At 56.7% G+C, this 69,110-nt stretch overlaps 3 protein-coding genes across 4 annotated transcripts in view; all 3 read left to right on the top strand.

Annotated features, from left to right (window-relative positions):
• The window catches only part of KIF6 (kinesin family member 6), a 403,829-nt gene extending 392,615 nt beyond the window's left edge, over positions 1-11,214 (top strand). For both annotated transcript variants that reach the window (XM_066252931.1, XM_066252930.1), the window contains exons 20-22: positions 2,728-2,817; positions 4,490-4,596; positions 10,298-11,214. In XM_066252931.1, the coding sequence (XP_066109028.1) occupies positions 2,728-2,817; positions 4,490-4,596; positions 10,298-10,308 (208 nt within the window). In that variant the 3' untranslated portion in view covers positions 10,309-11,214. The remainder of the gene's footprint in view (positions 1-2,727; positions 2,818-4,489; positions 4,597-10,297) is intronic.
• Positions 11,215-19,564: 8,350 nt separating this feature from the next.
• KCNK16 (potassium two pore domain channel subfamily K member 16) lies at positions 19,565-28,045 on the top strand. Its single transcript, XM_066252928.1, has 5 exons — positions 19,565-19,788; positions 23,667-23,781; positions 24,881-25,047; positions 25,867-26,032; positions 26,349-28,045. The coding sequence occupies exons 1-5, from the start codon at positions 19,576-19,578 to the stop codon at positions 26,570-26,572; spliced, it is 885 nt and encodes a 294-aa protein (XP_066109025.1). The 5' UTR covers positions 19,565-19,575; the 3' UTR covers positions 26,573-28,045.
• Positions 28,046-28,253: 208 nt separating this feature from the next.
• KCNK17 (potassium two pore domain channel subfamily K member 17) lies at positions 28,254-39,915 on the top strand. The gene is made up of 5 exons (XM_066252927.1): positions 28,254-28,688; positions 31,615-31,729; positions 34,653-34,813; positions 35,269-35,443; positions 39,285-39,915. The coding sequence occupies exons 1-5, from the start codon at positions 28,416-28,418 to the stop codon at positions 39,464-39,466; spliced, it is 906 nt and encodes a 301-aa protein (XP_066109024.1). The 5' UTR covers positions 28,254-28,415; the 3' UTR covers positions 39,467-39,915.
• Positions 39,916-69,110: the final 29,195 nt, after the last annotated feature.

Raw genomic sequence — 69,110 nt, 5'->3', positions numbered from 1 at the left:
GGCGGCCTCCGGTCCTGCAGCCTCCACCCACCCAGACCCGCAGCTCCCCCACGCAGCCGCAGCCGAGAGTCCCTGGGATGCTGGGAAGTACACATCAGGCGGAAACGTCCCAGGCTCTGATTCCCCTCCCCGTTCGTTTGGCCCACAGTCCTGAACCTGTGGGGGCAGGCCCAGGGTGAGAAGCCCAGCTGCCTGCCGGAAGAGACAGGGTCGGGGCAGGGGTAGGGGCTGTAAGCATGGGTGGGACCCCGGGTTTGTCAGGTGCGTGGAGCATCTTGGACTCTTGATGCGGACTTGGCAAATCCCAGGCTCCTGTCTCTAACCCTGGCTGGCTCGGCCTGTTTGCATCTGTAGTATAAGAGGAGGGGTCTGACAAGGTGACTTTTTAGGCCTCTTCCAGCTCTGACATGGTGTCCAGGCAGGACAAACCCAAAGCAAAGGAGAAGGTCCCGTTCTGTCACTGGCATTGGGGGCAGCTTTGGGCGCTGGCCCTTTACCTCCCAAGGGGTGCTTCTGGGTTCTGCTATTTGCAACCAAGAATCTAGGGCAAGGCCATGCACCAGGCAGCCTAGTAAAATGGGCGCAGTTGCATCTGCGTGAGCTGTCGGCTCTGACCCTCACTCAGGAAGCACGGTGCTGGTCCGCTGGGGCTGCAGAAGGGCCACTGGCGGGGCTGGGGGTGAGCCACACATCTGGAGTGGGCTCCCACAGAGCACTGGAGTCCGATCCAGTTCACAGAGCAGCCTGCGGAGAGCATGGATTCTGGCAGCTTCCAGAGTCGTGGTGAGATCCAGACCCTGCTACTCGCCAGCTCAGTGACTTTTAGAATTCCTTTCACTTCTCTAGCCCTCAGCTTTCTCATGTATCTAATGGGGATAATGAGGCTGTTGAGAGGATGAAATGGCACGATGTTTGCAGAGCACTTTCTCAGGACCTGGCGGGTAGACAGTGCTATAAATGACAGTTGACATCTTTGTTGATTTTGTCCAGTTTACATATCCAATACGTGCAGTGCTCCAATGAAAATTAATATATAAACCATCTGTTATAGACTGAATGCGTCTCTCCCAAAATTCGTATGTGGAAACTCTAACCTCACTGTGATGGTATTTGGAGGTGCGATCTTTGGGAGGTGATTAGATCGTGGGGGTGGGGGCCCCACGAATGAGATTAGTGCCCTTATACGAGGAAGCCAGAGAGCTAGCCCACTCTCTTCTCATGCAAGGACACAATGAGAAGTGTGCAGTCGGAAACCCAGGAGAGGCTCTCACCAGAACCCCAACCATGCTGGCACCCCGATCTCAGACTTCCAGCCCCCAGAACTGTGAGAAGTGGATTTCCATTGTTTATAACCCACCTGGTCTGTGGTACTTTGTTATAGCAGCCCGGCCTGACTCAGACAGGAATTATTACCAGAAGTGGGGTGCCGCTATAACAAACACCAGAGCATGGAGAAGCAGCTTCAGAACCAGGTGATGGGTAGAGGCCAGCACGTTTTGAAGCTCACGCTGGAAGAAGCCAAGGTCGTCGTTGTACAGGGACGTCTAGAGGCTCAGAACGGAGAGAGAAGAGGTGTAGCGGGAGCCTCCATTTTCTCAGAGAAGACGCAAACAGTTGTGCACAGAGTGTTGATGGAAGTAAGGCTGGCAAAGGCCATTCTGATGAGGTCTCGGACAGAAACGAGGAACGTGTTACTGGACAGTGAAGAGAAGGCAGTCCTTGTAACAAGGCGACAAAGGACGCGGCTGAATTGTGTTTGTGTCCTAGTGTTTCTTAGAAGGTAGAACTTACATGTGATGAAGTTGGATGTTAGCTGAGATTTCTAAGCACAGTGTGGGAGGAATTTCTTGGCTCCTCCTGACTGCAAGTGAGAAGGACAGGAGGAATTCTGGGGGGCCGGGAATAAAATGTAACGGACTGAATGTGTCCTCCTAAAATCTGTATGTTGAAACCTAAGCCCCAATGTGATGGTGTCAGAGGTGGGATCTTTGGGGGGAGGGGAGTGATTAGGTCATGAGGGTGGAGGCCTCACAGATGAGATTAGTGTCCTTTTAAGAAGAGTCCAGAAGAGCTACCTCCCTCTCTTTCCACCAGGTGAGGACTCAGCTGAGCCGGCAGTCCGCACTCCTGAGGAGGGCTCTCACGGCAACCTGACCATGCTGGCGCCCTGCCTCAGCCTTCCAGCCTCCAGACCGAGAGAGATAAATTTCTGTTGTTTATAACCCACCCGGTCTGTAGTATTCTCTTATAGCCGCCTGAACGGACTAAGATGTCATTCACAACAGGGGATTACTGGCGCCTTACTCAGCTCAGGCTACCATAACAAAATACCATCGACTGGGCAGCTTAAACTACAGAAGTTTATTTATTTCTCACAGTTCTGGAGGCTGAAAAAACCCATCTCAAGGTCAAGAGACTCATGGTCGGGGGAGCCTTGTTCCTGGCTTGCAGATGGCTCCGTCTCGCCATGTCTTCATGGCAGCGGTACCTGTGGTCTCTCTTTGTCTTCCTACAAGGGCACCGATCCCATCACGGGGGCCCCACCCTCGTAATTTTATCTAAACCTAATCACCTCCAAACACCACCATGTTGAGGGTTAGGGCTTCCATATGTGAATTTTGAGGGGACACAAACATCCGGTCCATACAGCTCCTAAGTATAGACCCTGAATTTCTCTTTGGTAAACCTCCTCCCATATCTTCTCCTTTGTGGGTTTGATTTTTACAGTGATATGAACGCCAGGAAAATCTTGCCATCGCCTGGCCCCATCCTGCACAGCTGGGAGCAGACCAGCACCCGTGTCCCCCTGGATGGCAGGTCTGTGGTCCTCCTCCTCCCTCTGACACCTGTGGCAGCCCCTGCTGTGGGAGGGCAGGGTCAGAGCTGTCAGTCTGCTTCTCCCACAACCTGAGGAGCCCCTGCTGTGGGAGGGCAGAGCCCCTGCTGTGGGAGGGCGGGGTCAGAGCTGTCAATCAGCTTCTCCCACAACCTGAGGAGCCCCTGCTGTGGGAGGGCGGAGCCCCTGCTGTGGGAGGGCAGGGTCAGAGCTGTCAGTCAGCTTCTCCCACAACCTGAGGAGCCCCTGCTGTGGGAGGGCAGAGCCCCTGCTGTGGGAGGGTGGAGCCCCTGCTGTGGGAGGGCGGGGTCAGAGCTGTCAGTCAGCTTCTCCCACAACCTGAGGAGCCCCCTGCTGTGGGAGGGCGGGGTCGGAGCCGTCAGTCAGCTTCTCCCACAACCTGAGGAGCCCCTTGTCCAGTGACCACAAGTGCAGAGCCCAGGGCTGGTCCCCACCCTGGTACCCCGGAATCCCCTAGAATCGCTCCCAGATGCCAACTCCCAGAGCCAGGGAATTCACTCCCAGGGTCCCTGGGGCCCTGTGTGGGCAGAGATACTTCATGTCTCCTGTGACTAGATGTTCCTGGGGCCATTAAAGGAAAGAAGAGCCAGCCCAGGGACAGCCGCACTGTAGGCCACGAGCCCCACCGCAGGGTCCCCGGGCAGGGAAGGACAGTGAGTCTGGCCTCAGTCCTGAGAGCCCTACCTTCCAGGCTGAGCAGAGTGGGGCAGGCCCCTCCCGGGTGCCTGCGCCCGTGTTCCCACGGCAGACCCTGCTCCTCCCCCACAGCGCCCAAGGGTGACTCCCATCCTAGAGTGACCAGCTAGCCCGCCAGCTCCCTGTCCCTTGTTGTCGCTTGGCTTTAGCACTTCTGGCTGAGGTGCCGCTGCAATGCTGACACAGAAAATTACTTGTGACCGTGAACAACACTTTGTTACGTGCAATCCTCAGTGCCCCTCTAAGGAAGTGGAGACTGTCACCTGCAGTGTGGGGTGACAGGTGTGAGGATGGAAGCTTGGCAAAGCCAGGGGAGTGCACTGCTCTGAATTTTCTTGGGGGGGGGCGTTATATGTAGAAAGTGGATGGAGAAAGAGGAAGGAGAAGGCCACATAGTCCCTCCCTTTCTAAGAGGATTGCCACAAATCTCATTGGCCAGAAGCTGGTCACCTGCCACACATAGCTGCAAAGGAACCTGGGAAATGTAGTTTTTTTAAGCAGTGGCAGCTTATATAGCTAAACATTATGGTTCTGTTTTTAAGGTATAGGAGAGAATGGTTCTCTCTGCCTCAGGAGCTACTAGCTAAGCCATGGTGGGGATGGGGACACAGGGGAGCCATCCTAAGGCATAGGACATCTAAATCAGGTGCTGAAGGAGATAGGTCCCAGGTCAAATGGGCTTGGTTTGGGTAAGATCGAGGAGCTAGGGAACAGGGTGGGTGATGGTGAGGGGGTGAGGAGATGGTGAGGATGTGACATTTGTGTGGAGAGGTTCGCTGTGGCTGCTGCTCAGGTGAGAGGGAGGGAGGCAGCGGCAAATTCCTTCTCATCGTGTCCTGGGTGGCACCGAGTCACCGAAACGGAACAGCACTTGGGAAAGGTAAGCGCTGAGTCCAAGCCTAAGGTGTGGTAACGTGTGACTGTGGCTGTTCCCAGCACCCCCAAGAGGCCGACGTCGTCCATCCCGCTCACCGGAGACAGCCAGACGGACGCCGACATCCTGGCCTTCATCAGGGCCAGACAGAACATTCTGCAGAAGAAATGTGAGTACACCTTCCTCCAGGGCCCCGGGTCACCGTGCTCTGCTCACCAGCACCTGGGAGAGGTGAGGGGGAAGGCTGGAGCAAGCAGGGAGGCCAGAAGGAAGTAGGAAGTTTCCAGCATGTTCCCGAAGCCGCAGGACTGGCCTTACAGTCACTCCCACGTGCCTGGCCCTAGCAGCCTCCTGGAGAAAGCCCTCAGAGGCAGCATCGGAAACCCCAGGACAGACCAAGGCGGTGGCCGGCCCGGCTGTGCCTATCCTGCTTGGCAAGGTCTCTCTCCCTCTTCCGGGTCGTCGGCTCCCTTTGTTCTCTGTCCCCGAAGCCAGCTCTCCTTGGCTCGGTTCTCACCAATCAGGAGGGACTGAGTGAGGGTTTGGTGACCTGTGGGACCCCTGGCTAGAAATATCCATCTCCCGCTGGAGCGTGGTGCCTGCCCCTGGGTTGCAGACGTAAGCACCACTCAGAGGCCCAGGTCTGAGGTCACCGTAAGTTACAGAAGGAACGTGTGCGGTGTGCCGGACATGGGAGGGAAAGAGAAGGACCTTCCTGGCCTTCATCGCCGACACCCCGTTCCTCTGCGGCGGGGGCCAGACCTCGCGGTCCTGCGCTCTATTCCAGGTGCAGAGGGGACCCACCGAAGGGCTTACACCGTGGCGGGTTGGGATGTGATTGCCGCTTCGGAAAGCTCCCCGGGACTGTTGCACGTGGTGTGGGTGGTGGAGGACCAGGCTTCTGGGAAGGTCCAGGGAAGGGGTGCGGGCAGCCTGGACTGACCAGCGGGTTGGACGGGAGCTGTGAGGGAGAGAGGAGAGCAGCGGGACTCCTGGGCTTCGGACCTGGGCCCCTGAGCAGCTGACAGGCCGGCGGTGCTTTCTCTGAAACGAGAAAGGCAGGGAGGAGTGGGCATGGGAAGGCCGAAGGCTTCAGGGTTCTGGCTGGCCCAGCGGGAGCCTCAGACGCCAGGTGGGACCCAGGGGAGATGGGGGTGGGCACCTGTACCAGCGTCCGGGGCTCGGCAGGGAGGTCCGGGTAGCTCTGTGTAAAATCCCTAGTTGCTGACAGCGGGTCCCTGGCACCGTGACACTTAGAGGCAGGCTGGAAGCTGCAGCCAGAGACACTGAGAGGGCCCAGCCAGGCGCGAGATGGCCCGTGGGGAGTGGCCGTGGCCTCTGCCAGGTCTGCGGGAGAACATTCCGGAGACAGGCCGTGCTGCTGCGAGGCTGCCGACCAGCGCAGGACGATGGCCGCTTGCCTGTCGTGCTGGCCTGCACACACCCCTATTAGGCCGGGGGCGGGGGGCGGGGAGAACGGAAGCCCCTCTGGCTGCAGGGAGGAGGGAAGAGAGGAGAGCGAGCGGGGACAGGGAGTGGAGACAGCTGTCCGGGGGGCAGGGGGCTTGTCCCTGTGAAGAGAGGAGGAAAGTGAGGCTGCAGCCAGAGGGCACCGGGTGGGGAGGGCTTTTAATTTGCTTTAAATGGTTAGAAAGCCGTTTCTAGACTGAAAGGGTCGGCCCAGTAGAACGAAGGAGACCGATGGGGTGGGAGAGAAGACAGGAATGCAGGCGACTCTCTGAGCCAGTACAGCACCTGGCATCTGTGCTGTGAGTGGAGAGAGAGCCCGGCTTTGGGGGCGCAGAGGCCCCCTCCCCAGAACAGCCCCTAAAAATCAACCGCCCCGTCTCCCGTCAAGAAGTCCCACAAGTGAGCAGGGGTTTAAAGTTACGTTTCTCAGCCTTTGTACACGGGACGGAGATGTTCTCATCCACCATCTCGGGAGGGAGGAGACACTGGCCCAGAGCCTGTGCAGGCGGCGTCTTCCTGCGCACTGTGACCGTGTGACCGGACAGGGCGGAAAGCCGGCTGAGGTGGGCGACACGTTTACTACAATGTGGGCCTCACGTTACCAGTTATACTTTTTTTTTCTTTTTCTTTTTTTTGTATTTTTCCAAAGTTAGAAGCGGGGATGCACCTGACCAGGATCCACCTGGCACGCCCACCAGGGGGCGATGCTCTGCCCATCCAGGCATCGCTCTGTTGCGACCAGAGCCACTCTAGCACCTGAGGCAGAGGCCATGGAGCCATCCTGAGTGCCCGGGCCAACTTTGCTCCAGTGGAGCCTTGGCTGTGGGAAGGGAAGAGAGAGATAGAAAGAAAGGAGAGGGGGAGGGGTGGAGAAGCAGATGGGCGCCTCTCCTGTGTGCCCTGGCCGGGAATCGAACCTGAGACTTTCACACACCGGGCTGACGCTCTGCTGCTGAGCCAACCAGCCAGGGCTGCCAGTTATACTTTTTTGATTTATATTATTTCGTGTGATGCTTTCAACACTCATGTGAGGTATATGGAGCCAAGACTTTGATCCCCTCTCTTGACAGGTGAGGAAACTGAGGCACACCGAGGTTGGCTAGCTTGCCCAGCAGACAGACGGCAGCGCTGGGGGAGGCTGGGTTGCGTGAGCGCCCTCCTCTCCCCGGGGCCCGCTGCCTGGGAAGCCTCCCCGCTGTCCGGGTTAGTCTCTTGGCCTCCACCTTCCCTGCAGCTGGGGAGCTTTATTCTCCAAACAAACAGCGGCCTGGAAGTCATTCATCAAAACAAACCAGTCCGAGGGTTCAATTTCTATTCTTAAGGGAAGAAAAATAATCCTGGGTTCTCAGTGACCCCCAGGGCCGCAAAGGAAGCTGAAGACAGGATGACAAAGGGTCCCTCCCCTGCCAGGTCGGGGCTGCAAGGCCAGCAGGTGCAGCCTCTCCGGACGGACGGGTGGCAGATGGCCCGGGTCCCTCCGCACAGCGCTTTCCACGCGGCCCACTTATCAGGCCTCCCTGTCAGGCAAACACGCCAGCGGCTGGGGCCCAGGCACCTTCCGCGGCCAAAGCAAACACTCGCCTCTCCCCTGGGCTCCCTCTGCTCTTAATTTAGGGACCTGTCTGTCTGGGCTTCTTCGAGTGCGCTCATTACGGGGAATTTGTAACTCTTAGCCTGGGAGCCAAGGAGCCCAGAGAGGCTGGTTTAACATCAGCCTCCCGCAGGCCCAGCCCGTAGACCTCACCGAGGGCCCGGTGAGTCTGCTTGATTTAGGGCTCCTGGAGAAGCTGTGCAACGTTTAAATCCCCGCCAGGGGCACCTGTGGACAGGTATACGGTCCCGTAAGAGACATTAGTCATCCCCGGTGTCAAATCTGCCGTTTCCAACTTCCAAGGATGGCTTTCAAATCTGAGAAAATGAGGGTAAATCCTTTCTACAGCGTTTGGTTTGTTGTTGTTGTTTTTTTAATCTTCCTTAATCCCTGAGTTTGGAAGCATTTCCATCTGGACCTTGAGGTGACCCCATAACCACGACAACCCTTTCTCCAGCTGGGAGAACGGTGCCAGGAAGGGGCTCTCTGTCCGAGTGCCCACCCCGCCGTCCCCACTCTGAGGAGCCTCCAGCGCTCTCTCTCCTTTGTTCTGGAACCTTCCCTGTGGAATGGAAAGAACACGGAGCCCGGAGGGACGAGACCTGAGCACAGGGGCTATCTCTGCCCTTTGTGAGCTCGGAGGCCTCCCTCTTATCTGTCAGGTTCAGCTGCCTCCTCTGCCCCAGAGGTCACATGGCCCGGATCACGTCAATCAAAGTCCCTGTGTGAGCGGGAAGTGGGCCTCTGTGGTGAGATCTGGCCCACAGCGTGAGGGGCAGTGGTTCTTAATGGTTCACCCATAGCGGCACCCTCCATTCTGGGAAGCTGCCGTCCCAAAAAATCTAAATATAGACCGGCAGCTTTATCCTTTAACTGGGGTTCATAAAGGAGAGGATGAATAAAAGTGGCACCTTTTATTTGGGGCTGAGGTCTGTCTCTGTGAGTTACCGGGCCTCGGAGTGTCGTGTACTCTGAGTCCAACTCTGTGGCGTTTCTGCTCCACCCGACCCCCACCCTGTCATCACTGCACCCCAGTGTCTGTGGGGGCCGGTGACAGTCCTGGGGTGGGAGCCGGCTCAGTCTGCATGCTCCTGGCTCCGGCTGCGTGTCCCTGGTGCAGAAACGTCAGACCAGGGACTGGTCTGGTGAAGCCACGTGGCTGGTGGTCCCCAGTTCCCGCCCTCGCCCATCCTTGGAACAGAGATAGGAAAGCAGGGGGTCTCAGCACCGGCTCATCGGAGTCCCCTGGGCCCACCCCGGGGACTCTGATTTAATCTTCCCAGGCGTGGCCAGGGCATCAGGATTTCCCAAGCCCCCCCCCCAGGGGTTTCCAACAGGCAGCAGAGCTGGGAATCGGGTCCAGAGGGACAGCACCTCCGTGTGCTCTGCAGTGCCTGCCGCTCTTCCTTCCGGTCCGAGGGTCAATTAGGTCAGCCGGAAGTGTTTTAAAAAATGAAGCTCACCTTCGTGAACAGTGAGGCCAGCCTGGAGTGTTGCACACAGAATGAGACTTGAGGGACCAGGGATCACCGCCTTGAGCTGTTTTCAACCTCGTCCTCCCAGCTACCTCCCCTTGTTCCTCAGCGCCATGAGCAGACCACGCCCGCCCGCCCCGCCCGCTGGCAGGTCCCCTGGCCACCTGACGGCTGCAGCCGCCTCACCCCTCAATCTCTGCCTGCGCTGAGGGGTTTTTGTTTGTTTGTTTGTTTTAGATGGAAAGGGACAGACAGGAAGGGAAAGAGATGAGAAGCAGCAACTCATAGTTGCTGCACCTTAGTTGTTCGTTGACGGCCTTCTCATATGTGCCTTGATGGGGGGATCGGGGGAAGAGGCTCCAGCCAAGCCAATGACCCCTTGCTCAAGCCAGCGACCTTGGGCTCAAGCCAGTACCCATGGGATCATGTCTATGAGCCCACACTCAAGCCAGTGACCCTGTGCTCAAGCTGGTGAGCCCCAGCTCAAAAGCCAGCGACCTTGGGGGTTTTAAACCTGGGTATTCAGCATCCCAGGTCGAACGCTTTATCCACTGCGCCACCGCCTGGTCAGGAGCCTGCTGTAAGGTTTCTTAAACACCGTGTTCCTTACTCCACTAGTGCACCCAGAAGTCTGCGGAAGTTCCCTTCTGCTCTTTCCGTGACAGTGAAACCTGAAGCAGATTAACCGCATGTCACTCACAAGAGTTCTGCTCACACACTTCAGTGGCCGCCGAATCTAGGGGTTCTGTTGAAGTGCAGACTCGGGCCCCGTGAGTCTGCGTGGGGCCGGGATTAACAAGCTCCCCGGGGATGCCGGTGCTGCTGGTCCACGGGCCACACTTTGAGATGCCAGGAGCCACGCTCACCACCTCGCTTTTCCCGGGTGTTGGGAAATGAGGAACACAAGACCCAGAGCACTAACATGATTTTCCCAAAGTTGCGGGTGTCCCAGGGAGAGGACCATCCTGGCTAGAACTTGGGGGCTCTGGGCAGCCACGGGAGGTGGCAGGCAGGGCCCATGTGGTCAGGAGGGGCCACGCTGGAATATAACAAAGATCTGGAGCAAAGAGCAAGAGGCGACACCCTCTCGGAGAGTGAAGTAGGATGGTGATTCTGGCTCAGAGAGAGGAACCCTTGGCGAAGGGCTGAGCGGGCTTCTTCCTTCAGAGCTCGGGAACTAAATAAAGCCCGGAGTCAGGGCCCTGAGAGTGTGTGCCCGAGACCAGAGGGGCGGGGGTGGCCTGCAGCCCCTGCCCCGCCCTTTCAGCCCAGGAGAAGTCGGGAGAAGGAGCCCCCAGGCACAGGCTAACCAAGAGCATCCTGTCTCCTTTCAGATTCCCAGTAAGTGTCCGGCAAGAACAACGGACGGACGAAGGCACCTCCTCTCACTCGCCCTGGCTTCAGAAGTGACCTGTGGGCTGCTGGGAGCAACCGGTGACTTTGAGTCGATGGAGGGGACTGTGTTTCATTACGGATGGTCACCTGGGAGCTGCCCGGGCGGCTGGGGTCCTCTTAGCTGTGGGCACGGGAGCTCCCGCAGGACCGGGCAGTGCCGGGGCTCTGCAGGCAGGACCAGGGCTTCAGCTCCTCTCCTCGCGTGGGTCTCCTTAACGAGGGTAGACCTTTCAGACTATGAAGCAGCACCATCGTAAGTTGGTGGCAGGGGGCGCTCACAACTGGAGGGTCAGGGGAAGTCATGGTTCGTTTTAAGCTATCGTCCAGCCCACCCCCTTGCCCAGCCCCTGGTGTGGAAGCCGGGAATGGGTTGGGCAGGCCAGGCTGCAGGTCAGAGCCGAAGACAGGGCAGTGGGATGCAGGGCATCTTGACGGCCAGTTCCAATCTCTCAGACCAAACCCTACACCATCACCCTGATGCCCGGATGACCCATCAGCAGCACCTGACTGAGCTGTGTCTCCAATGAGCCACCCACCCTGCAGCGTCTGAGGACATCAGAGCCCCCAGAGCGCAGTGGACAGCTCCCAGGAGCTCTGCAGCCTGGGCACCTTGGTGCTCTGCCGGATTTGGGCGGAAGCTCCCACTCCCACCAGCGGGAAACAGCGGCAGGGGTCTTGTCTCAGGGGGCCTCAAGGGGCCTCCCAGCACTCCGGACCCTGGCTCCCAAGGCAGCTCCCGCGGAAGGTGGGCCGACCCTCGGGGGGCGTCAGGTGGTGGCTGCAAGGTTCCAAGCCAGCGGTGGTCAGCGGGCAGGGGAATGACACCCGGAAATGAAGCCAACAGAATAAAAGTGCATGTCCACTGCTCCGGTTCCCTCTGTCCTGTACCCACAGGACCCCGTCGCCCGGGAGCGGCAGCAGAGAGAGAGTCCACGACAGCTGGCTGATCTCTCGCTTCTCAGCACGGGAGGGGGGGGGATCATGCTGGGGAAGGCAGACCCTTACATTGTAGAGCTGGCCAGGCCCGTAGAGCCACTGGGATCCACACCCTCATTTACATAATTAGGGAGCTGAAGAGCAAAGGGGCGGTCCCAGCTGGCTCAGATGTAGCTCCTTAGAGGCACAAGTCACCACCTTGGGGGGTTGGGCTTTCTCTGACCACCCCAACTAGGGGTACCTTCTAGTTACTCTCTACCCCACGACTGTCTTATTTTCTTCATCGCTATGACACAGCATCTTTATTTGCTTATGTTTTTATAACCTGCAACCCACCCCTCTCCAAGACTAAAAGCTCCATGACAACAGGGACCCGTCTGGCTTGCTCTCACTGTGTCCCCAGCATGAGTCGGTACTCAATGAATGCTCCCTCCGCTGGTGAGTGGGAGAGTCAGAGCCAGACCTGCTTCCCCGTGGTGCCCATGGCTTCACTCTGGCTCTGTGACAGAGGCCCACGGGGCAGGGCCCGGTCTCTCTGGTTCACGTCTGGCTCTCACGGTCCAGTGGCACATCGTCACAACTGAAAACTAGACCATATACATATACATATACATATACACATACACATACACATACATATACGAATGATTTGCATATATTGGATTGAAGTCAGTAGAGGACTGATCCCCAAAACAAGAGAAATAAATGAAGTGGCCCTGTGATTGCCCCAGTTACTACCTGCAGAGAGTTCAGGCTGCAGTTCAGGAAGGGGGCACCAGGGGGCATCAGGGGGCACCTTGTGGTTTCCTTGAGTTGAGGAAATGGTGGTGGCTTCAATTGAAATGCCTGGCCAGGGGTGAGTGAGCTGCAGGTGTGTGTATGTGTACACACAGAGAGAGCGTGCTCTGGAGACCTACACCACCCAGAAGGAGGGGTCGGAGAGCATAGGCCTGGGAATCATTCACGTTCCCCAACAGCCAAAGCGGAGAAACCGCCTCCCCAGAGGGCCAGTGAATACAAACTACAGAAGGACACCGCCTCGGAAGTGGGTCCAAAGTAGCACCGGATGAAAGGCAGCTCTGGTCCTGCCTAACCAAGCGGACAAGGCAAGCCTCAGAACCATCTCCAGTAAGCTTCCAAGGAACTTCCCCGGGTCTCAGAACAAAGCTCAATCATATTTAAGAGAATACACAATATCTGAGCACCCGGCAATGTGAAATTCACAACGTCTGACATCCGATAGGAGAATCACCCGGCACGCAGAGCAGTCGGAAAATGTGGTCTGTAATGTGAATGCTGGAGGTGAAAAACGTAGGTGTCAAATGTGGGAGGGGGGAAATAGCATTTCCTTAACACAGGCCCTGTCTCCTGTGTGGAAAGGGGCCCTGGGTATGTTATAAGCACAGGGCGGTGGACTCAGAGCCGTGAGCAGGCAGAAAGCTGGCCGGGTCCTCTGTGCTCCCTAGCCGTTGACCTCCATGTCTCCCAAAGGCGGCTCTTCCCCAGACCAGCCTCCTTCCTCCTCCGGCCCCAGGTGTGGGATACTGCGATCGCCTTCTCTCTGGAATATTGCAGGGTTTTCCTTTTCCATTACCGTCCTTAAAGCCCAGCAAGGAGAGCCCCTCAACCACGCCTCAGAGGGCCCTGCAGTCTGAAGTGCCTTGCTAGAAACTCTCTAAGTATCCCTCTGATGCTCTGACAGCCAGCAGTGTCACCTGTGAGCACCACCCCCAGCCGTGGCCAGGCCCTGAGTGGACCTCAGCTTTCTTCTCACCCCTCAGTGCTGTTCAGTGCATGCACGGGGCTGCTCAGATGCCCCCAGGTGCCCCAGGAGTCATGCTGATGGAGTCGCCCTGGAACTTTTGGTCAGTCCCTGGTTCCAGGTGGTCAGCCTGGTGAACCGATTGTCCCTGATGACTGGCAGCATTCCTTTCGTGGCATTGCTCCAGACCAGGCCACCAGAGTGATGCCAACCTGCTGATTTGAGTGCCTCTCACAGGTAGGCATGGGATAAAGAGCCGTCACGTGCACTGATCAGACAAATCAATAAGAACCTCTTTTCCACCATATTCTGACTGTTCACCAGTAAGTCACTGTACCTCACATGGACTCGTGAATATGGTGCTTTTTAAAAAAAAAACCGAACTGCTTATATAGACAAGAATATCTGCCAGGACCCGACACACCCCGGAGCCCCGGCCTTCATTCTCAGTTCTTCCGTTCATTACCTCTCTCAGACCCTGGAGGCTCTGCCCTCCCCTGGGGGCAAGGTGAAGCCTGTCTGGGTCAACACCTTCGTCTGCGTCCCAGACCCTGTCTGCTGGGCTTATTGCTGCTTTAGCCCCAAAGTGTCTTGCATATCTAGATGTTGGGTTTTTTTTTTACGGTAAGTAGAGGTAAGGAGACATAGGGGGCTTCTTTAATATGGGGTGTCTAGTGAATCCCTGAACAACCCCCCTATCTTCTTCAAATGCCATGTCCATCGAGAGAGGGGGCACGGTCCCCCTACTCCTGTTGTGCCCCTAAGCTGGCCAGCTCCTTCACTAGGTTCCACAGATGAGCTCTTTCCCTACGGGAGTTACAACCTCCCTACTGGAGTTACAAACCACAGCGACCCAGGAAAGGGGGCGGAGAACAAAGCGCCTGTGGCAGAGGCTGGCAGCGCCCCGCCCATGCCCCAGCTCACCTGGCGCTCCCGGGCAGCTCTCGTGGACAGTCCCCATCCACACCAGCAGCTTCCTGTCGCGAGCACCGGTATGTCTCTACCTGAAGGCTCTGTTTGGCCACGGGAGCACCCAGCCCATGTGCAGGGCGGGCCGCTGGTGTGGGAGTTAACCTCCCCGGGAGCAGATCTCCACCAATGAGGGTCAGGGGCCAATGAATGAACAACCCTCTAAGCTTCCCTGCTGCCTGAGGGACAACTCTGCCGTGTGCCCAACACAGTCTCCCAGACGTCTGTCCTTGGTGGGGCTATGGGCCCCGGTGACCACAGCAGCCCCCTGCTCCATAACACACCTGCATTGGCCACCTTCTCCCACACGCCTTCCTGCCTCTCTTCCCCACACTCGCGGGATCTTTTTCTGGCATCTCTTCCCAGATGAACTATTTGCACCCACATTTGGCCGTGGGGTCTGTTCCGAGTCCAGGGTAAGCAAGGGCACCTATTTCAGAGTCGTGGGCGGGGGCCATGGCAATCACACTCTCAGGGCCGGCGTGGATGAAAGTCCTCCCGGCTTCGCGACTGGGAGATCTCTGGAGCCCAGACAACCAACCCCGTGTAGAACTTGCTACCCCGGCCCCGTGGCGCCGTCTATGAGGATGGCTGAGTTAGGGTGGCAGGACCTGAAACCAGGCTCCGTCTCTCCCTTTGCCTCCCACTCACCCCAGGCAGGGGACATCCCCGGGGCAGGTGGGCCTTATCTTCTGCCCCCGGATCCCGGCTGGAACGTGTCCTTTTCCACTTGTGAGGATACGTGCCTATTGAGTGAATGCCGATGTTGGATGGTGGGTGGGCGGCCGGTCCTTCCTTATCTCAGGCGGGTCCAGATGGGAAGAGACCTGTGCCCACTGCTCTGTTTACTCTGCATTCTCTGCCCATTGTCCATGAAATTGATCTGGGGGGCAAGGAGGGGGGAGGGAGTTTGTTTTTCTTCTTTTTCCTCCAATCTCCTTATTAGTTCAGCCTCAGAAAGTCCCTTATCACTGCCGGATGTCAGGCCACGCTCTGCCATCAGGCCCGGCCATGGTCGGCTGTCCATTAATTGATTTTGCCCTCCCCTCCTTGGGGAACACAAATTGGCTCAGCCCATTAGCAGCAATAATTCCCTGAAAGGGATTATAAATCATGACCTATGTCCAGCGGCCGCTCACAGGAGTGGGGCCCTTGCGGGGAGGTGTTGGGCAGGGAGTTGGAACATTTCGGAAGTAGAAAAGGCCCCGGCAGCCCTGCAGGCTCGCTGCTGGACCTGAGCAGGGGCGGAGGCCGTAGCCACCAGGGGTAGCTGAGGCAGGCCCAGTTAGCACACAGGGAGACCCCGATCAGTGTGTGCTGAAATTGCAAAGGGAGGGAGGGGGGAAGGGGCCCCCCCAACGCGGACAGAGTGCTCTGAGGGCCCCTTCCGTTGACCCCACCCACCAAGTCCGCCTTTATGTTACTGTCCTTCGGCCGGCTCTGTGGACTTGGGTTCTCAGAAGTCCCCCACTGAGCTGGAGGTGCTCCTGAGAAAGACCTGTCGCTGACCCCCATCCTGCTGCTCTGCGGTGTCTGTGAACACCAGAGGGTGAGAATGGCAGAGGGTGGGTGCCAGCCAGCGGAGAGGAGGGCAGGCCCAGGGGCAGGAGGAGCGGCCCGGCGGCTGGAGAAGGCCACCTCTGGCTAACTTGACCAGCACATCGTAGGTTCTCAGTAGGGACAGTAGTGCCCCCACATTATCTGAGGGGATACGTTCCAGGACCCCCAGAGGATGCCTTGAAGGAACCATAGCACTGAATTCTATAGATCCATGTCTCTCCCTGGACATACGGAACTCTTCCTCAAAAGCAGGCTCCTACGGAACTCTTCCTCAAAAGCAGGCCCCTGCGGCCCCTCTGGCATACACAGACTGTCAGCAGTGCTGCTCTGGCTCTGGAGACCAAGCCAGGGAAGGGTGACCGGAACACAGGCGCTGCAATACTGTGACCGCCGACCTGATCGCCGAGACAGCTACTGAAGTGACTGACAGGCGGGGAGACGCTGGACAGAGGGACGAGTCACGTCCCGGGTGGGATGGTGTGGGACGGTGACAGAATTCCTCATGCTACTCGGAATGACACACAACTTAAAACTCATGAGTTATGTATTTCCGGAATTGTCCGCTTAATATTTTACGACTGCAGCTGACTATGGGTAACGAAAACTACGGGAAATAAAACCACGGGTAAGGGGGGGAAATGACCGTTGTCCATAAATGAATCGAGTGCTTTGCCCACAGTGAACCTGGGACCACTGCCTGCCCAGGACGGGAGGGAGTGTGGGCCGCAGTGACAGCTGACCCAGCCTCCCCTCCGCCAACCCCCGAGGTGTCACAGACATCCCTCCGGCCCCCCGTGGGCTCCCACGCAGAGAGTGCATTCCCTCGCCCTCCATCTCCTTCCACTTGAGAACAACCATCATTCCCTGCGGACCGGATCCTGACCTGTCGAGAACACTCAGGCCACACACGTTGCTAGGGCCTTCCCGAGATCCCCCAGATGACAACGGGGAAGCTTCCTAAAGGGCACACGACGGAGCTCTTCACATATGGAGCTTCTCTGGGCAATCAGAGAGGATTTGATTATCATGCACCCGTGCAGCTCAAATTGCAGCCCTTGCTTAAAACCAGAGGAGTTAGCGAGTCTACAGTGACAAGATGACAGCCAACGCTCTGTTGTCCCATTTCTCCCAAACACGAGGAAACGCCAGTCCAGAGTGAGTTTTGTGGTTAAAGACGCTTTCATCGGCGTCCAGAGAGAAGCCCTGATCCAGCACGGTGCTGTCTGGGAAAGCGTGGGGTGAGGACTGCCTCGCTCAGGGTGGCTTCTGATCCCAGGTGGCCACAGGGTCTGCCTCTCCACAGCCCCGCCCAAGTAACACCTGTCCACGGGGTGTCTGTCTGCTGGCTGGGGCCGATTATCTGAGGGTGGGGATGAGCCAAGGACAGACATGAGAGGGCGCTCTTGGACAAGTTGCCTCCTGGAGGATTTGAATCAAAAAATGCCAGGAGAAGAAGCACGTGGGAACCGACACTGACACCCACTGACCAGAGGGCCACCTGCTGGGACGAGGGGCAAGGGGTCCCCGAGGATAGGGGGCAGGCGTATTCAGTGCAGAGTTAGGAGCAAGGATGCAGGCCTCGTCCCAGAACCTGGCTCCCCAGCACAAATTATTTCAATTGCTCGAGATACCTGGCGAGTGTTCCTATTCCTTCCAACTCAAATAAGCCTTGAACAATTTAAGAAAACAAAACAAAGGAAATCTCCTAGGACCACTGGGGAGGGACAGAATACCTAGCAGTGGCTTAAGCAGATAGGTTTCTGTTTCTCACACGAAAAGAGAGCTAGAGACGGGTGTGTAGGCATCACAAAGGGTGAGCGCCTTTGCACCTCTCTTGACCTTTCCTGCAAGGACACAAGTCTGCTCGGCCCCCGCGGTCAACTGTGCACGCAGGAAAGACTGGGAGCGCCTGCGGAGCCCGAGCCCTTCGTCAGCAGAGCAACGCTGCCCCTCCCCCTCCGTGGTTAACTCTGCCCGGATCTCATTGGTCAGAGGTGGTCACGTGGCCAGCCCAGCAGCGAGGAAGCCTGGAAAGGGGGTGCGAGGGACACTGTCAATCTTCTGATCCCGTCCCCATTTCTGAGCCCCTCTTCCTGACTTTCATGTGTTTTGCCTCCAATGGCCTGTGCTTGGGGCTCTTCGGTGGACTGTCCACGGACTACTGGGGCCATATTACCTGCAAGGGCACAGAGATGTTCAAAGCACCGGCCAGTGTGGGGATAGGGAAGCCCAGCTCCCCTGCCTCCACTTGGAACTAACTGGGTGTGTTTGACCCGCCAGGGCTTCCCGGAAACCAGGTGGAGGCGGGACAACGGAGCCTCCTTGGCCCTACTCCATGGACCTCTTATTGGTCTGTGCACTATTCATGCACAAACCCGGCTCAGGACTGTCCTGGGGAGCCCGGCCCCAGACAGCAGGGGCGGGATTATTGTGATGGGTGAGACCAGTCACATCCCATTGCCTGACACATACAAAAGCAGGTTCTGTTGGCCAGGAAGGGAAGAAAGGGTATCGGGCAGGCAGCTCACGGTGTCTGCTGCCGCGGCTCATTACAGGAAACGCAAGCGGAGAACCTGGAACGCTCACGCACGGTGGGTGGGAAGGCAAAACGCTGCAGCCGCTTTGGAACACGGTCTGGAGGGTCCTCAGAAAAGTTAAGCAGAGTGACCATGTGACCCAGCCATCCCATTCCCAGGCAGATGTCCAGAGGAATGGAAAACCTACATGCACACAAACACCTGTGCGTGACCATTCACGGCAACATTATTCCTAATAGCCAGAGTAGAAACAACCCAAGTATCTATGAACTGTAAGTCAAGGATTGGTATATTCATACAATGGAACAGCATTCGGCTGTAAGGAAGAATAAAGTACTGACATGCTACATACAGGATGTGGCCAGACACAAAGGCCACACACGGTACGACTGCGTTTCTATGAACGCAGTCCATCCAGAGAGGGAGCAGATTAACTGTTGCCAGAGGCTGAGGGGGCAGGCTGTGGGGGAGGGGGAACGGAAGGTTAAACAGTCCAGGGTTTCTCTTCAAGGTGGTAAACACATTCTCAAATAGTTTGTGGGGATGGTTGTACCACCCTGAAAATATGCTACAAACCATTCACTGGTATACCTTAACTGTGTGAACGGTGCGGTATGTAAATCATATCTCATTAAAGCGATTACAAACACGCAGCTACATCAGCAAAGGAAGAGAGGAAAGTGTCCTTGATTCTGCCCACCCAGCGCCAGGATACACTTTCAGCCTCTTTTTTATTCACACAAACATGTCACCAATCCAGTATCTTCGGAAGGGGACCAGCTAAAGGATTGCAAGCAAGGACAGTTGTCACAGAGGCTAGGGAGAAGTGCATCCAATGTGTTAGGGGCACCCACCCCAATACTGCTCCTGACCGAGACGGTCATTTGTCTGTTTGCTTTGCCCTGATTTGTCACCCGGTTTTCTCATCCTCAGTTCCCCCAATGGGCAGGTCAACTCTCCTGCCCCGTTTTTTGTAGCCAAGGCAACTGAGTGCAAGGTTTATTCACACCCAATCTGATTTCTTCCCCAGCTCCAAAGATTGGGAGCTCGAAGCCATCCTGGGTGAGAAGCCAGGGGCTGCTGAGGGGGCCGCTCAGGCCTGGGCAGAGTGTGGAGAGCATCGGATTTGACCCAGAAACACCCAACCAACTTGGAGGCAGAGGGCGAGACATGGTGACCTCAGGAGGACCCGGTAGGGCTTATTTGAGGGATCCATGCCACTTGCTGCTCTCCATGGGGAAGAGAAGGCTGGGTGGGGGGGTGGCAGGCCTGTTTGCACTCACAGCACTTAGCGCATCCAGGCTGAGCCGCACTGTTCAAACAGACTCCCAGCCCTAGACACCTGTGCCCCAGAGGGCGAGGCAGGCAGGAGACTGGGTGCAGGTTCCCCCGGGCACTGCCCGTCTCTCCTCCCAAAGCCAGCCCACAGCCCTGGCCGAGTCCTGGCCACACCATGCCCCGCGCGGGGCTCTGCGTCTGCTGGGGGGGCCGGGTGCTGCCCCTGCTGCTGGTCTATGTCTGCTACCTGCTGCTGGGCGCCACGGTCTTCCAGCTGCTGGAGAAGCAGGCGGAGGCGCAGTCCAGGGACCAGTTTCAGTTTGAGAAGCTGCGCTTCCTGGAGAACTACACCTGCCTGGACCAGCGGGCCCTGGAGCAGTTTGTGCAGGTGAAGGGGCAATGCATGTGGGGCGGTGGGCAGAGGGGCCCCAGCTGCCGTGGGGCGGTGGGCAGAGGGGCCCCAGCTGCCGTGGGACGGTGGGCAGAGGGGCCCCCGCTGCCGTGGGGCGGTGGGCAGAGGGGCCCCAGCTGCCGTGGGGCGGTGGGCAGAGGGGCCCCAGCTGCCGTGGGGCGGTGGGCAGAGGGGCCCCAGCTGCCGTGGGGCGGTGGGCAGAGGGGTCTCAGCTGCCGTGGGGCGGTGGACAGAACGGTCTCAGCTGCCGTGGGGCGGTGGGCAGAGGGGTCTCAGCTGCCGTGGGGCGGTGGGCAGAGGGGCCCCAGCTGCCGTGGGGCGGTGGGCAGAGGGGTCCCAGCTGCCGTGGGGCGGGGGGCAGAGGGGCCTCAGCCGCCGTGGGGCGGTGGGCAGAGGGGTCCCAGCCGCCGTGGGGCGGTGGGCAGAGGGGTCCCAGCCGCCGTGGGGCGGTGGGCAGAGGGGTCCCAGCCGCCGTGGGGCGGTGGGCAGAGGGGTCCCAGCCGCCGTGGGGCGGTGGGCAGAACGGTCTCAGCCGCCGTGGGCGGTGGGCAGAGGGGTCCCAGCCGCCGTGGGGCGGTGGGCAGAGGGGTCCCAGCCGCCGTGGGGCGGTGGGCAGAGGGGTCCCAGCCGCCGTGGGGCGGTGGGCAGAGGGGTCTCAGCCGCCGTGGGGCGGTGGGCAGAGGGGTCTCAGCCGCCGTGGGGCGGTGGGCAGAGGGGTCTCAGCTGCCGTGGGGCGGTGGGCAGAGGGGTCTCAGCTGCTGTGAGGCGGTGGGAAGAAGGGGTTCCTATAGCAGGTCCAGACCCACAACCCAGAGACTGCTGCCCTGTTTGCAAGCAGAGGGTGTGGGAACAGAGCCAGGGGATTCCTAGATCCAGGTGTCAGACTGGATCGCTGTGACATTGGGCCAGTCACTTAACCTCTCCGGTCCTAAATGTCCTCATCTGGAAGGTGAGAAGAAGCACATCTGTGCTGCAGACATTCAACAGCAGATTGAACGCATTTTTTCAGCTGCCACTGGCAGCATAAACCTGAGCTGAGTCACCGTCACCGATGCTGAGCCAGTTCCTCCTCCCACACCCGCACGTCCCCAGCCCCAACCCCAGAGCCTCTGTTCCCGCTGCCCTCTGCCCGGCTCCCTTCCCGGCGCTGACCACACTCGGGCTGTGGCTGTGGGCAGGGGACACCAATGTCAGGGAGCAGCCTCCATCCTGGCCCTCTCCGGGCTGGTCTCACCTGGAGCTGGGCGTGGTGAGCAGTGACCGGGGCAACTGAGCCCCACCAGCGAGGTGCCCATCGGCAGCGCTCTCTGATGGCAGAGCGGGTCACCCCCCTGCCTGGGCGCCTTCTGCTTCCCTGTACAGACTCTGGGGCCCCCACACCCTCCCTCCAAGAAACAAGGCCAAACCTGGGTGTTGTTGGGGAAGGTAAAATGCTAAGGGGTGGAGTGAGTGACAACACGCACCGCAAAGAAACAAGCCAGGTGCAGGGGCATCCCAGCGATCGTTGCTATTTATTGCGCATTCACAATGAGCTCTAAACAGTGGGGGGTAGGGTCACTGCGACGAGTGAGACCAGTCGTGATCCAGCGCCTGAGGCCCCGTGTTTCACGTGTTTTCTCACCCTCACCTACCTGATCACTGTCTCCGGTGTGTAGGCGGGAACTGGAGCCCAGGGAGCTGGCGTGTGTTGGCCAAGGCTGCACAGTTAGTGGTAGAGACAGGACTTGCAATCGGTGGAGGCCCGCGCTCTCCTCCCCACGGATTAGCATCAACGCCACCCCACCGCAGGATACAGCCTAGAGCAGCAGTTCTCAGAGTGCAGACCGGAACCAGCCACATCAGCGTCCCCTGGGAGCCCATTGGAAATGATCACGTGCCTGACCCAGACGGATGCACGGAGTTGGGAATGCTGGGGGTGGGGCCAGCAGGCTGTGTGCCAACGGGCCCTCCCGGCCATGCCGATGCCCACGCCCACTCAAGAAGGAGAACAGCTGGCCTGGGAGATGGGTGGGCGGTGAGACACCTGCCCAGGCCCTTTCTTCCAGGAATGAAGCCTTCAGTTTTGTGTTTCACTTCCTTTCTCCCCAACAGTACAGGGCTGGGGCCACAGCGCCCATATCAGGACCGAGAACGATACTGAGAACGATCGGGAGCCGCTCAAGACTCCAGGAGGTGGGGGTGGGGGGATGTGGGGGAAAAGGAGAGGCCCTGGGTTAGGGGAGAGGCCCTGAGTTAGAGGAGAAACCAGGATTCGGAGGCTGTGGGAAGGCTGGGTAGCTGGGATCGAGAGCTCTGCGAGAGGAGGCGAAGGCAACGGGTTTGGCTGCAGCCCCGCGGAAGGTGCCGCCGATGAGCCCCATCCGCGCCGGGGCCTCCCCAGGGGAGCCGACACATTCTTGACCTCCGTCCGCGGCCTCCTTAGGAAGGTCCTCACTTGCCAGGGGAAGTCCAGTGGAAAAGCAGAATTCTGGGAGGAGAGTCCAGACACACGTCACTGTTCACATCGCAAGGGGCAAGCGTGACACACAGCGCCACGGGCAGAACAGAACAGAGGGCGGACGCCGCCGGGAAACAGGCCGTGCCGGGGCCGCAGGACCCACTTCCTGGCCTTCTGCATCACATATTCCTAGAGAAGGACGGAATGTCCGCCTCTGGAGTCCCACCTGGCGACCCCCGCTGACATCAGGGCCCCTCCCCATCGGGATGGAGAACGTCAGGGTAGGGGACAGCCAGGGTCCAGGGCGAGTGCTGCTCCCAAGGGAGAGGGCCTCCAGGGATAGTGTGTGTCCCAGAATGCTCTCTCCCGGCTTGTGTGGGCGTGTGGGAAAGAGAAGGAGGCCCAAGTCCCTATGGGAAGAGGCCAGATCTTCCAAAGTGAGGAGAAACAGACAGCTTGTTTCAGGGCACTTAACCGGCCTGGCCCACGGGGACCACCCCTACCCTGGCCAGAGCTCGCTCACCCAGCCCGCAGGGAAACAGTTCCCACAGGAACTAGAGGCCAGAGCTGCCCCCTCCCCCACCACCGCCGGCTCGCCTTTGGGGTTCTGAGGGGCAAGGCTGTGCTCCTGCCCAGGCTGAGGAAGGAGTTTGCCCACATTCAAGAGGGCGGGGCCCAGGAGCAGAGGGGCCCAGGGCCAGAGGAGCCCAGGGGCAGAGGGGCCCAGGGGCAGAGGGGCTCAGGCCTGAGCTTGCAGGAGGGTTCAGGTTCTGTAAACACACACTCAACACACACAGACGCATAAAGCATGCATACACACGCAACATTCACACACGCGAGCACGCGCGCACTCTCAGGAGACCTTTGCCCTGGCTGCTGGTGGAACTTCTCCTGTAGGCCCTGGGCGGACACTCACTAGGAGGCAGCAGAGAGCAAGGCTACCACCTCACCTGGAAGCACAGAGAACCATCAGCTTCACCCGAGGGCAGCCCCATGCCTTCCCAATGGACCCCAGACCCTGTGTTCCCAAGTAAACCCTTCACCCTTCCAGGATCATCCAACCTGAAATCGTCCTAACAACCCCTTTGCATCTCACCCTCTTGGCCACAGGCAGCATCCCTCCCCCCCCCACTCCTTAGGCACCGAGGGCCTCCCCGGGCCCCTCCCCCCTCCCCCACGCCGGGCCATGCTTACAGCCCTCACTGCAGCCAGTCCTGGGCGCCGGAACAGACGGTGCATCTGGAATCCAATGACCCCGGGCAGGTGGCCACGCTGAGCCTCGGGTTCCTTTTCCATGAAATCGAAATGAGACTATCTGAGAGTATCAGAGAGTGAGGTGTCACCAAAGGCACCCCGCTGAGAACCAGGCCCAGGGCTGGTGCCATCAGCCCCTTCCTCCTGCCGTCCCATTCTGCAGGTCATCATGGAAGCCTGGCTGAAGGGCGTGAACCCCAAAGGCAACTCCACCAACCCCAGCAACTGGGACTTCGGCAGCAGTTTCTTCTTCGCAGGCACGGTCGTCACCACCATCGGTAAAGGGCTGGGTGAAGAAGGGCTCCCCCCCTTCAGGGCTCGGGTTCCCCCAAAGCAGATGCCGAAACAAGGATGTGGTTGATCTAGGCGAGGACTCCAGGAAGCACCGGGGGAGAAGTGGTGAGATCGCCAGGGGGTGGTCCCCGTGGGCAGGGGCCAGGCCGGGAGGTGAAACAGAGAGAAAAGGCCAGAGACGTTGCACCAGTGAGCCAGGCTCACTCCCACTGGGGACCCTCGGAGAGGCCAGGTAGAGCCCCAGAACAGTCCCTGCGAGGGGTCTTTGCCTCCCAACCCCGCCCCAGCTGGCTGAGAGCTCATCCTGGATGTGTGAACTGTCCAGCATTTTGGACCTGCCCTCAGACCAAGTGAACTCCTGTGGCCAGAAAAACCTCTCGGGTACAGAGAGATGCGGGAACTTGGGGTGGGAGGTCACATATGTCTGCAGAAACTGTCCACAAAGCTGCAGGTGATATCCCAGGTGCCCCGAGGGGACAGGACCCTGAGAGTGTCTGCTACACCCCTCTGCCAGAAAACCCACTCCATCCCCCACAAGGAAACCCCCAGACCCCCCACTAAACCCATCCATTTAATTAAGGCCAAGTAAGTCTCCCCCATCCATTCAATTAGGTCCAACACCTTCTTTGAACTTTGGTGACCTGGAAGCTGAGGAAGGAGCAGGGGGAGAGGATACATGGGAACTTGGATAAGACCCAGACTCGGCCCTCAAAGAGCTTCCAATCCAATGAGGACAGATAAGATAAACACACCAAGAACAATAGTGCAAGACCGAGTAGAAAATTAGATAGGAACAACACAAAACGCCATGGTAAATCATGTCTAGTAGGGAGGAAGAGAGGGGCAGTCAGGAGGGCTTCCTAGAGGCAGTGTAATTTAAGATGGGCCTTGAAAGACCAGCAGGATTCTTTTAAATAGGGATCGTTGTAGCAGAGAATGGGAAGAGTGTTCGTGAGATCAAGGGAGCTTTCCTCCTCCCCCCAGAGGTGGTGGTGGGAGACCGCCAGCCTCTGCGGGGGTCCGTGGGGGAGGCAGTTCTGAAGTCTACCCTCCCCACACATGCGCACTCCTCCTCACCCACAGGATATGGGAACCTGGCACCCAGCACGGAGGCCGGCCAGGTCTTCTGTGTCTTCTACGCCCTGGTGGGCATCCCACTTAACGTGGTCTTCCTCAACCACCTGGGCACAGGGCTGCGTGGCCATCTGACCACCCTCGAGAGGTGGGGGGACCAGCCCAGACGCTCCCAGGTAGGGCCCCTCCCTCCCTCCTTCTGGCCCTGCTGTGGCCGAATCTGTGGCGGGTAGATGCTTCCGAAGCTGAGTCTGAGCTGGGGGCTGGCAGCAGGTCTTAGCAGACACGGGTGGGGGGAAAGGAACAGGCAGAGGGAGAGGCTGAATGCCACGCGGGTTGGGCAGAGATGTGGCCAGCCATCCACAGAACTCTGCAGCAGGTGCAGACCGCCGGAGTTGTCCCACAGCAGCCTGAGGCAACCAGGACTTTATACCCCTGCTCCTGTGAGGCACCGGGCGGCCTCCTGGGAAGGCGTGCCCTTGGGCCAGGCAGTGCTCTGTAGCTGCCAGACACCCTGAAGGAGCTGACAGCTGGTCACCATGCTGCATCTCCACGGTCATCCCAGAACTCCAACAAGCATCCTTTCCTGTGGTTGAAGACAGGCTGCAGGCCACCCGGCGTGCTTCTAGAGCCCCCCTGCTCGCCAGCCCTTTGCTAAGCCAGGCACACTAGGAGGGCAGAGGTGCAGAGGAAGCCGGGACACTACAGTGTCCCAGATCTGAATCCTCACGGGGCCCGCACAAGGGACTCCCCCAGCCCAAAAGAATCTTCAAATTCTGACTTGACCCACGAATGCAATCCCTCTGACCGCATCCTTCCTAGCCCGGGCGAGATCACGCACACATGGTTTAAGCTCCGCCCCAAAGGCCTGCAGGGCAGAGAAGGGATGGAGCTATGACCCAGACTGCCCCTCCCCATGACCCAGACTGCCCCGCCCCATACAGTCCTGGGGCCTTCCAAGTAGACTCAGAGGCCAACTCCCTCACTCCCTCCAGCTACTGCAGATCCTGGGCCTGGCTCTGTTCTTGACCCTGGGGACCCTGATCGTCCTGGTCTTCCCGCCCATGGTCTTCAGCCACGTGGAGGGCTGGAGCCTCGGCGAGGGTTTCTACTTTGCCTTCATCACTCTCAGCACCATCGGCTTCGGGGACTATGTTGTTGGTGAGAACGAGGCAGTCACATATCTCTCAGGGTCAGAGACTCCGGGATTGGGGGGATGGGGAGGTGTCAGTGGGGGTAACTACTGAGGATCAGATCGCCCTTGGGTTTTTTTTAAAGAGGAAGATAAATAATTTCTGAGGCCGCTGTGTATTCTCACAACATCCTCGGATGTTGCCGATCTGGGACCCATCACCCTTTCTCCAGAGACCTTCATTGTCACTCCTTGTTACGAGGAGGCTGGCAGGGCCCCTGTGGAACCTGAGGGGGGCTGTACCTTCAGGCCCCTGGTACTTATCATGTCCCTCTTCCCTGCCAGGCACAGACCCCAGCAAGCATTACATCTCGGTGTACCGAAGCCTGGCGGCCATCTGGATCCTCCTGGGCCTGGCGTGGCTGGCGCTGGTCCTCCCGTTAGGTCCCCTGCTTCTGCACCGGTGCTCACAGCTCTGGCTTCTCAGCAGGGGCCTTGGCCTCAAGACAGAGGGAGCCCCCGAGACCAGTGGGCTCCCTAGACCTCAGAAGCTCCCCTTCTCTGCATGAGCCTCTCCCAGTGGCCCCAGCCCAGCCCATACGCCCTCTGGACTTCCCATCCCACCTCCTCCTCTTCCAACCCACTCATTTCCCAGCCGGGACTGGTCCCAGGAGCTCACTGGAGAGGGAGGGAGGCAGGTATGTCCAAGATAGTAACAGAAAGGAGATGTCAAGACAGGACCAATGACAAATGCGTGTGAAGCAAAATGCATGCCACTGTCCCAGAGCCCCTGCCCTTTCCCCTCAAAAGTGACCCGAAACAGATCTCCGGCCAAGTCCCCCTGGCCTTCCTCGCACCCCACTCCCAGGAGGCTTCATGCAGGACAGCAGACCCAGGGCGGCTCCTCCTGGGAGCCGTGCGCAGTGTGCATTGGTCTGACCCCCGCTGTGTCGGGCACTGTGCTGGGGTGCTGGCCTCTGGGGTACCACAAAGAGAGCTGCTGCCCTCCACGTGCAGCTAGTCGAGTGGAAGGGCTAGCCAAGCAGAGAGGCACCCCCAACCAGGTGCCCAAAAGGCCATGAGGAGGGCATATCAGGGTGTGACGAGAGCCCATGGGAACAGCTAGCAGGGAGGGTCACGGAGAGGGGCTGGGGCTTCGGAGGATCTTAGTGCAGAGAGGACCCCTGCCTTCCCGAGGCTACACCGAGGGGCAGGCCAGCAGGCTGCCTCTCAAAGCCTGCCAGTCCCCCTGCCTCGAAGTCTAGAGCTGCCCAAGAACCAGGCTTCGGAGGGCTTGGGTGTCCTGCCCTCTTTCCTGGGTCTGGTCTCCCCTGCACACCCCACCCCGGGCACCTCTTGACTTCAGCAGCCCCTCTAGGCTCCTGTCTTCTTAAAAGCCTTTCCAAACACACACGCTTCCCTGGGAAAACAGTCAGCAGATCCCAGGAGACTTCCAGGAGGTGAGCTCCATGAACACGGCCTCCCCTTGAGACCCAGCTCTGCCGCACTGGCCTTTCTCCTGCCAGACTGCGACACCTCTGGCCAGAGGAGAGGAGAGGAGAGGTTGAGACCAGCCTGCCCCATGGCCCAGCCTCACCAAGGACCACAGACCTCGGCCCCTACCTCTCCCAGGACCCCAGCAGCCAGGCAGGCCCATGAGTGCCCGGGGACCACAGGCCTGCGGCAAGGCTGTAAAGCAGAGGAGGCTCAGGGGGACACCCAGGGCAGCATCTACAGCAGCAGGAGAGACCCAGGTCACATCCCGATGTGAAGCTGAGGACCCCTGGGGACTCCTTGCCTGCCCAGGGCCCTCCCTCCCGCCTGGGTAGAGGAGAGAGTCAGGGGACCTCTTCAGACGTAAGGAATGGACAAGCCCACTGGTCAAGGCTCTTCTGCTCCCCAAGCTCATGGACAAGTGGTGGTCGGCTGGGGTCCCCATCTTTGGGTACACAAAGAAAAGAATGATGACGTGAGAGTTCCAGGGAGGGCTGGACAAGCAGCAGGTCCTTGGAGATGGCCCCGGGGTCCAGGGACTGAGGCAGGGGCCCTAAGACAATAAAGTTGGCTTCTCCTTTCTCCTCCCCCTGAGTGCGGTCTCCAGGAGTGCTTCCCACTGTTCACCACAGGACACCTGCTGAGGCTCTGGGCCTTTCCTTCTCCGCGCCTGCGGCCACCCAGCAGCCCTCCCCTTCTCCCTGAGCTGGGCCTGGGGGATGGGCCCTCCGTACATATTCGAGGCGGGTCCAGGTGTCACCCTCAGAGCCTCTTTTTGTCGCTGGGATTGGATCCCTGTGCAGGGTTGGGCAGAGCTGTCCAGCACCTCATCTGCCGAGAGAACGGCACAGGCATCCGCTGACCCAAGAAGGGACCAGCAGAGCGCCTGGCCCTTCCTTTCTAGCCCTGTCCCGGACCATGGTTCCCCGCTCCGGCCTCCCGGTCTCTTCTGCCCTGTGCAGACCGCGAGCCCGGGCGGCGCCCGAGGGCAAAGCTCAGGGCTGCGCGGTGCCGGGAACCGTGCTCCTGCTACTCGCCTACTTGGCTTACCTGGCCCTGGGCACCGGCGTGTTCTGGATGCTGGAGAGCCCCGCGGCGCGGGACTCCAGCGCCAAATTCCAGCGCGACAAGTGGGAGCTGCTGCGGAACTTCACGTGTCTGGACGGCCCAGCGCTGGACTCGCTGATCCGGGTCAGGGACGAGCGCGGCCGGCCTGGGCGCGGCGGGGAGGTGCGGGGCAGGGAAGGGCGGGGTGGCGGGCGGAGGGCGACAAGAAAACACCCGGAGCACTTCTCCAAAAGGGTGGAGGAGATGGACGCGGGGACAACGGGGGCTGCGTGCGGGGGTCGGGGTCGAGGGGATTGGGCTGGACAGCCAGGGCAAGTCCCCCGCTCCAGCGGAAGGAACGCACGGCGCTGGGAGCCCGCGGGGCGAGAGGGTATGGCCCGCTCTATGTAGAGTTTCTTGTTGCAAACACTGACTCTGGGGATGAGGTCGACAGGGGGCGCGCTTACTCGGGTGAGGAGCTGCCAGGGGCGCCCCCTGGAGTCAGAACAGAAGCAGGGCGCGCTGGGCCGGAGCGGGAGGTAGCGGGAGGGGTCGCACTGGGATTCGGGGGCGCTGTGTTGGGGTTGGACCACGGTCGAAGGATGAAGGGGCACACCTGGCCCCTTGCACAGAGAGACCCCGGTACAAATATGTGAATTGGGGGCGAGAGCAGCGTGGGGCTCCGGGTGGTGATCTTCAGGGTTTGGAGGGTGGAGGCTCAGGACACGCTTGTCACGGTGGTGGGTGGAATGGGGCCCAGGTGCGCGTGCTGGGGTCCCGGGGCTCCCAGTGCACAGACCCGGGTCCGAGAAAAGGATGGGCGGTGCAGGGGCGTTCTTAGCCGACCCAGCGTTACTCCGAGTTTTCGTCCGCCGTCTGGGCGCGCCTCCCCAGCCGCGGAGACCTGGAAAGGCAGAAAGAGGGCGGTGGGCGGGGAAGGTGCAGACTTAGAGGATGAGGACCCAGCGGGGCCTGCGGAAGAGGGGAAGCAAGGGAGGGTTTGGGGGGCTGGGCATGGAGGATGGATAGAGGTCTCCTTCTCCTACTCAGGGCAGCCGACACTGAACTGGGAGCTGATAGGGTTTTGGCGGATTCTTTAACATCCCAGGCCCTGGCTTGGTCCCAGAGCCCAGACAGCTACGCCCCTAGCCTGAAGTCTCCCCCTGGAGGACAGGGCCTGCATCCTGGGCACCGGGTCTGGGGTGGAGTCCTGAGCCCTTGGACTGGGCCTCAGCAGAGCCCGGAGCTGAGCAGGGCAAGGGCCTCCCCTAAGGACCTAATGTGGCGCCTCCATTTCCCGCCCTCTGCCTCCTCTGGAGGTGAAAGAGGTGAACTTCCCTGGGCCCAGGGAACACGATGATGGGGTGGTAACACTAAATGCTTCTGTGTAGCATTTACTGTGTGTCATTGTTTCATTATCACCTACTGTACCTCACAGATAGGCACCATTATTACCATCCCCATTCTAGAAATGACGAAACAGAGGCTCAGAGAGGTTAAAAATATTAATACATGGCTACAGCCCTGGCTGGATTGCTTGGTGGATTAGAGCATCATCCTGAAGCACAGAGGTTGCCAGTTCAATCCCCAGTCAGGGCACATAGAGGAATAGATCAGTGTTCCTCTGTTTGTGTGTGTCTCATTCTCAATAAATAAATAAATAAATAAATAAATAAAGTTTTAATTAAAATACATGGCTACACAGCCAGGAAGCCGGCTGTGACCCACCGTGCTACTGCCCCACTGTGTGCCTGTGGATGTGGGCGTTTCCGGAGGGTTCCTCTCTGCACACTTCCCCCTCCCACTTCCTCCTGCTCCACTCTCTCCACGCCTTCACTCAACCTTCCTCTGGCTTCATCTCTGGGAACGAGGATACAGTGTCTCCCATACAGACCTCCCCTCGGGGTGCAGACATGTGCATGCAAAGTCCTAGCAGCCCTGAAGTTACTCCACGGCCAAGAACAGGCAGCTCTCCTCCTCCACTGGCCTCACATCCACACATGCGCACAGCGGTCCTGGATGCTCCCCTCGCTTCCCACACCAAATAGGGCCAGAGGCCTGGGTTTCTGATGTCCCCTGTCTGTTCCTCCTGGACCACTCTGTGCCAGGATGCAGGCCAAGCCCTCTCCATCACTCACCCCTGCCAGAGTCCTTTCTATTCCAGTCTGCCAACACCCACACGCCAGCTGCCAGAGAGCACACAGCCTGATCTTGCTTCTCCTTTGCTCAGCGGTCCTGGAAGAGGCCTGTCCCTCTATCCCTGGATTGGCAGAGCCAAGCATGGCCTGGCTCCCAACCACCTGTCAGTCTTCCTGCTTGAGATCCCATCTACCTAAATGTCCTTCCTATCTGGCCCTCAAGGAAGGCCCAACTAGGACATCACCCACTCCACGAAGCCTCTGCCCCTAACCCCCATCAGCATGAACTCCTCTCCTCTCTGTATTCCTCCAGCATGATACTCGTAACAATAATGATGACAGCCACCTCTAACATGCACCGTGTCCAGGTACTGTTCCATGTCTCTCCACCTACTGCCTCATTTAACCCTCACAACCACGCTACGACAGATGCTGTTAGCGTTCCCATTTTGCAGATAGGGAAACTGAGGCACGGAGCAGCTGAGTGTCTTGTCCAGAATCACGCAGCTGCACTGACTGCTCCACGCTAGGGTTAAGTTTGTCCCTGCTCCACTGAGAACTGAGGTCGTGTCTCTTCCTTCTTCATGTCCCCTAAAACACCACGTGTCGTGGCCAGCCAGTGGTGGTTGCAAGAATGAGAGTGAGAGAGATGAAAATGAATGGTGTTCTCCCAGACAGTGAGATATCCTGGAGGGGGAGAGAAAGGAGGGAGCTGTCCCCATGGGCCCTGTCCCTGGGGAACCTGTGGCTGGAGGGGAAGAGCTTCCTAGCTGGGGACAGTCTGGGCTCAGAGTGGTGATGAGGATTGGCCATGAGTGTGTACGTGTGCCTCTGCGTGCATGTGCGTGTGTGCACATGGGTGTGAGTGTGAGTTTGGGTACGGAGCCCAGTCACACCCCAGAGCCTGGTGGTCACTGCAGCCTCTTCCCCAGGGCATCGTCCAAGCGTACCAAAGTGGGGACATCGTCCTGGGGAACACCACCAGCATGGGCCGCTGGGAGATCATTGGCTCCTTCTTCTTTTCCGTGTCCACCATCACCACCATCGGTAAGAGTGGACGTGGACGGGGCCGGGGCTGGGGAGGGTGGCCTCCCCCTGAGAGACAGCAGACCAGTGCCTCTTCGAGGGGTTACGGGGGCCTCGGGACTCCGAGGGTGGCAGTCCCTGTGCTGTGGGCTCTGTCTGGGCGCAGAAGCTGGGCTTCCCGCAGATGGGCTGTGTGAGGTGTGGCACCTCACCACGGTGCCCGGTGCCTGTGCAGCTCGAGTCTGGGAAGCACTGCTCCGGGCCACACAGCCTCTCGGGAAGCAGAGGGTCTGCCCTGCGCAGGGGGCAGAGCTCTGGGCGCTGCACCTGCCCAGGCCCCTTGGCCAAGCCCACCCACCACTGAGACCACGGGTAGTCGGGGGAGGGGCAGGACGAGGACGTTGGTGGGAAGGTGAGCACGAGGGGACAGAAATTCCCAAACAGCCTTTGGGAAGAGGTGGCATTCCTGCAGGTGGCTCCTGGGCTCACAAAGGCAGCCCCTCACCCCGTCATCACTGTCCCCTCCATGTCCCCTTCCTCTCTCACACACGGGACACCTGAGCCAGATCTCCCCTTCCTCCCGTTTCTCTGGCCCTGCCCTCAGGAGGGCAGAGGAAGAACTTGTCCTAGGAGGATACCTTGGGGCTCTTGTAAGGGGAAGGTGGAGAGCACCTAGACCACCCCCCCACCCCCGAACCCCTCCCCACCCTACCCCCACCCCCTCTTGACCCAAACAGCCACATCTCCCTGCCCTGGAGCCGGGCCCAGCCCCTGCATGAGAGCAGGATCACCACCAGATGGCAGGCTAACACCACGGGTGGCTCCCGCCACCTCCACCAGCTCAGCCAGCCAGGATCCTCTCCCCAGAAAGCAGTATCCCAGCCTCTGCCGTCCCAGACAGGAGCGGGCGGAGGCACCCAGAGAATGCTCCATCTCGTTTGAAATCGGCCAGTACTTCCTGGAAGCAGGTCCTAGGGTGACACGGGAGCTCGGACAGTCCTTCACCCTGAGTCAGGCATTCCTGGGAGGCCCTTCAGACGCCACGGACCCTGTGTCCTGCAAGGAACCGGCCAGGACGACGTTTATTCATCTCTGTACCCCCGGGATCTAGCACAAGGCCCAGCACTCAGCGGGCACGCAACCCACCTGACACACTAATGAATTCCAAAAGCACCCTTCCCAGTAGCGTCTATGTGAGTGCACGGCAACGGGATGTTGATGCACCGTCACAATTGGAGGGGTCTTGGGTCTTCGAACCCACACCTCCTTTACCCTCCATCCCACGGCTGTGTGACTTTGGCCCCCTGAAACCAGAGTTTTGTAGTCTGCCTGCTCCCAGCTCCGTGCTGCTGAGCCTGGTCTGCTTCCCTGTTCCCTCCTCCCGCCCGCCCGGCGCTGCTGTCTGAGCAAGCTGGGAGGGAGAGGCGGGCAGAGGAAGGGCGACCCCGCCCCACCCCACATATACGGTGCACTTTAACATTTGAGATTTTGTCCATACGGCCCAATATCCCAAGACAGGGTTTTTTATCTTTATGTCACGGGTGAGGAAACCGAGGCATGGAGAAGCTGCACACCTCCTCCCCAAGGCCACGCAGCTAGTAAGCAGCAGAGCTGAAATTTGAAGCCCAGCTGAGGGACTGCACTGCTCTTTCCAGTACCCTGGGATCAGCACCCTGTATGGGCTGTACATTCTAAGCCTTAGAATGAAGCAGGGTCCGGCAGGCATCTGACCCTCTGGGCCAGCAAGACAGGCCAGAGCCCTGAAATCATCCATCACCTGGGAAGTCCATCCCAGCTTGTTCCCTGGTTCACTCATCTCTCCATCCGTTCATTTAACACAAAGACTGAGTGCTAGTGTGGGCCAGAGAGTCCTAGGTGTGGGGGAGGCAATCGTGATCGAAGCTGGCAAGGCCCTGCCCTTGGGGACTGTCATTCTACTGTGTCGGAACACAAAACAAGCTAACAGATACATAGACAATATTTAGTTATAAGAGGTGCATGGAGAAAAATAAAGCCAGGTAAGGGAGTTCAGTAGTGAAGGGGGTTGGAGGTCACCGTAGATGGGGTGGCCACTGAAGCCCTCACTGAAGGTAGTACTGAAGCAGAAACAGAAACAAAATAAAGGAACAAACCATGCAGATAACTGGGGAATCTTCCACCAGCATATACGAAGGCCCTGAGGTAGAGTGTGGCTGTTGTATTTAGAAGACTAGGTGGCTGGAGAGTTGGAACTAAAAGGTGACTTTGGAGAAGATACAAGTGAGCCCAACCACAGAGGACCTTGTAGGGCCCTTACAAAGGGCTGGACTAGGCCCTGGCCGGTTGGCTCAGTGGTAGAGCGTCGGCCTTGCGTGCAGGAGTCCCGAGTTCGATTCCGGCCAGGGCACACAGGAGAAGCGCCCATCTGCTTCTCCACCCCTCCCCCTCTCCTTCCTCTCTGTCTCTCTCTTCCCCTCCTGCAGCCGAGGCTCCATTGGAGCAAAGATGGCCTGGGCGCTGGGGATGGCTCTGTGGCCTCTGCCTCAGGCTCTAGAATGGCTCTGGATGCAACAGAGCGACGCCCCAGATGGGCAGAGCATCCCCCCCTGGTGGGCATGCAGGGTGGATCCCGGTTGGGCGCATGCGGGAGTCTGTCTGACTGCCTCCCCGTTTCCAGCTTCAGAAAAATGAAAAAAAAAAAATTAAACAAAGGGCTGGACTAGCAAAGTGAAGGAGGTGAGCTCATGCACACCGCTGAGCCTCTTAGAGCTTCAGTTTCTCAGTCTGTACAACACGGCACATGAGCCCCATTTGGAAGGAGGGAATGGATGTGTAACCCTCTGCACAGAGCCTGCACAGGACAGCAATGCCTCCTTTCACACCACCAGCCGCGTCTGAAGTGGGTTAGCAATGGAGACCCCCCAGGGATGGAAAGGTCCCCTGAAGTGCCCTTGTTTCCCTTCAGGCTATGGCAACCTGAGCCCCCACACGATGGCCGCCCGCCTCTTCTGCATCTTCTTCGCTCTGGTGGGGATCCCACTCAACCTCGTCGTGCTCAACCACCTGGGGCGCCTCATGCAGCAGGGTGTGCACCGCTGTGCCCTCAGGCTGGGGGGCGTCGGGCAGGTGAGGGCCACAGCGGCCGGGGGGGGGGGTTAGGGGGCGTGCTGACAACGGTGGCTGCTGGTGGCGAGGGCAGTCACTGCCCCCAGGGAGAGTCTCTGGTGGAAAAGGACAGTTGTGGTGGGAATGGGGGCTCCGTGGAGCAGGGGTGACAGTAGGAGCAGACTACTTCTGGAATCGGGGTTACTGGTGGGGATGTGGTAGGATTGGGGGTCACTGCCCTGCAAGGGGCTTTAGTAATAAAAGGGCATCAGTGGGGGAGACGGGGTGGCACCTGGTGGACGGGAAGGGCACAAGGCACCAAGGCCTTGGCTAGCGGCCTGGAGAACACGGCCAGGTGGCGAGGCCCCGAGGGCAGCCCCCTCACACTGCCTGCAGCTCGGGAGCCCCAGGCTGTCTGCCTCCGGCCCTGCGCTGGGCAGAGGCCACGTGGGGGCTGAGCTCATGTGCACCCCCAGGACCCGGCCAGGGCCCGCTGGCTGGTGGGCTCCGGGGCCCTGCTCTCGGGCCTGCTGCTCTTCCTGCTGCTGCCCCCGCTGCTCTTCTCCCACATGGAGGGCTGGAGCTACGTGGAGGGCTTCTACTTCTCCTTCATCACGCTCAGCACCGTGGGCTTCGGCGACTACGTGATTGGTGAGCGTGCCCGCGAGGGCAGGCGGGAAGGCGGGGCTGCGGACTCGGGGGGCCTGGCCCACCACCCTCTGCCCCCTCACCCCGGCCCCCCGGCTGCATCCGCTGGGCACCTGCTGCGTGCCAGGCCTGCTGGGGGCTTGAGACTCAAAGTCCAGAGGACGGGGTCCTTGGCAGGTTCAACCCACCTGTGTTGTGTGACAGAGCTAAGGTCACCTAGTCCTGCCAGAAAGCGACAACTGCGGTTGGAGCCCGTGTGTCTGTCTGCAAGGACAGACCCCAACCCGGTCTGCCTTTGTCCCAGGGTCTCTCCTCCCCACGCCACCCCACCCCATGAAGCACCGAGCTCCCCCACTGCCCCCGGCTGGGCCCACGTGGACGGGGCTGGAGCGTCCAGGGGAGTCCGGAAACCCCAGCCTCCCCCCAACGCTTACTGGGAAACAATTGGCAGCCGTACCCCGAGTGCCAGCAAGAATGGGCTCTGTGGTCCCAAGGGCCCACGGTGGGATTTAATGGATGATTTCACCCAACGTGGGCAAGACTAGGGCCCAGGAAAGCCTTGCATCATAAAGCTGAGGAAGACGCCCAGCAGGTGGCAGTAGAGGACATTCTGTGGGGGTGGGGTGGGGGAGGGATGGCCGGACCCACCAGCTCAGCCTCAGCACCCTCTCCGCTCCCACACTTGAAGGTGCACCTTGTGGGCAGTGGCCACTGCACCACCGGCACACTGGACTCCAGGGGCTCCCTGCACTCGCTCGGAGCCCTGGCCCTAAACCGGGCAGGAAGCCCTGCCCTTCTTCACTCCTGTGGAGACAGAACCCAGCCTGGAATGTTGAAATGAGGTTTTACCGATGTAACAAAGTGCTAGCTCATCAGGCAACCCAGAGTTGTGAGTCTCACCCGTTTCACTAAGGAGGCAGCTAAAGCCCAGAGACGCCAAGCCATTTGCCTGAGATTGCCCAGCTATTGAGATAGCAGTTCTGATCTGTTTCATTCCAAAACTCATACTCTTTCCCGACCGACCACCACCCACACCCCCTCTCGGAGCCTCAGTGCTCCTGTCTGTGACACGAGGGGCCGAGGGGCTGGGGCTAGGTGGTGGCTCAGAACCCCCCTCATTGCCGTCTAGCCCGTGTGCAAGTCCCCCCCGCCCACTCCCAGGGCTCCACCTGCCCCTCCCAGCTCACAGAAGGATTCTTGGGTCTGTCCTGTCCTCTCTGTTCCTGCTGCCGTGTCCCTAGTCCATTTGCATTTCTCCTATTGTGCAAGTTGAGCGCTGCCCAACCCCAAGGTGCTGCGTTCACGCAGTGAGGATGGCTCTTAGGACCTCTAAAAATAATAAGTGCTATCGTGTCACCAGCCCAGCTCCTCCAAACACCTTTCATTGTTTCCACAGTCTTAGGATGGAGTACAGAACCCGTGACCAGGTCTGCGGACCCTCTATGTGCCTGGGGGCCCTGTCCTCCCTCCCCCCCAGGCAGAGCCCTGTCCCTCCGTGCTGCATGCGGGACCCCCTGGAATACTTCTCTGACCAGCCAGCGGCGGCGGCAGCCCAGCCTGGGCTGCAGCACCCCCTCCCACCCCCTCCCAGGGCTCAGAGGAGGAAACTCAGGCTCTATCCCCAGCGACAGTCCCCAACCCAGAGGGCCTGTTTCTCTGAGAGCCCAGTGTAAGGAGAGCACAGGAAAGTGGGAACAGGACCCCCGACTGGGTCTCTGGGTGCCACTGATCACCAAGGCTTCCAAAGTTTGGCCTTGGTGGGCAGAGCCAGCAGGGAAATGCCACATCTATCTCCAGACAGTGGGTGTCCATTGGCCCTGTGTCTGCAGCCACCGGGGCACTGTCTCCACAGCCACCGGGGCACTGTCTCCACAGCCACCGGGGCACTGTCTCCACAGCCACCGGGGCACGGTCTCCACAGCCACCGGGGCACTGTCTCCACAGCCACCGGGGCACAGTCTCCACAGCCACCGGGGCACTGTCTCCACAGCCACCGGGGCACGGTCTCCACAGCCACCGGGGCACGGTCTCCACAGCCACCGGGGCACGGTCTCCACAGCCACCGGGGCATGGTCTCCACGGCCGGCTGCTCCTCTCCGCCCACGGGCTGCGGCAGGAGCAGTCCCACGGTCCCAGAGCCTGCTTCTCCCTGGACCCGTAGCCCCCACAATTGCATTTGCAACCCCGTCGAGCGCCTTGCCAGCTGCCGGGTCTCCTGCCACTTATGATTTCGGCTTTAAAAAAATGAAATAAACGTGGAGAGGCACACTTCCTTCTCCCCTCCGTTGCCAGGAGCAAGTGGAGCCGGCGGTGGCAGCGGCCCAGAGCGGCTCACTGCTGATCTCATTTGGGACCGCCAGCGGAATCGGGGCTCCATAACCCAATCAGTTTAATCCAATCATGGTTCCTGCCTGGGGGAGGAGCTGGGGGGGAACGTGGGTCCTGGGCTGCGGGCTCCTCCCTAGCTGGGGCCCCAGCGAGGGGCTTGGCCGGGTGGGCGGATGGGACAAGGGCGTTGTCTTGGGGCCAGCAGGCTGCCACAGGGAGCTAAGACAGGAAAGGATGTCCAGGAAATAGGAAGGAAGATCTTCCTTTGAACGGTCCCAGTCCAATAAGGGAGGCTAGGCCGTCCCGCGGAAACAGAGAGAGGGGGCACTAAGTTATGGAGCAGGCCCTTGATGTGACTTATCTATGCCTCACAGCAACCTCCATGCATCCCCTCCCTCAGCTGTCTGTCACTTATGCTGTCCTGATGGGTGTTGGGGGCACCAGGGTGGGGACCCAATGGTGAGTGAAACGCTCACCCAACTGGAGTGAACAATATACTACACGATGTTCCAGGCACCATTCTGAGCACTTCAGATGCATGAACCCATTGGATACTCACAACAGTCTTAGAAGGCAGACACCCTCATGGCCTCTGTTTTACAGATGAGGAAGCAGAGACCCAGAGATGACAAGTAACTTACCCAGCAAAAGCACATGCACCGAGAGGTTTTAACTGGGGTGGGTGGGCAGTCTGGCCTCTGGAAAGTGACATCTGAACTGATCCCTGAAGGGTGAGGAATTGGAAATGAGGACTACTCTGAGCTTAGCAGACAGCCAGTGCAAAGGCCCTGGGGCAGGAAAGATGACAGATGAAGAAATGGGAAAAAAACCCAGAGTGAGCACAACACTCAAAAAGAAGTGTGCAAATTGAGGCTGGAGAGGTGAATAGGGGCCTTGGGATAAGAATTTAGGACTTTATCCTAAAAGCCAAAGGAGAGGAACTATTTTCCCCATTTCACAGGTGAGGGACAGTCAGACAAATGAAGGTCACATAGCTCGTAAGAACTGAGGCAGGGTACACACTCCAGTGGTTCCATCTGTTCTTCCTGAAGTGCCTGGCGAGCTGCCTCCCTTCAGAGATGAGTAAACTGCGCAGAGAGACAGGCAAACGGCAGGTTGGGCATCCGCATCTCTTGGAGGGTCTGTGATGATACAGATTGCCAGGCTCATCCCCGGGGTTTCTGATCAGCATGTTTGGAGCGGGACCCAATCGTTTGCCCTTCCAATAAACTCTCAGGCGGTACTGATGCCGCTGGTCCAGTGGCCCTGCTTTCAGAACCGCTGGAACAGAACCCAGAGTGCCTTAGACAAAGAGGAAATGTAGTTTCCAAACCCAAGGTGCCAATCCAGGGAGGCTTCCTGGATGGAGAGGTGACCACAAGGCCGGCAATCTCAGATCCATTTGGACGTCCCATATTCTGTTCATACGTATCAAGCCATGTCTGTCCATTTCCATGTGGGGAACATGGCCCTGACTTTTCCAGGACCCCACCCTCTGACCTTTCTTGTCCCCTAGGGATGGACCCCTCCCGGAGGTACCCCCTGTGGTACAAGAACACAGTGTCCCTGTGGATCCTGTTTGGGATGGCGTGGTTGGCCTTGATCATCAAACTGATCCTCTCCCTGATGGAGACCCCAGGGCGATCGTATTCCTGCTACCATCACAGCTCCAGGAGGGACTTCAAGCCCCGACGCTGAAGGCAGAGCCCAGAAGGAGAGGCAGAACCCCACTCACTCCCCACAGCTGTGCTGCTATCTGGGGGAGCCTGTGGAAGGACACAGCACCCAGGACCCTCTAGGCAGGCCTCAAGCTGTGGGAAGGGCAGCTAGTCATACCCCAGGATTTGTTCCACCTTCTTTCTCAGTAACAAGGGGCTTTATTTTAATCTTGGCACAGAACCACCCAGACTAAGGCCTACATTTTTGTTTGTTTTCTCTTGAGGCAAGATGCAGCTGAATAATTAAATTCTGCCCAATAAGATACATAAAGAAGAATCCTGTGTGACTTATGGACGTGACTTTCATTGTGGGGGGCAGTGTGTGCTTTTCTTCCCTCCTTCCTCTTTTTTTTTTTTTTGGCTGCAATGCTGATATGGTGGTAGGAGCTCTGGCAGCCACCTTGCACCATGAGGTTGAGGTCTGATATTGGTGGCACAATAAAATAGGAGGAGTATGAATTCCTGATGGTTACAGAGACACCACAAATAAACTTGGACTAAATACCACCGGACTTCATTTATGTGAGAGAGAAATAAATGTCAATATTATTTAAAATGCTACTATTTGTTTTGTTTTGTTTTTCTGGCACAACCAAAATTAAATCTAATGGACACACACATACCCAGAGACAGAGGCAACATCTGAGACCGGAGCACACACAAAGGAACAACTTCCTCCCAGGTGAGTTTGCCCAGGACCGGTGGGAGGTATGGATTGAAGGCTAGAGTGTGGCTCTCCCACAGCTCCAGAGACCCTCCAGGTAAACTCACCAAAGATTTGTGAGAACCCTCACTGCTATGACAGCCAGCAGGCGGTTGGTCCCAGTTTGGCTGCTGAATCCACACCCTATCATTCACTCACACCCCAGAAAAGCCAGGGGCAGACTAGAGGGTTCTCCCTGTCTCACCCCACCCCACTGTATCTGAAGGCTCCACCCACAGTTTGCAAAGCCAGGTAGGTTTTGCAGAGATCACTTCTGTTTGCAGAACATCTCACCCTGGGCATTTCTACCTCTCACTCAGGGTTGCTACTAATCAGAGCATCGGGGTGTGGTTTCCACCATACCTGGGTCCCCACGCCCAGCCAGGAGCACCTGGCAGTGCCAACCAGCACCTGAGGCTCGCCTGGGGCAGCTGGGTCCTTGGCCTTACTGGATACTTGTGACCCTGCTCCTGTCCACCATCCTACAGAGAGCCTCACAAGGGCCTAGGGGGCTTGTGTGGCTCCGTCCCCCTGACATACCTTTAGCATCAGGACCCCCCTGGAACCGGGTCAGGGGCAGCCTTTGGGCATGGGAAAAGGAAGAGCTGTTACATCATCCAGCTTGCGCCACCCTGCCTGGGCCTAAGTGGGACCCAGGCCAGACCCACGGGCAAACAGCAGAGAGTACACAAGGCTGGTGCCCACTTCCTGGGGCCCACAGGCTGAGCAGAGAGAGGTAAATGGAGGTGAGGAAGAGATTGCTGAGGGTGTGGGCGTGGCATTCTTTATACTTAACACATTCCAGAAAGTGGACCTAGCAATTCAAGGCTGGGGGAGAGAGAGGGGCCAGAGCTCTGGGTTGGCCGTTGTGGTCCCAACTTGCCTTGAACCCTTTTTCCTCATGCCTGGTTTCCCTAGATAGAGTCTCTGTTCTCCATCAAACCCTCCACCCCATGCATACCCCTAACTCGCGTTCAAAGGCAACCACCCTGTGGTGTTGGGGGGGATGGAGCAGGGGAAGGCTTCTGATTGGACAGTTCCTTACAGATCTCTGCTCCACAGCCAATGAGAAGAGTCACTGGAACTGCCTTACAAATCCAAAACCTGTGGACAGGTAGGTGAGTAGTGAGGGGCTGTGGAGTGGGAAGGAGGTTGTTAGAAGCCGTGTCCCGAGCCACCTGGAGAGGTCTGAATCTGGGAGAGGCACAAGAACAGAGAGAATTGGACCTCTGGACAGAAATCATAGAATAACATGGGCAGTGGGATCTTTCCCTTGTAGGGAATGATGATACAACACAGGCAGCTGAGAAGGCGGTGTGAGGGCAAGGAACAACATCCTCCGTTCGTTCACACCACGGTGGCCAGGCCGCCACGGCCTTAAGGAGGAAGGAAAGGGGCCCCGCAGAGCAGCAGAGTGTGGCCATGAAGGGTACAGAGTTGGGAGCCAGAGTTGGGTCACCGTCCCTGTGACCCGGGGGGAATCACTTAAGCTCTCTGCACCAGTTTTCTCTTCTCCAAAACAGACAGTGCAGGAGTTCCCAGGACCAAATGAGCCAGTGTGTGCCGGAGGAGCGTGCATCAGCCCAGAGGAAGTGTGGTGTGCATTTCAGCGCCGGAAACTCACAGCAGGCAGAGAACAGGGCAGGAGGCAGATACTGTGCAGCCGGGTGGCTGGGTGGCAGGCGGTGTCTCAGCTGATCCTTCTGGGGGTTGGGGCGGGCCAGGCAGACTGGACTGAGCAGGCGGTGACGTGGAACAGGGTTAGGGGTCTGGACATGCGTGAGTCACAGGGGAACCTCCTGGCGGAGACCGGGAAGAGCAATGGCAAGTTCGCAAATGCAGGGCCACCGCTGCTCCCATGACACCAAGGGGCAGGCAGAGCCCTCGCCCCAGTGGCTGCCTCTGTTCCCTCCTGGACAGGCGGCTCAGCTCTGTGGCTTCATGCGCCAGGGCAAAACCAGACTCAGTGTCACATGATGGTTCCCTTTAAAACAGTGACATCTTTTATCATCATCATCATCATCATCATCAACACTTCCCAACCTTTATTGGGTGCTTGTTATGTATCAGGCACTGTTCTGAGCCCTTTACTTGTATGCTAAGTCATTTACTTACCCATCAACTCTGTGAGAAAAGATCTATTGTCTTTAATGCTGTCTTACAGTGAGGATGATGAGCCCTGGCCGGGTATCTCAGTTGGTTAGGGCATCATCCCGATACACTAAAGTTGTAGGCTCAATAGTCAGTCAATAAATTGTTGTTTCTCTCTCTCTCTCTCTCTCCCTTCTCTCTCTCCCTTCTCTCTCTCTCTCTCTCTCTCTCTCTCTCTCTCTCCCTTCTTCTCTTTCTAAAGTCAATAAATTAAAAATATTTTAGGTTGACTGGTGGCAGTGCAGTGGATAGAGTGTCAACCTGGGATGCTGAGGACCCAAGTTCAAAACCCTGAGGTTGCCTGCTTGATTGCGGGCTCAACAGCTTGAGTGTGGGATCATCAACATCTCATAGTCGCTGGCTTGAAGCCTGAGGTCACTGGCTTGAGCAAGGGGTCACTGGCTTGGCTGAATCCCCCCAGTCAAGGCACAGATGAGAAACAAAGAACAACTAAAGTGATACAACTATGAGTTGATGCTTCTCATCTCTCTCCCTTCTTCTCTCTCTCCCTTTTTCTCTCTCTCTCTCTTTCTCCCCATGCCTATAAAAAAAAAAAGTTTAAAGAAAAAGATAAGTAAAATGAGATTTTTGGTGGAACTTAAGACTAAAGGGATCGCCTGTCCCTGCGGGTAACCTGAGGTTGCTGCGGGCTCTCTGGCGGGAAGACAGGGAGACACCCCCTTTCCAATCTCTGTGTTCTTGACCAGCGCCTGCCTTTCTGTGCGTCCTTGCCTATAAAAGAGGAGGCTGACTTCAGGGAGTCTAAACTTGACCACTACTCCCTCAGCTTTTGTCTGGGTTGTTGCAAGTGACCACATCTCAGGGAGGGCAGTTCCTGGCCCCACCCATCTCCTGGGGCCCACTTAGGCATTTGGATCCAAGAAGGCGTGACACACACACACACACACACACACACCCTTCCCTCACAGCCCCTCCAATCCTGAAGGCCTGGCTGGGGGGTGGGGTAGCCACTTGTTTTAGGAGCCAGGCCAGAGAAGGACATAGCTTGGTGGGAGCCAGAGGGTTCCTCAGTCTGGGGCGGCAGCTATGCTGAGACTCCCCCATCCCCAATTCCTCTGGGCCCTTACCTCACCATGTCCCCACCCCTGGGCCCAGGCCCAGAGAGCACACCCTGAAATCACATCCCTCCACCCTCCCCAAACCATCCTCATGGTCCGGGTTGCCACCCCTACCCCCATATACACTCAGTGCTATTCCTGACCCTGACCTCCTGACCTCTCTCCCCCCACCCAACCGCCCCCAATACTCAGTGCGGGAGCCTCTTTATCTCTTACCCTCCTTTGCTGGCCCAAACTCATCTCCAGTTAAAACTGCTTTCTGAGGCCGAGGAGAGAGCAGTGACTGTCCTGCAGGGCGTTCTTCAGCCCTTCCCTAGGATCTTTGTTCAAGAGTCTCCTCTCCTCTCCACTCCAATCACGAAGCCTCTCCCTCACTCCTTAGGGCCCCGTGCTGGACCAAAGCCGGAAGGCAGAAAGAGCAGCCAGAGCTGGACGTCCACCACCCAGTGAGGGCCCTGTGAGGGGCCGGGGGGGGGGGGGGGCTCCCCTCTCACCTTCCCCAGAGGGCAGAAATAAAACCATGCAGACGGCCCTCCCGGGGAGCCCTCCCCTCTCACCTTCCCCAGAAGGGCAGAAATAAAACCATGCAGACGGCCCTCCCGGGGAGCCCTCCCCTCTCACCTTCCCCAGAAGGGCAGAAATAAAACCATGCAGACTTGCTTTGCCTCAGCCCCTGAGTGAGCCCTGGCCCTACCCTGTCCTGGGACTGGGCTCCTGTTCAGCCTTTGCTTACATCCCAACTTTTCCACATTCTTTCTCTTCTTAAAAAATAACTTATTTATTGACTGGTTTTAGAGAGTGGGAGGACAGAAGATGAGAGAGACATCAATGTGTTGTTCCACTTATTTATGCACTCGTGATTCATTCTTCTATGTGCCCTGACTGGAAATCGAACCCACAACTTTTTTTTTTTTTTAACAGAGACAGAGAGAGAGTCAGAGTGAGGGATAGACAGGGACAGACAGACAGGAACAGAGAGATGAGAAGCATCAATCATTAGTTTTTCGTTGCGCATTGCGACACCTTAGTTGTTCATTGATTGCTTTCTCATATGTGCCTTGACCACGGGCCTTCAGCAGACCAAGTACCCCCTGCTGGAATCAGCGACCTTGGGTCCAAGCTGGTGAGCTTTTGCTCAAACCAGATGAGCCCGTGCTCAAGCTGGCGACCTCGGGGTCTCGAACCTGGGTCCTTGGCATCCCAGTCTGATGCTCTATCCACTGTGCCACCGCCTGGTCAGGCCAAACCCACAACTTTGGTGTATCATAACAATGCTCTAACCAACTGGGCTACCCAACCAGGGCCACTTCATTTATTCTTCCCTAGTCTTAAGTAGACATGAATCTATACGTTGACTCTATCACTTGTTTGCTGTGCAACATTTGAGAAGCCCCAAACCTCTCTGAGCAACAGTCTCTCATCCTTAAATTGGAAATCCTGATGTCAACCACAGGGACATTTGAACAAACATAGGGGAGTGAGTAGTGCACGAGGAAGCACCCGTGTTGTATCCGGTACCAAACAGGGCTCAGAGATGTGTGATCCCCTCCCTTCCCCTCCTTGGACGGCAGCTCGCCCTCCACCCCCCTTTCTTTCATCCGGCAGTTCTTGGAGCCTTTTTGCACCTCTTCCTCTGAGGAGACCTCCTGGATACTCCTGCTCTTTGGCCTCTGGTGGATTTGGGAGGGGCAGGAAATGCAGTGGGGATGGAAGGAATTCATTTGCCAAAGCTCTGGGAGGCCAGGAGGCAGCCTGTAAGATGAGAGGGTTCCCCACCCGCCCACTGCCCACTGGCTGGGGCCCCTGGGGTCAGGTCACTGCCCTGGGGGGCGGGGCCAGCACGGTGGCTGTGAGTGGTCACCCTCACTCTGGTTATTAATCTCTCTCTACTCCCTCTCTCCATGTTCTCTGACACTCTCTAAACCTTCAGGGTGACAGACAGGGGCTGATCCCGGCGGACTGAGTCACCCAGGCTCCTTCAGTGTCTGACCTCTGACTTGGTTAAAGCCCCAGAGGGAAAGCGACGGGACAGCAGCCTGGGGGAGAAGCCACCGCGGTATTTGCCCCCCGTCCCTGCAGGCCCTGACTTTGGCAGTGGCCATGTGCCTTGTGTCAGGGCACAGGGCCGGTCCGGAGGCCTTCTCCCAGAGTGGCAGCATGGCTGGGTGCTAGCAGGAGCCCCCACCTTGTCCTCAGGCCTAGGATGGATAACAGCTGCCCACCGTTGCTGGTTCCCGGGAGTCACCGCATGGCTTAGACCTGCCCACACTCTGTAGACGGGCCCTTCGTTGCATTTGGTGCAGTGAGCCCCTGGAGAGTGCCGTCTGCTCCCTGCAGGGACTCGGCCCATCCAAACACCCGGTTCATCCATCTTCCGCCCCGCCCTGGGCCAGTGCAGCCCAGCGAGGGGCTGGAGGCTCAAAGCGCTGAACTAAAGCCACGGACCCGTCAGTCCAGCCACCGGATCTGGGCCAGGTCCTGGCTCCTGCTCTGAGCAGCCTCGAGAGAGGACTGGACCCGGATCTGGGCCAGGTCCTGGCTCCTGCTCTGAGCAGCCTCGAGAGAGGACTGGACCCGGATCTGGGCCAGGTCCTGGCTCCTGCTCTGAGCAGCCTCGAGAGAGGACTGGACCCAGATCTGGGCCAGGTCCTGGCTCCTGCTCTGAGCAGCCTCGAGAGAGGACTGGACCCAGCGCCAGGCAGCCCTGTCACTGCTGCCTGCCTGTCACTTTGCCTCGGCCTGGCTGGGGACAACAGCTGGAGAGAAGGGGAACGGGGGGAAAGGCTCCCCTAAACCTCACTCTGGGCCCTGTAGAGAAGTCAGGGAGGAAGGACAGACCCTGGCCCCAACAGGAAACTCCTTCACCAGAATGGGAGCTCTGTGACATGAAAACCATGCCCCCCCATCTGACTAGATCAGGGGGAGTCCACCTTTCTATACCCACAGCCCACTTCTGTATCTCTGTCAGTAGTAACATTTTCTAACCGCCCACCGGTTCCACAGTCATGGGGATTTATAAAGTAGGGAAGTCACTTTACTTTATAAAATTTATAAAGCAGACTTAAAGCAAGTTAAAGTATATAATAATAATTACTTACCAAGTATTTTATGTCGGATTTTTGCTGAGTTTGGCAGAATAAATCTTTATAAAACAACTTACTATAGTTAAATCTTTTTATTTATACTTTGGTTGCTCCGCTACCGCCCACCATGAGAGCTGGAACGTCCCCTAGTGGGCGGTAGGGACCAGGTTGACTACCACTGGACTAGATGCTCCCTGAGTGCAGGGCTGCGTCTCACTCATTTGTTCCCTTCTTGTTCTCAACATCTAGGTCAGTCAACAAACATCTCCTTAAAATGTACAGACGCGGAAATGTGTACAAAATGTGTGACCCCGCCCTCTGGCAGGGAAGCAGGTCACTGTGCGAGCAGGGGGTCCAGGGCCAGCAGTCCCGTCCTCCACTCACTCCGGTCAGCCTCGGGCAGTCCCTTCGCCAGCAGGTGACCGACTGGCCCCAGATTTCCTGAGACTCTTCTGGGAAAGTTCCACATCCAAGAGAACCCCTCCATCCTCAGAGAAGCGGGATGGTTGTCCGCTCCCCTTCACCTCCCTGTGCCTCGGTTTCCTCCTCTGTGAAGCGGCAATGACAATAGCCATCTCTGCCCCCTTCCCCCCAGGGCGGCTGCTGTGTGGGTAAAATGAGTCCATGCAAACCCAGGACTCAGAAAGCACCTGGCATGGACTAGGTCCTATACAGTCCACATTCTCTGAGTTCCCCAGAAGCAGATCATGGGACAGAACTTGGCTGCAAGTAGCTTATTTAGGAAGTGGCTCTAAGAAGCACCAGTAAGGAAGCAAAACAAGCAAAGCAAAGTAAACCACTGTGGAGACCGGCACTGAACAGGTGCCCGCTACGGGCCTCGAGCCTCTGACCTGCCCCAGAACTCTGGAAGCCTGGGGAGGCGGGGCCTGCCTCCCGGGCCCCCCCCCCCCTGAGGGGCAAGGACGCTGGGGGGACAGAATCGCCAAATCCCATTCCTCACTGCGGGAGGGGTGGGACTGCTGCTGAGCTGGGAGGTGCTAACTCCCCACACACCGGCTCCTCCGAAGCCTGCAGGGAATGTGGGAGCGCTGATGTGAGTGCAGAGGGGGCGGGGGCGGGGGCGGGGGCGGGGCCCCACCAGCATCCCCTGCCTTACCCACGCTTCCCGTGTGCAGGAGACCCGGGAGCACAGGGGACACCCCCCAGCTGTGGGGAAAGGGGCCAAGGCAGGAGGAGATACTGCCTGGCTGAGCTCCGAAGCATGGGGAAGTTTTCCAGGCAGTGGAGAAAACAGGCCTTGCACCTGGGGGAAGCACAACCCGTGTTTAAATGAGTGACAGGTAAGTTGAAAGTGATTCGAATGCTTGAGCTGGTGAGGCAGTCAGAGGGGGAGAGGGTGCAGTCAGACCTGTGGGCACCGGGACGGGGTGGAGCAAGGCCTGAGGACCTGAGCTGTCCCTGGGGGCCAGGGGAGAAGGAGAGAGGGCAGAGCAGGAGGAGGAACCCCCAGGGCTAGGGCAGAGAGGCAGGAATGGGCAGGGAAGAAAGGGGTGTGGAAGGCCGAGAAGGAAGGAGAAGGGAAGGGGAGGGACAGGAAGGAAGAGGAAGGAGAAATGGGGGGGAGAAGAGAAGAGAGGAATTGAACTCAGAAGAGGAGGGAAGGAGACAGGAAGCCGCACAGTCACAGGAGGAAAGGGAGTCCTGCGCCACCAAGGTCAAAGGAAGAGAGGGACAACGAAGTAGCATCCAGGTCTCAAGTGCTGAGTCCTGCCCAGAGTGGAGGCATGAGCCATCCAGGAAGGCTTCCCGGAGGAGGCAAGTCCTGAGCCAGCCAGGAACGGCTGGGAGCCCAAGAACACGAGCTTCGTGGACAGAAGGCTGCTGAGCCCTGCCAGTGAAAGTGGGCTGAGGGCAAGGGGCTGCCAGCAAGCCAGAGGGAGGGTGGGTTCCCGCGATTATTACTGGTGCTGAGCAAAGATTGTTGTTTTGACTGGTAGTGCGGTTGGTTTACTTTTCCCCCCGGGAGCCACCAGTGTGATGTGCAGGTTCATTTTAAATCATGACACCAGGGGAGGAGCAGCACTCTCTGGCCTCGCTTTTCCCACTTCTCCTGGTGAGACACACTTGTTCTCACACACACACACACACGCACACACGCAGGCTCAGTCATTAAAGAAATAACCTACACCACATTGTTTAACCCACCAACGCCCAGGGTCAGTTGGAAATATCCCATCTGTCGCAACAGTAAGAACATCCCACATTTCTCTGTGCAGAGCACTTTCATCCGTGCCTGGAACATAACAAGCCCCATCGCCACCTTCATTACTGCTCTGAGGCTGAACAGCTCAGCAGCCAGGAGCACGGGCCCAGCAGCCACATCCCACGGGTTCGCGGCTCCACTCCCACTGCTTCCTGGCTGGGCAACAGTGGGCAAGTTGCTTACCCTCTCTGTGCCTCCGTGTTTCTAATTAACACGGGATGATCACAGCCCCTCCCTCACAAGGTTGTGAGGGTTCAATGGTTAATGTATGTGAAAAGCTTAGAAAATGAACTGACTCTGAGTAAAGATTAGAGCAGGGGTTGGGAACCTATAGCTCGTGAGTCAGATGTGGCTTTTTTTTTTTTTTTTTTTTTTTGCATTTTTCTGAAGCTGGAAACAGGGAGAGACAGTCAGACAGACTCCCGCATGCGCCGGACCGGGATCCACCCGGCACGCCCACCAGGGGCGACACTCTGCCCACCAGGGGGCGATGCTCTGCCCATCCTGGGCGTCGCCATGTTGCGACCAGAGCCACTCTAGCGCCTGGAGCAGAGGCCACAGAGCCATCCCCAGCGCCCGGGCCATCTTTGCTCCAATGGAGCTTTGGCTGCAGGAGGGGAAGAGAGAGACAGAGAGGGAAAGCGCGGCGGAGGGGTGGAGAAGCAAATGGGCGCTTCTCCTGTGTGCCCTGGCCGGGAATCGAACCCGAGTCCTCCGCACGCTAGGCCGACGCTCTACCGCTGAGCCAACCGGCCAGGGCCAGATGTGGCTCTTTTGATGGCTGCATCTGGCTTGCAGACAAATCTTTAATAAAAAATAATAATAACATTAAAAATATAAAACATTCTCATGTATTACAATCTATTCATTTCCTATCGCTCATGTTCATGGTTGCGGGTGGCTGGAGCTAATCACAGCTGTCCTCCGGGACAACACCAAATTTTTATTGGATAATGCATAATGTACACGGGTCGTTGTGAGGTCAAGAAGTAAACTTCCCTCCTTTTAATCAAGTAGTCAGCTAGCTAATTGCAGAAACCCTTTTGATGAAGAAGATGGCTAAAAGAAAAAAGATGAGTATTGTACTTTTCAGCACGAATGAACAGAGGAATTTGCCTTTGTGGAGAGAGCAGGTTCTGCAGTGTGTCTAATATGCAATGATAAAATTGCATCGATGGAACAGTCAAATATAAAGTGGCACTTCAATACACACCATACTACATTTGCATCAAAATATCCAGCAGGAGACAGCAGGAAGAAAGCATGTCAAGAGCTACTGTGCAGAGTGCAAGCTAGTCAGCAGCAACTCCGTGTTTGGACCCAACAAGGTGACTGGAATTCGGCTAGCTTTGCTGGTGCTTTAGCAATTGTGAGAAATGGAAAGCCATTCACAGATGGAGAGTATGCCAAAACATTCATGCTTGATGTTGCCAATAAACTTTTTGACGATTTTTTGGATAAAGACAAGATAATCAAGTGAATAAAAGACATGCCTCTGTTAGCAAGAACATCATACCATCGTGATGGCAAATCAAATTGAGGCAACACAAGTGAAGGACATAAATGCAGCACCATTCTTGTCTCTTGCTTTGGATGAGTCAACAGACATAAGCCATTTATCCCAGTTCAGCGTGATTGCAAGGTATGCTGTTGGTGACACACTATGTGAGGAAAGTCTCACTGTTTTACCCATGAAAGAGACAACAAGAGGGGAGGATTTATTCCAGTCTTTCACTGAGTTCGCTAAAGAAAAAAAAATCTACCAATGCATAAACTTATTTTGTGTGTACTGATGGTACTCTGTGCATGGTGGGAAAAAACAGAGGATTTGTAGCGCTTCTTCGTGAACATGAAAAAGAGACCCATTCTAAGTTTTCACTGCATCCTACATCAGGCGGCGCTTTGTGCTCAGATGTGTGGCGAGCAGCTTGGTGAGGTGATGTCGCTGGTCATTCAGGTGGTCAACTTTATTGTTGCCTGAGCTTTAAATGATCTCCAGTTTAAAACACTGCTGGATGAAGTTGGGAATAATTATCTTGGTCTGCTTCTGCACAGCAATGTGCATTGGTTGTCAAGAGGGAAGGTGCTCAGCCGTTTCCCGGCTTGTCTGAGTGAAATCTGGACTTTTCTTGAAATGAAAAACGTCAAGCATCCTGAGTTAGCTAACACTGAGTGGCTCCTGAAGTTCTACTATCCCGTGGACATGAGTGAACATCTGAACCAGCTCAATGTGAAAATGCAAGGCGTTGGAAATACAGTCTTATCCCTTCAACAAGCAGTGTTTGCATTTGAAAACAAGCTGGAACTCTTCATCACCGACATTGAAACAGGTTGTTTACTACACTTTGAAAAACTGGGAGAGTTTAAAGATGCATGCCCAGCAAGTGACTCTGCTCAACATCTTGATCTCCAGCAGCTAGCGGGCTTCACATCTAATCTCCTGCAGTCATTCAAAGCACGCTTTGGAGAATTTCATGAGCACACTCGTCTTTTTAAGTTCATCACCTATCCACATGAGTGTGCAGTGGACAGTGCCGACCTCAGTTATATCCCCAGTGTCTCCATCAGAGATGTTGAGCTACAAACTGCTGACCTGAAGGCCTCAGACATGTGGGTGAATAAGTTCAAGTCACTGAATGAAGATTTGGAAAGACTTGCATGACAGCAAGCAGAGTTGGCGAGCAAACACAAGTGGGGAGAAATGAAAAAACTTCAACCTGCGGACCAGCTGATTGTCAAAACTTGGAACATATTTCCTGTCACATACCACACACTGCAGCGTGTGAGTATTGCTGTACTGACAATGTTTGGCTATACGTATGCATGTGAGCAGTCTTTCTCACACCTAAAGAACGTTAAGACCAACCTACGATCACGTTTAATGGATGGAAGTCTAACACCTGCATCAAGCTTAACCTCACCACGTATCAATCAGACTACAAAGCCGTCAGCAAAACCATGCAGCACCAGAAGTCTCGTTAATGGTAAGAAGTACTTTATTCATCATTGGTTAGCAACAGCATAACAACGTTATTAAAAAGAATTCAGAGACTTATTGTACTTTAAAAGTGTTGGTCTTACATAAAATGCACACATTTACTTATATTTAGTGTTAAACATATTGTATGGCTCTCACGGAATTACATTTTAAAATATGTGGTGTTCATGGCTCTCTCAGCCAAAAGGTTCCCGACCCCTGGGGTAGAGACACGGTAGTTGTTATCATTATCATCCTCAGTCCTGCCCATGGAAGGGACCGGAAGTGACCGAACTCCCCGAAGCCTGTGCCATAGGCTCCCACCCCACCCCCAACTCCCTCTCAAGAGCCACTGTGCCTTGGACAGTAGTGCCCTGGGACTATGAGGAGGAGTGAGAGAAAGAGGAAGACAGATGGAAGGTGAGAGACAGAGAGAAAGAGAGGGATGCAGGAAGGGAGGGAGGGTGGGGAAAAATAGAGACAGAGAGAGAGGGAGAGAGATCCCATGCATTCAACACAGAATGTCAGGTGCCAAAAAGGCTTGATTCCAAGGTGATGTGATCCTCCCCTTCTCACCCCCAACGACACCCAGGGGCTGAGGCCGCAGCCACCCCCTCTCTGCCCACCCCGTCAGGAGTCTTCTGGGGAAGAGGCAGAGATGCCGGCACCTGGATGGATGAAGCTGAGTTCAGAGGTGGGGCTGGCAGGCGAGCTGAAGCCCGGGTCTGGTCAGGGTTAAGTCCCCTTCCACACTGCACTGGTCTAGGAGAGAGGAGGGGCGGGCCCCGGCACCCTTTCCAAGTTTGCTTGGGGCAGTGGCTCTCACACTTGAGTGTGCATTTTGTATTCCCTGGGGCGCTTGTCCAAACACAGGCTGCTGGCCTCGCCCCAGTCTAGGACAGGTGACGTTTCTAACAGGTCTTGCGCTGAAGCCGGGTTCAGGATGCACACTGTGAGAACCACTGGTTCAGGAACTCGAGCGCAGACAGACCTTGTTGGGATCTCAATTGTACTCTTAGGGGCTCGGTGACCTTGGTCAGGTCACTTAACCTCCTGGGCCTCACTCGGCCTTCCCGCTTCTGAATACTTGTCCCCAGGTGTGTGAAGGTTCTTGCACCTGTCTTCGGGGTGGCCCTGAGGACACAGGGGCTGCTTCCTCACCTGGCTAAACCCCTCACACACTCATTCCAGTGTAGAATCTGACCCCAAAGTGTCCCTGGGTGAGGACAGACCTTCATATTGTGAAGTCCAGGTATCTTAATCAGCTCAGCTGGGGCTGTGTTAGCAAACACCATCAGCGGGGTGACTGATAAACAGCAGAAATGCATTCCTCACAGCTGTGGAGGCTGGAAACCTGGGACCAGGGTGCTGCTCACTGTGTCCCCGCCCATGGGAGGGGAGAGGGAGCTTCCTAAGGCTCTTCTGTAAGGGGAGCAGGCTCTCCCCTTGGGGCTGAAGCCACCCCCAAAGCCCTCCCCTCCTAACACCAGCACCTTGACGGCAGGACTTCAGTGTCTCAGTGTGGAGGGGACACAGACCCTCCGGCCTGCCCTTCCCAGCCCGGCCTTCCATGGCGCCCATCGGCCTCCCTGGGGGCGCCTGCAAGGATTTCTCCCCGCCCACCTTGCCACACCTTTGAAGTGTAGCAGGATAATCTGTCTGTCTCTTTTCTTTCCTTCTTTCCTCTTTTCCTTCCTTCTTCCCTCCTTCCTTCTTTTCCTTCTTTTCATCCCTCTTTCCCTTCTTCTTTCTTCCCTTTCTTCCTTTCTGGACTAGGGAACAACTGACCTTTGTCAGGTGAAGGGTCACTTCCAGGGAACTCATCATTACTCAGACATAGGACAGCCAGGGATGGAGTGGGTCAGTTTGCCTACATCCTTGGAGGAACTCAGGGAGAGGGACGTACGGCCCCGGCCGGCGGGGGTGACCTGTGCCCGTCAGGTTTGCCAGACGGAAGGGATCCCATTCTCTCTGCCCATGCTTAACCTCAGGAGGTAGCCCTTTGGGGCCATGACACCCCTGAAGAGTCCTGTCATTGCAGATGAGGGATTTCCAGGGGAAGACAACGGTGCTCCTCCGTAGGGTCCCTGAGATTGGAGCCTTCCCCGGGGTCCTATCCCAGAGGCCAGCCAGCTCAACTTCTATAAACGCTGGTTTTCCCCAAGGTTCTGCCTTAGGTGATGTTTATTTCTTTTATTCATTTATTCATTCATTGTTGGCGATGTCCTTTTCTCATTCCACCTTTTCCCCCTAGTCTACCGAGTGCCTGCTCAGATCTCAGCAACCAACTACAGCTTGACCCAGCTCAAATTTTTATCTCCAAACCATATGTAAAGCCAGTAGCAAAGGCCACCATCACAGCCGCCTGGCCCATGCAGGTTCACATTTGATTCGGATAGACGGTAATTAAACAACGGAGCCAAGAACTGGTGGGCCATTACTTTTAATCCTAGCTTGCACCTGGCGGGCGAGAAATACACACAGTGAGAAAACACTTCCCTTTCCATTCAGGGCTCCCAAAAACACTATCTTATCCCAGTTTCCCAGAATCAAAGGTTTTTACCTCACCAGCCTTATTCTCCTCTGTTCCCCATCTCCTTCTCTCTGCACAAACTGGCTTCTCCTTCAGCACTCCGCCATCTTGGCTGCTTCTCCTCTCCTCCACGTGGCTTTTCTCTGCTCTCCTCCAGCATGGGCCCCTCTGCCCCATTTTATAGTAGAGAAATCAAAACCTTTAGTCCAATATACAAACAAGGAAGTCTCTGATACAAAGTCTCTTATCTGAGGCATAATGGTGTAAAGCCAGTAGCCAAGGCCACCATCACAGCAGCCTGGCCCATGCAGGTTCGCATTGGATTCAGACAGTCGGTAAAGAAACAACGGAGACAAAAACTGGTGGGCCATAGCCTTTAATCCTAGCTTGCACCCGGTGGGCAAGTAAAAACACACACTGGGCTCCAAAACCCACTCACATTCAGTGCTCACAAAGCTACTGACTTATCCAAGTTTCCTAGAATCAAAGGTTTCTAGCTCACCAGACTTATTCACCTCAGTTCCCCATCTCCTTCCTTATCCCAGATACAAACTCTGCACAAACTGGCTTCTCACTCAGCACTCTGCCATCTTGGCTGCTTCTCCTGGCCTCCTCCACGTGGCCTTTCTCTGCTCTCCTCTCTGCTCTCTCCTCTAATGCTAATAATCCCAGGAACCGAGAGAGCAAGCTCCCGTTCTGCCCCTATTTTATAGTGTAGAAATCCAAACCTTTAATCCAATATACAAAATAGGGAAGTCTCTAATACAAAGTCACTTATCTGGGGCATGATGGGATTGTACCACCCCACATCAAAAAGGGTAGGAAAGGCTTAATCCCAACACCAAGCCCCAGGCTACAAAGATCCTGCCTGCCCACAGAGACACACATTGATATCACCTGGGCAATGGCCTCCACGTGGGCAGCGCCATCTTTAACAAAGTGAGCATAATACATTTTATCTGCCCAACAAATGGGATTCCTTATGAAAGTGCACCACCCCACATCGTGCAACAGTCAAGGGTGTGGGGAAAAGCTTAGTGTTGAGAAGATCTTAGTATTAAAAGGGTGGGAAAGGCTTAGTCTTAAAACTAAGCCTTAGGCTATAAAAACCCTGCCTGCTTACAGCCTGTCCCCCACACCCAATGCAAACTATAAGTGAGCAAACATATATATCATATTTACAAACTTATTTGACTAACATCATATTTCTCCCTTGAGCTCCCAAAGCTAAATAGACGTGATCGTCAGGGGGTTCAGGGTGGCCCTGGGGACTCCAGCGGGTCGTCTGCGTCCAGAGGGAGGGAACACGGGGAGAGGAGAAGCCCCACACTCCTCACCCCTTTTAAGATTTTTTTTAATTTTTTTAATTCATTTTAGAGAGGAGAGAGAAAGGGAGAGAGAGAGACAGAGAGGGAGAGAGAGAGGAGAGAGAGACAGAGAGAGAAGGTGGGGAGGAGCTTGGAAGCATCAACTCCCATATGTGCCTTGACCAGGCAAGCCCAGGGTTTCGAACCGGCGACCTCAGCATTTCCAGGTTGACGTTTTATCCACTGCGCCACCACAGGTCAGGCCTCACCCCTTTTAAAGAGTTGTTGTTGTTGTTGTTGTTGTTGTTTTACAGAGAGGGCAACACATCTGCTTACATTTCACTGGCTAGAAGTTAGTCCCACGACTGTATCTCACTTCAAGGAGGCTGGGAAAGGGAGTCTGTTGGCTAGGTGACAAAGTGCCCGGGCCCCACGGGTCTGGCCTCTGTCTACCTCACGAGCTTTGTCATCTTTGTCACTGTCTTGCTCAGCCTTCCTCTGTCACAGTAGTCACACTGACCTTGCCTTGGTTCCTCAGACAAGGCTGGTTCTCTGTCACCTGGCGGCTTTCGTAGAGACCATTTCCTCTGCCTAGACCACCATGCAGGCTGTCCCCTCTCTGCACCCCACCCCCCGACCCCCTCACCTGTCAGCGCCCAGCTCCAGCGCCTTCTCCTCAGGGAGGCATGACTCCCTTCAGACGCCCTCCCATCTCCCTGGAACCTTTTTTTCTGTGGCCCTTTCCCATACAGATTTGTAATTATTGTAGATGTAAGAACATCCAAACCTGTAGATAATTTTGTATGAGTTTATTTAAGCCAAGCTGACGACATGCCAGGAAGCGAGCATCTCAGATGCTCTGGACAAGGACGGCTTCGCGGTGGTTCTTTTCATACGTTTTGGAGCAAGATTCCGTGCTCCTGGGGGTGGTTATGCCCGGGACGGGCCCGGAAGGGAGGATGACTCTGGCCTCTCAAAACTGTGCTGCTCCAGATGCACAGGAACCTTGTCCGGGGCTTGCTCAAGGCAAAGAGACTGTAGCTTCTATAACCCCGGGCGTGACTACCCATCGTGACCTGCTCCGAGAGGAATTTATGGCCAGGTCTCCCTGACAGATTGTCTTCAGTCACTAAATGTGTCAGATTTATTACCTCGCCTCCTTTTTTTGTTTGCATTTTATATTTATTTGGGTGTTTATTTCAGGTCAATTCAACTCAACTCAACAAATATTTGAGGAGTACATACCATGTGGCAGACACTCTTCCACAGCCCCTGCTCCTGGTCTCTGTCACAGCTTCGGCCAGAGCCACCGTGCCCCATGCCCATACCTGTCAGGTGGCAGGGCCCATGGGCATGAGCCCAAATGTGGCAGACACCTCCCAGCGTCCATGGGTTCGTTAACCAGCGAATCCCAGAGTGAGGGCCCCTCCCGTCTCTCCAGGGAGAAGAGCCAAGCAACCCTCCCGGAGAAAGAGCCACAGCGCCCTCCGCACAGGGGACAACATCCTCGACCCTTCTCCCACCCCATGTGACCACTGACCTTCGGCTGGAACGTCTGGGTAAGGGAGGGCAAGCAGGATGGAGAACCTTCTTACACAGCTGAGGTGGGGGGCGGGGGCTCTGCACTTGCACTAGTTCTGAGGCCGCCTGAGCCCCTGGGCCACTTGCTCTGGGCTCCCACTACTGTCACCTTTGTGTCCAGGGTGACAAAGCCATAGGACAAATGTGCCCCATCTTCCTGCAACATCCATTTGACCCAAAGAATGTGAGGAAAACAATACTATATGCGTATTAAACACGGGCCCGATGACCCAGGCTGCAAACTGACGTGCAGGCTTTAGATACAGGGAGACCTGAGGTTTTACTGGCCCTTCTTCAGGCTGTGCCGAACCAAGGCCCTCGCGGGAATGTGGTCCGGCCCCTTCGGTGTCTCCTGGGTACAAAAAGGTTTGAGAAAGACCAATGTCCTCTAACACCCAAGGTCCAAAGGACAGTCCCTGCCAGCAGCCGCTGCTGCTGCCAGGAACGGGCCACACGGGAGTCACCTTGACGACCCGCCCCTAGGCACGACCTTGGAGTCAGCGACAGCGTGGAGATGGAGGGAAGGCTGGCAGCACCTCTCCCTGGCTGGTTTCGGTCTCCCAGCCGGCAAGTCCTTCCTGTTCCTCTGCCCTCTGGACACGGCGGCGGCCAGCCCTCTCTGGCCTCGGCCCCACTGAGGACGGAGCCGGAGAGAGCCCGGCTAGGCTGTGCTCAGCCTTCCCCAGGAGGCAGGAGGGGAGGCCGCCCGCCCTGCTCCGGCTGTTTGGTCTCTGGTTTCGCCAACAGTGCCCAATTCTGCCACCTTTGCTCCCTGGTCAATGAGTAGCAGCAGAGTGGCCCGAGGTTAGGACGGGGGTCCGAAGGGCTGGGTAGGAACGGTGTGCTGAGGGTGGGCGGGAGGGGAGGGCGGCTGCAGCCCTTGCTGAGGGGACTAGGAGGAAGGGAAAGGAAAGAGGAGAGAAGACCACAATGGAGATGACAGGTTTCCTGTCCTGGCATCTTCCACCGATGTAGGAGAAACCCCAGCAGGGGACCCAGGGGTCCGTTCCTGGCAGTGGGTTTAATAGTATCTCTGAAGAGGCTTGGCACAGAAAGATGAGAGCTGCATACCCTTCAGAAAACCCCCCATAAGAGGAGACATAGCCCTGTCCTCAGGGGGCCCGAGCCCGAGGGGGCGCAAGGCCCTGCCCCCAGCAGGCTCTGGGCTGACAGGGAGCCCCCGGTTGCCCCCTGAGAAGCCTGGTCGGACGGGGTGCTTGTTCGGGCCCCACCGAGGCTCTCGCCTGGCTCACCACCGGTTGCTGTGGCCTTGCTGAGAAGTCCTGTAAACAGAAAGGACAAGTCCCGGGGACTGAAATACCTTTAGTCACCCTCCTCCGCTGCCCTTCCCTGAATGACTCAGCGGCAGGAAAATCACAGCTCCGCAGTGAACAGGGATGAAACCAGAAGGGCGTGTGGTGAGAGGGGATAGCCACTGAGGCCCATCCGGCAGCGGGCCCATGCTGTCCACACACGTGGCAGACCCCGGCCGGCCAGCAGCAGCCACCGGAACTGCCGACAGAGCCAGGAGTGGGGGCGGGGCAGGCACGGAGCCCAGCCCGGGTGGGGGCGCCCACAGGTCAGCCAGGCCCTGGGTCCCTCAGGGGCCAGATGTGGAAGTCTGGGTGACGGTCTGAGGGGGGTCACTCGCTGTGCGGGGCGTCTGACTCCTGCCCGTCCAGACGCCCACCACGTCCCCCGCTCTGCAGCGTCCCTTTCCCTGCGGTGGCCGCAGCTGCTCACCCTCAGCCCCACCTGGCTCCTCTTGCTGCCATCACACCCTCGGTCTGGTTCCTCTGGGCACTTGCTGTCACCTGGCTGAGGTGGGTACATGAGGTCACATGTCCTTTCTTTTTGCCTGGACCCCTCAAACTTCAACACAGGTGCCATAAGCACAACAGAATGGGCCCAGCCCTTAGGAAAACACAATGAGTGAGTGAATGAATAAATGAAACTAGACCCCAAGCTCAGTGTTCTTGGCAAAAGCAAGAGGCCAACCAGCCCCACTGTCTTTTCCTGAGGTGAGAAGCAGGCCCCTCCCTGAGCTGAAAGGGGCCTTAGAAACTACCTGAAACCGTGGTCCAGCAGGGGGCAGGGGCCTGTCCAAGGCCACACAGCTCCCCGGGAGCAGAGCCAGGGCTGACACAAGGGTCTGCTGCCTCCCTGCCTCGGATCGACCCTCCACCCTTGTACCTGGGCCCTGGGCCCTGGGCCAGGCTGACACCCAGAGGGAGACACGCTGTTCTGTTCTCGCTCCAGAGAACAGGGTGTGGCGGCCTGGCCACAGTGCTGGCTGACCGGCCCCACCCGGGATGGACACATTTCATCACCAGGAAAGCCCGGAGTTGGCCAGGACTGCCCACTTCTGAGGCCCAGGGAAAGCGGTGCTCTGGACAGCACCGAGCCACCCGATCTTCACCCCTCACCTTGTGCCAGCGCCCGCCCCGTTCCAGCCCCTGCCAGCAGCGAGGGCACGGCTGTCCGGGTGCCCGTCCACTGGCTGGGCAGCTCCCGGGCTCCCTCTGGACGGCAGCCCTGCAGAGGGTGCTCTGGGGGGGGTCCTGCTGCTGCACACTGGGTCCAGTGTCCAGAGGAACACAGGGATCACTGTTCCAGGTTCCCCTGACTGTCTCTTCACAAATGTTTCCTCACCCAAGCCTCTCACCAGCACAGCGAGGCAGCTACTGCGCTTGTCCCCGTTTTACGGGGTGAGGACATCGGGGCCCGGAGAGGTGCAGGGACTTGCCCAGGAGGCCCTTCTGCTAAGTGGCAGTACTGGGACTGCCCAGCTCCAGCCTGGCTCTTTGTCACCACACTGCCGGGGACCCAGCAGCTGCCACACACACACTCTCTGCCTCCTCCAGGAGAAGGACAGCCGGAACCCTGAGGGCAAGAAACAGACTCCGGATAAATCACACAGGGGCCTGGCCACTGGGGACACTGAATGCTGGGGGGACCCCTTGCTCGACCATCACAGAGGCATTTATTAGAAACCCATCCCTTACCGCCACCTGCCAGGGAGGAGAGAGGGCAGGAACAGGCATTAGACACCAGAGAAGCACCTACTGGCTGCCGGTCCTGGGCCGGGTACCCGTACAATGACATGTGTCCCAGGGCAGAGCAAGTCATTTGAAAGTTCCTTGGTGTTCGAAGCGGCCGTGTTTGCAGGGCTGTGAGGGTGACGCCCTCTATGGAGGGGGCCCCGGTCTCCACCCTCAGAGCTTTCCTGACTTGCACCATCTTTAGAGACCCAGACAAAGACGCAGCCGCCCACCTACCGGGTTTAGAAGCGGCCCTGCAGGGTGAACTACAGAGCCTTGTGGAGGGCAGAAGCCAAAGGAGCTGCTCTCAGTCAATGTTACTGGAACAGCCACTGAGGGTCCCACTGGGTGCCAGGCTCTGGGGGACCAAAGGGACAATGAGAGGTCGCTGTCCTTGATGCGAGGTAGGAGGCTGAGTGGCAGGAGCCAGTGCCACATGCAGAGGCCACCCAGCCAGGGATGGATTGATGAACTTGGGTGAGGGGAAGGGGGGTTAGTGGAGAAGGGCTTATCTGAGGTGGGCTTTGAAAGGCAAATCAGAATAATAGGGCTTCTTGCTGAGGTGACCACTGGATTTGTGTGAAAGTCAGACAATACAGAGGAAATATATCTTGCGGCTTGATTTAAAAAAAAAAAAAAAAAGACAATTTTGAGATCTTGTTATGCTTCCACAAGCGAGGTTTCTGAGGCCCAGAGAAAGTGTGACTTGCCCAAAATTAGCCAATGATTTAGAGGCAAAAACAGAACTTAAACCCAGACCTTCTGATTCTAGCTCCGAGCTCTGACTCATCTACGCTGACTTCTCCAGAGAGTAGACTTCATTATAAAACTGCTTTTATTAATATCTTGTTTTATGAATGAAAATACAGAGTGGGGGTCCTTTACACTATAGTATGAATTAGCAGCCAGACTGCTTTGCAAAGAGATAAAAAGAACAAGGCAGTGAGGGGAACACACAAGTGGGGGAGGAGGTTGGGGCTGGAAGAGGACCATTTGGGGATACCTAAGGCTCAGGGCCAGGAAGGTCATTAAAGTACCTAGACAGTGGGGACCGGGACAGTTTGTCTGGAAGTGGAAAGGAAGCTCCGAAAAGAGAGTTTCAGAACTTTACCAGGTTATGAAAAAGCTCGGTGTGCAGCCCCTTGCTCCCCAGGATGAGAAGCTGGGCCTGGTATGAGATGGCAGAGACCTCTCTCCATAGGCCCTCTCTGAGCCTCCAACTGGTCCGAGCACTGCCCCGGGGGCCGGCGGGACCTCCACCTCCACCCTCCCCTCCTCGCGCAGACCAGAAGAATAAGTGAGAGTCTGAGATGACCATCAGGCTTCCTGGTCGCCCTCACTCCCATCCTGAAAGGGGGAAAGGAGTCCTCGTGGCTGGTTTCTTCCCCTTGTTTACTAGAAATCAGAAGCTGAGCAATGGGCTTTCCAGCTAAGCCCTTCTCCAGTTTGTCAGGTGACCATGCCGAGTCTAGAACCTCATCAGCCCCAGTTAAATGGGCTCTGCGGGTAATAATACATTTTTAAGTCTTTGTGGACTTCCTCCACCCACCCTCCAGCCGCCTGCATCACCAAGCCACGCAGAGAAGTTGAATGGCTCATTATCCCACACCCTAAGTGAAACAGAAGATGATGTATTTCCTTCCCATCTTTATTCCAAACATCTCTGTGTATTGCCCTGAGACCACGGAAAGGTTTTATAGGAAACCTCTTCCTTCCCAGCAGGGAGCAGTCTTCTTTCTAAGAGTCACTTCAGACACCCAGAGAAGGAAGGGCTGGTCTGTGGATCTTCCTGGTGGATCCCGGCATCAAACCATTTGCATGTATTAATCCTCCAAGCTGACATGAACTTCCCTGGGACGTTACCAAACCCTAATCCTGTAAGTACAGATGAATTTTCCACTTCCTGCACTCCCCACCAAACTCTGCCTGAGGCCGGGACCTGGAGGGTTCTCTGCGCACGTGACTCCTGCAGCTCGTCTCTGTCTCTGGGCAGCCAGGTACCGGTCCGCGGCCCGGGGGTTGGGGACCACTGCTATAATGGATTCTACACTATTGTCTCGTCTAATCCTCACAGCTTCCATGACAAGACATCCCTAGATCCCACTTTACAGTTGGAGAAACTGAGGCTCAGAGATATAGAGGATTTGGTGTGACAGTCCGATGCCACGGCCTCCCCACGCCTCTCCAGGTCTGCTGCGGCCTCAGCATCGGAGCGCTCTCTTATTCTCAACACGAACAGGGTCTGTCCGACCCCGTCCATTCAAGGCAGGAAGGCAAAACGCTGCCAAGAACACCTCATGAGATTTACGCCAGTGATTCCATGTTTCAAAAGGTTCTGCTGGGCCCTGTCTGGGTGGCTCAGTTGGTTAGAGGGTCACCCCGGTACACCAAGGTTATGGGTTTGATCCCCAGTCACGGCACATACAAGAGTCGACCAGCGAATGCATAAACAATGGGAACAACACATCAATGTTTTCTTTCTCTCTCTCTCTCAAAATCAATAAAATTTTTTTTAATGTTTAAAAAAAAAACGTCTTGATGGGCATTAGTTGATGATCATAGTGGCTGTCACTCTACACAGGGTCAGACACTATAATGCAGTGGTCCCCAACCTTTTTTGGGCCACGGACCGGTTTAATGTCAGAAAATATTTTCACAGACCAGCCTTTAGGGTGGGACGGATAAATGCACAAAATAAAATTATGCAACCGGCGTAAAAACTGTGGTATTTTTAAATATAATTGTCGAACTTACGAGACAAGCGTCAAGTGTGAGTCTTAGACGAATATAACACAGGGAATCTGGCCTTTTTTTTTTAAAATAAAACATCGTTCAGACTTAAATATAAATAAAATGGAAATAGTGTAAGTTATTTATTCTTTCTCTGCGGACCAGTACCAAATGGCCCACGGACTGGTACCGGTCTGCGGCCCAGGGGTTGGGGACCACTGCTATAATGGATTCTACACTATTGTCTCGTCTAATCTTTACAGCTTCCATGACAGGACATCCCTAGATCTCACTTTACAGTTGGGGAAACTGAGGCTCAGAGATATAGAGGATTTGGTGTGACAGTCCGATGCCACAGCCTCCCCATGCCTCTCCTCTGCCTTCACTGCGCCTGGGCAAACACGTCTCCTTATAGCTGCCAACTGCTCACCCCAGGAGAAACTGGTGCCACCACACGGCTCTGACATCATTCCCGCTGAAGCAAAGGGCCGGACTGTACTGAACGGCCTTAGCTCACCTACAAGCACAAACTCTATGAGACTTGTAAACTGCGGAAATACCTCTTTCACCCGCATTATTACCTACAAGGGATACACCGGGCAAGTTCTGCAGAGGTCAACACTGGCCTCCTGCCCGGTGCTCAGACATCTTGGGGACCTCCTCCCCACCCAGTCACTCACTGGCGACTTACGGAGCATGTTGAGTCTGTCAGACACTGGACTCCGGGCTGAGCGTGTGGCACTCGCAGAGGTGTGTGATTTTCCTTGTAACCTGGCTGCACCTGCTCATCAGGTCGGGTTTTCTAGGAAGCAGTTGCAAAGACAAAGTTAGGCATGGGACAGGGTCATTGGGAAGTGACTTCCGTGCAGGGAAACGGGCAGAGAAGCAAGACTGGGCAGATCTGACAGCTCTCTACCGGCCCAGCGGGGAACTCCAGAGCAAGGACTGCCTGTCAGGAAGCCCTGGCTGAGCTGGGCCAAGGCGGCCAGGCCGTGGGCCCGCCGCTGCGCTCGGCCACTGGCCAGCAAGGCCAGGCCAGAGAGTGCCCTGCCTGGAGCACAGAATGAAACAAGGTGCCTCATTCTCTTCACCCCATTCCCAGCCCCGGGGCCCAGCAGAGGCTAACAGCTGGAACCATACGTTCACCATACTCCTTGCAACTGGGCAGCAAATCGTTTCTTGAAGGGAGGTCTGAGCAGCACATGCGTCTGCCACACTCTTCCCTGCAACAGGTATTTACCGGGCACCTCCAGGGAGCCGGGCTTTGAGATGAACCGGGCTCTAGGGAGCTTCCAGCCTAGCCTGTCCCTGCACACACTGGGGTCTGCGCCTCTGTGTCTGTGTGTCAGGGCCAGGCTGACCTCCTGCCCGTGGCACAGATGTACAGCTGTGGTTGTGTGCACCTGTGGCGTGCACGCCTCAGTCACACACCCAATGTGGAATCAAGGGGGCCCTGGGAAGGTTTCCAAAGAAGCTGCGGCTTCAGAAGAAAGATGAGAGAGCCGAGCAGGGAAGGAGGGCTGCCTGCGTCCAGCCTCAGCAGCCAGCAGGACGCCCCAGGTGGGAGAGTGGGCAGCAGAGTCGTCCGGGCTGCTGGGCCTAAGTCTGGCGGGACATTTCAGTGCAGACAGCAACCCTCCCCAGTCTGAACCCCTAGAACCCAGCGCGGGCCTGGCACAGCGCAGGCACGCTGGTGTCTGTTGAATTCAATAACGACTTTGGACTCAAATCTTACACTTTATTCCCCACCCCACTGGTCTCCCTGGCGCTGCTCGGGCCGATGCACTGCGAAGGCCACGGGGAGGGCTAATGGTCGAGCCCCCTCGGCCCCTGTGGGGCTCACCATGCTTCTCAGACATAACGCTTTCCCTGTGCTGTGATGTCACCCCCATTTTTTTTGGTGGGTCCTCAATTCGAGTGTAGCATGGGCCATACACAGGCACAGGGATTTCAGGGTTCTGAGCCCGAGGGGGGACCGACAGCACTTCAGAAACCTCCCACTTGTTCCCCGGCCCCCCTGCTTCTCCCTCAGAAAGTAACCACTAGCCTGACACCTAACACTATCCATTCGTTGTTGCCATGTTAACCCTTTAAAGAAACACGCCGCCTTTTCGACTCCGGCTTCTTTCGATGGTGTGTTTGTGCAATGTGTTTTCTCACCACACATAGCAGCCACCTGTCTCTTTCCCTCATCGCATGAATACGCCCTGTGTTACATCTCCAGTCTACCTCCGATTGGTATTCTGGATGCTTCTAGCTTTTCCCTCTCGTACACGATGCTGCTGTGAACACTTCTGAACAGCCCTCTGAGGAGCAGACGTGTGCGTGTCTGTTGGAGAGGAACTTGGAAGAGGAGGCTCGCTGCATCATAGGGTAGGTATGCGATTTGTCAGCTTCAAAGATGCTGCCAGTTTCCTGAAGTGGCTGCACACCATTTTTGCTTAAAAAAAAAAAAGAAAGTCTAAGACTGTATAGACATATACGTCCCCCTCTTCCCCCATGTCTCTCCTGGTTGTTGAGGGAGCGGGGATGGTAACGATGTCCCGCGGGAAGGAGGGCCCTGGGCAGTCAGAGGACAGGCCTGGGAAAAACAGATTGCACTCAGCACTCCCTGCACCTTTGGAATTTTGAAGCATGTTAAACTTTAATCTAGTAACAATTATTTTTTATTTAAAAAAAAAAAAAAAAAACAGAAAAGGAGAGGGAGGAAACCCACATGCTATACACACGCCTTCTTGGGATCTTGTAACAGCCTCCTGTTTCCATTTCTGGTCCAAGAGTGACATGTTCCACATGACCCTTCTGTTCAAAAATTTTTTTCCAATTAGTTTGCCATGAAGCAGCTTCAGAATGTTATTTTGTGTTGGTGTCAGGTGTACAGCACAGCGGAAGACAATAATATACTCTCCACAGTGTTTCCCTAGGAACTTCCAGTGCCCACCCGGCCCGTACACAGTCACCGCAGTGCCACTGGCCGTATTTTCTATGCTGCACTGGACGTCCCAGTGACTTTTGTGACTACTGATGCATTGTCCTTCTTAACCCCTTCCCCTCCTCTCCCAGTCCTCCCACCCCCTCCCCTCCTCTCCCGGTCCTCCCACACCCCTCCCCCTCCTCTCCCAGTCCTCCCACCCCTCCCCCTCCTCTCCCAGTCCTCCAACCCCCTTCCCCTCCTCTCCCAGTCCTCCAACCCCCTTCCCTTCCTCTCCCAGTCCTCCCACCCCCTTCCCCTCCTCTCCCAGTCCTCCAACCCCCTTCCCCTCCTCTCCCAGTCCTCCAACCCCCTTCCCCTCCTTCTCCCAGTCCTCCAACCCCCTTCCCCTCCTCTCCCAGTCCTCCAACCCCCTTCCCCTCCTTCTCCCAGTCCTCCAACCCCCTTCCCCTCCTCTCCCAGTCCTCCCACCCCCTTCCCCTCCTCTCCCAGTCCTCCCACCCCCTTCCCCTCCTCTCCCAGTCCTCCCACCCCCTTCCCCTCCTTCTCCCAGTCCTCCAACCCCCTTCCCCTCTGGCAACCACCAGCCTGCTCGCTCTCGGTGCCCATGCTTTTACCCAATGCCAACAGCGATCAGAGAACAGAGAGCCCCGGTCTGAGGAGGGAAGCACCGCCCCTGTCAGGAAGGCGCTCCCAACATGACGGAGAAGCAGGAGTGACCAGGGCCTTGGAGAGGACAGAGGAGATGACAGCAGGGCTCTACGGACAAACACAGGGTCAATCATGTCCGCAGAGCCCAAGGAAACATAGCACTCAGAGCCATTCCAGAGCCATTGGAGGTTATCCGGGCAGCTTGCTAGTGAGGACCGGTGTGAAGGGCCAGGCCGCAGAAGGAAAGGGAAGAAGAGGAACCCCACCTCAGAGCATGTGGGGGGAGGCAGGTGCAGAGTATATGTGGACAGTGGGGGGCAGGTCCCCTCCTCCTTCCCTCTCAGAAACTTCCACCATCCCCCACAGTACTCCCACCCCGAGATCGTCAGACACTTCTCATCCAAGGACACCACCGGCTCCCTCAGGCCTAGGGGGATGGACAGGGCCTTGGCCCCGTGACCAGGGGGCACTGCACCCCTAACAAGCCAAGAAGGGGGCCTGGCAGAGGAGGATGCAGTACCTTCCGGCTGCATACGTGTCTCTCAACCTGCATCCTCTCGGAAGGGTTGCCTACCCGCTCCTCACCCTCCTGGCAGAGGGGGCACGCCATTCATTCTCTCACTGGTCCGTCCCCACAGCAAAGCCAGTGCCGCGGGCCAGGCGCAGTGACAAAAGTCCAACACCGCATTGCTGAGCTTGTGGCCGAGACACATCATGGCTGGATGTGATTGTAGAGCCGCGGGAAGATTCCTCGCTCCCACGTGGAGCTTTCCCCCCACCTTGCCTGAAATCCCACCGTCAGAGTTGCCTAAGTGCAGATCAGCTGGGGCCCCTGGCGCCTGGAGCGCAAACCATTTGGAAGGCAGCCTGGGCAGGACGCGTGCGCGTGAGAGAGACCCTGCCGCTCCAGCTCCTCGAGCTTCTAGGTAAACGCAGCTAAGGCCCTGCTTCCTAGACGTTCAGGTAATAATGAAAGGAACCAATCCACAGGATCGGCTCGCGGGAAAGGTGCTGGGCTCCGAGGGCCAGAGTTCCGGCAAGCCAGGGCTCCAGGAGGGGGTAAGGCCCAGAGAGCATGGTGGGAAGGCTCCTCCCCCACCCGTCTGACCTTCCCACTGCGGACTCAGAGCACAGTCCCTGCTCCCCGTGGAGAATCTGCCTCCCACCTTTCGGCCAGCCTCTCCCCCCTCCTTGCCAGCAGAACCCGGGAGCTGGTGCAGCGTGCAGAAATAGGGCCCAGCTGGAGCTTCCCCTCCAGCTGCGGGTGGGAGAGCTGCTTCTACACCAAGCCTGTGTGGACTCTCCTCCTGGTCTCAACTGAGTCTTCTCGCTGGTTCTATGTGGTGGTTTGAACAAATCAGCTTAGACCAACCAAAGGTTTGCAAACGCCCAGTGTCTCTCCAGGGCTTTGGAGCCAGGAATTTTGGGAAAAGAGATGATGGTGTCTCTCTCCATCTCAGCTCCTTACAATTTTAATAAATTAAATAATTACTTTTCTCACCCTGAAGGCCTTTCCAATTATGACATAAAACCTAGAAAGTCATAAAATAGAAGCTGGATAAATTTAACTCCAAATGAAAAAGGAAAACTTTTTTTTTTCTAATTTGAATGCAGAAGTTATCATAAACAAAACCAAAGGACAAACAACAAACTTGGGAAAGTATTTGTAGTTAATATCATAAACATAGAGCTCATTTCCCTCATATATAAAGAGCTCCTACCAATCAATAGGAAAAGAACCCTATAATCTCCCAGTAGAAAAAAAGGGGAGCAAAGAATATTGCCAGGCCTGATCAGGCGGTGGGTCAGTGGATAGAGCATCAGACTGGGATGTGGAGGACCCAGGTTCGAGACCCCGAGGTCTCCAGCTTGAGCGCGGGCTCATCTGGTTTGAGCAAAAGCTCACCAGCTTGGACCCAAGGTCGCTGGCTGGAGCAAGGGGTTACTTGGTCTGCTGAAGGCCCGTGGTCAAGGCATGTGTGAGAAAGCAATTAATGAACAACTAAGGTGTTGCAACGCGCAATGAAAAACTAATGATTGATGCTTCTCATCTCTTTGTTCCTGTCTGTTTGTCCCTGTCTATCCCTCTCTCTGTCTCTCTGTCTCTGAAAAAAAAAAAAAAGGAATATTGCCAGACAATCTACAGGAAAAGAAAAAAATTTCAAATGACTGTTAAACATTTGAAAAGATGCCCAACCTCACCGGTAATAGGAAAATTGCATATTTAAACTATCACTGACATATCATTTACCCCTATCAGATTGGCCAAGATCAAATGTTTAGTTGACACAGATGTGTAGAAATGGCACCCAGGTCTTGCTGCTGAGCATGTAAATTGGAACAAACCCTCCGGAGAATAATTTGGCAACAACTATTGAAACTGTAAGTGCACATTCCCGCTGTCCCGGCAATTCTGCTTGTCGTTTCTGCATTGAAAACCACCTAACCATGTGCGTGGTTAAGAAGTTAAGTTGAAACAAATAAAACAGCCCTCCCCCTAGAGGCAAGCGTGGGCTCGCTGAGAGAACCAGCGGTCCTCCTGTCCGCGCCGTCTCTGGGGGACTCAACTTCTCACGCAGCTACGCAGAGAGTTGGTGTGTCTTCTTCACCATGAAGCAGCTTCAGAGAGTTT

The sequence above is a fragment of the Saccopteryx bilineata genome, chromosome 1 (genome assembly GCF_036850765.1).
Source record: "Saccopteryx bilineata isolate mSacBil1 chromosome 1, mSacBil1_pri_phased_curated, whole genome shotgun sequence".
Taxonomy (NCBI): domain Eukaryota; kingdom Metazoa; phylum Chordata; class Mammalia; order Chiroptera; family Emballonuridae; genus Saccopteryx; species Saccopteryx bilineata.
Note: the sequence above shows the minus strand (reverse complement) of the source record. Positions and strands in the feature narration are given on the sequence as shown.

Bases quoted from the DNA above. Each gene is read 5' to 3' on its own strand.
- KCNK16 (XM_066252928.1), top strand. From the start codon at position 19,576: ATGCCCCGCGCGGGGCTCTGCGTCTGCTGGGGGGGCCGGGTGCTGCCC. The intron at 23,782-24,880 runs GTAAAGGGCTGG...CCTCACCCACAG, and splicing joins CACGGTCGTCACCACCATCG to GATATGGGAACCTGGCACCC. The intron at 25,048-25,866 runs GTAGGGCCCCTC...CACTCCCTCCAG, and splicing joins ACCAGCCCAGACGCTCCCAG to CTACTGCAGATCCTGGGCCT.
- KCNK17 (XM_066252927.1), top strand. From the start codon at position 28,416: ATGGTTCCCCGCTCCGGCCTCCCGGTCTCTTCTGCCCTGTGCAGACCG. The intron at 28,689-31,614 runs GTCAGGGACGAG...CCTCTTCCCCAG, and splicing joins CGCTGGACTCGCTGATCCGG to GGCATCGTCCAAGCGTACCA. The intron at 31,730-34,652 runs GTAAGAGTGGAC...GTTTCCCTTCAG, and splicing joins GTCCACCATCACCACCATCG to GCTATGGCAACCTGAGCCCC.